General features: G+C 42.9%; 2 long non-coding RNA genes across 2 annotated transcripts; both read right to left on the reverse strand.

Moving 5' to 3' along the window:
• Nucleotides 1–5245: 5245 nt before the first annotated feature.
• LOC133275048 (uncharacterized) lies at nucleotides 5246–9025 on the reverse strand. Its single transcript, XR_009745379.1, has 3 exons — nucleotides 8717–9025; nucleotides 7592–7643; nucleotides 5246–6021 (listed from the first exon to the last, which is right to left on the reverse strand). It is a non-coding gene; the product is annotated as an uncharacterized LOC133275048 (long non-coding RNA).
• A 5855-nt stretch (nucleotides 9026–14880) lies between these two features.
• On the reverse strand, nucleotides 14881–57054 carry LOC133275052 (uncharacterized). Its single transcript, XR_009745380.1, has 4 exons — nucleotides 56962–57054; nucleotides 30429–30676; nucleotides 19401–19820; nucleotides 14881–14983 (listed from the first exon to the last, which is right to left on the reverse strand). It is a non-coding gene; the product is annotated as an uncharacterized LOC133275052 (long non-coding RNA).
• Nucleotides 57055–60948: the final 3894 nt, after the last annotated feature.

Consider the following 60948-nt stretch of genomic DNA (forward strand, 5'->3'; position numbering starts at 1 on the left):
AAAAAGTAGGAATCCAGTTAAAAAATAGCTCCTCCAGTTACAAGACTGCTTGAAATATTGTACTCTGGAAATGTTTGTGTTTTAAGCTGTTTTAGTGTACAGTATAAGTCATTGATTTTTTTTTTCCCCCCTTGGTTTTGTTGCTGAACCGATGAAGGGAAATGTTTTTCTCCACTTGCTGGACAGCAGCCATGAATTAGTAATGACTGACCATGTTTCAAAAGTGCGTGTGTATTTTAATCTGCATTGAAAGCCATGTTTATCTTCTTTCTGGAAGCTTAAGGAACTTTTAATGTCTGTGCTGCTGGCAAAATGCAAACTACTGCAAGGAGGCAAGCCTGGTGCTGGGCTGAGCAGCTCCCACATGTGGATACCTTGCATCCCACTGTAGAGGTATCAGCTCGGCCTGCACGGCTGACAGGCAGCTCTGCTCTGCATCAGGCTTCATGACCTCGTCTCACTGCAAAAATTAACCTCATCCTGTTTAGGTAGTCTCCCCATTTCAGAACAATCCATCTGCATCCCTTGTTTTTCTATGTTTTCATGAAGGAAATGAAGCACCTCTATGCTGATGGGCTGTCATGGCCCTCTCATGAGGTTTCTCATGAGGAAATCACTGACACTTTGAGCAACAACCCTACGGTACTTCCTGTCCAGCATCCTAGACCAATGTATTATCTGAGAATAAAGGTGCTTATTTCAGAGTGCTTGCTTTATGAATTTATTATGGCTGAGTCTGCAGCAATTATGTTGGTTCCTCTATGGAGGTAATTTCCTTTGTGCAGGGGAAACCGAGGTAGGGAAGGAGAACCATGTAGAAGCTGAAGTGCTAATCTGAGATTTGAGAGACCTTGTCTTAAACTGAGAAATTAATTCCCTCCACAGACTTCCTTGGATATACTGCAGAGTCTTCTACCCCAGCCATTTCCAAAATAAATGTTGGAGTTTCATCAAATTTGCCTTCTGGGGCAGTGAGCAAAACACTTGTGAGATAAACTAAGGTAATGGGGCTACATAAGTACCTCTCAGAGAGATCTAGATGGATGTGCATGAAGAGATTAAGCTCCTGATCTTCATCATCTTTATAGGAATGTGGACTGGGGGGATCCCTGCTAATGCAAAAGGAGTATGAGAGACAAGTGGGCTCCCATAATTTAGAGACATAAGGTCACGTAATGATTTCTCTTGATTCTCAGTAGCCTACTTGAAGCAGCAGAATATTTTTCCTAATTCCCCTTTGTTCAATTACACCAACTGCTTTTTCTGGGGACCAGACAAGCAGAAATATTCACCCCAGCCCTTCCACTGTTATTTCTTCTTCTCTGACTCTGCCATCAATACTCTGCTGTCACTAGGGAGGGCAGTAATAGCAGCAGCATCTTCATGGCTGCTCTACAAGTTTCACTTGTGTAAAATGTACTGTTCATTGTGAATAATTTATTAAGAGAAAAAAAGTCAAAGCTTAGAAAAACCCAACTTTGGGCTTTAAAAGTGCAATGAAATGATCACTCTTTGGCTACATCAGCTTCCCAGTAATTCCCTATTTGGGTGGAACAGGATAATCTGTGAAAGCCACACCCAAGTAATTCCAGTATTTCTGCTAATGTGTGTACACTTTGCTTCTGTAACCTGAACTAGCATGTTCCCAGCTAGCTCAGGTATTTCTGCATGGCACTTCATGGAATAAACACATCCCTAGGCCAATGTCCTCTCTTATGACCATCATTTATACCTAGCAAAACCATTTCTTTCACATTCTACCTCAGTTTTGTTCAGGTCCTGCTGAAGTCGACACTCTGGGTGATGGGTGATGGATGAATAGAGCAAAGGATGAAGACACTGTATACGAAGAGAAGTTAAAAAGTGGCCTCCAAAGTCCCATGGAAATACATGGGAAGAAAGGTCTAGGAGCACAGACATGGAGTCAAGAAGGATTAGGATGTTTGAGGAAATGCTTTAAGTTGATTAAACATGAAGGTTTTCCAGAGAGACCTTGAACAGTAAAATGGGGAGAAGCAAGGAAATTTGAGATGTCCAAGGGTGCAGCCCTCTAGCGATAATAGCAAAAGAAACATCTTAATAAGTGGAAAAAAAAAAAAATTTCACAGTACCTTGTAATCTCTGTCCAGAGTGAGAATGGATATAAACTGTTTTCTTCAACTGCAAGTGCAGTACTGTGGAGATCATGCTTTTGTCCTATGTTTGCATGAAACTAAGGAGCCCCAGAGATGTGGGCAGGACTGTATAGAGTCATACAGAGCTATCACATTCAAGAAAACATTGGACACAGTAAACTATGCTATAAAACACAAGATGTGTTTTATACAGAACAGATCTTTCTGTTCCCCAAAGTAGCTCAACTGACTTCATCTGCCATCTCTTGGATAAACCTTTCTGGGTTCCATCTGAGTCCAGTACTTGCCTGGGATGAGGACAGCTACATCACACAGATTATCAGTGACAGGTAAGGCTGAACTAGTGTGGTCCTCTTCACTCCATGCACACAAAGTTTGGAAGACCAGAGAGACAGTCCTGATAACAACAGAGGGGTTTAAGATTCTTGTAGCTTTCAGCAGCTATGATCCCAGAGCAAATCCACATGCTTCCTAATAATGATATACCTTGAAACTTCACTGTACCTCCCAATAATCATATTGATTTGGGTTGAGCCTTCAGGATTAGGGGATTCTGAGGTTTGGAGATTGCTGTTTCACAGATGTGTGTACTTAAAAATTGACTTGACTAGAGGCAGACTGATGCATGGCTGTATTTCTCTTTTCACATTGTTAGGTCTCATAAGTGTCCTGTTGATCCAGGTGAACAGAGCATGGTATAAAGTGGTTTCCAGCCCATGCCATGCAATCGGGTAATTCTGGCAAATGAACCTTGAAATGGCCCTTGGGGGTGTTTGCGGACAGCCTGGCACCAGTCTTGAGCTCTGGAGCTTGGTGTGGAGATGTGTTGTGGCTTGACTCATGACAGAAATGAGGGTAATGGCCTTCAGCTTGTATTGAGTGGACAGTGGCTTGCACCATAAAACCCACCACAAATATTTTATTACAGCCTGGTAAAAAGGACAAGTTTTTACTCGTGCAGAAGCTGGGGTTTTACTGAGCTGAAAACTGAAATACACCTCAGATCAGGAGTGTCCTTCACAGTTCCCACCAGTTGTTGTTACATTGCATGTAGCTCTGTAAGCTGCATGATCTGGATATTTTTCATGTCCTTCATCTTTCCATTTCTAGATGCTTACCATTTAGTGGGCTAAAGCTGAGACAAACATATATGCTGAACAATATCCCTTTTTCCCATTGAGTTTTTTGTTTCCTGTTTGGATTGACTAGTATATGGATGTTTTCGGGCCACCAAGTGAAAAAATAGAGGTGTTAAAACACCATAAAGCTTCAGCGGAAAAAAATCCCAAAACAAACAACAATTAAACAATGGACTTGTAATACGGCTGGATTTGACTCAGACTTCCAGTGTTCAGTGTTAGCCTCTCAAAAAGCTAACATTTATTCAGAGTATCTATTGCAGAGCCAAAAGCTAAACCACATGGTGGGGGAGGGCAAAGGGAGAGGTGGAAGCATTTTGCCAGTGGAAGACTGTGTGCATTATTCAGGCTTTAACATTGCTTGCATTCATGAAGCAATGCCCTTCAGTTTGGGAAAGCATCACAGGCACAGCTCCTGTTTGGCAGGATGAATGAAAGGCATCTTACAGAATCTGTACGTGAGACCATTAGCCTGACGTCCGAGCCACAGCAAAAGCTCCACTGATAAACCACACCTCTTGAAGGAGACTGGTATCCTTGCACCACTGACACAGGCAAAGCCCTAAAACCTGGGCAAATAAGGCCTTGTCTACTGGCTGCTCTCCTCGCCAGGACTTTCCACTGTTGCTACCCAAGGGAGGTAAATGCAGGGAATATCACAAAAAAAGAATGATTCTGTCTCATCATTTAAAAGGTAATTTCATGACTGGGTGTGGGTCTTGGAATTAGTGCCCTGGCAGAAACAAAATCCCAGTCATTTCATTGCAGTTCTCTTCAGTAGCTCTTTGAGTGCTTCTACAACAGAGAGCTGTACGGGGGACCCTCATTTTCTAGAAGGGTATGTGGAGGAGAAAGGCAACTCAGTCAAGGTTATGGAGCAGGCCAGGATTAAAACCAGGTCTCTAAATTCATAGCCTTACCCATGGACAGTACGGCCTCTCCAGAGCATGTTTAATGCATCTACAGTTGGAAAAAAATAAGTCAACAGCGTGTTAAAGATTCCTCTGACTGCCTGTAACCTTGTTGAATCGAAGTCCAATGTTGTGCTGAAGACATGGACGTTCTTCACCATAGTGGAACCCTGAATGCTCACAGCCTGTAAGTAGTCAGTTGCCATTAAACTGACTGATATTGGTTCACTGGTGGAGAAGTAGCCATTTTCAGACAAGTTTTGTAATGCAGAATTATATACCGGCTTCAACTCTTCTAAACATTTAAATACAGACACCGTTCGTGACCTTATATTTTATTGCTTTGTGGTTTTATTTGTGTGTCTTAAAGTCTTCCTGAAGCACTTTGGATCAGTAGCCCTTTGAAGCACAGACTTGCCAAGTCCATCTTCGAATAAACCTCATCACTTTCAGAGCACTGGAGTGGGTGTATTTGGAAGCAGTCCAAAGCAAATCCCATCTGAAATGCATAATTCTGGAGTAAAAGAAAAATATATGGGGTGGGAAGAGTTTATGGCGTTTGAGTAAAGGAGAGTAGAGGGAAGAGTGAATGAGAGAAAGCTTGTTAAGCGTAAATATGATGTGATCATAAGTCAAGCAAGAGGCTAAACAGAATGCTGTGCATCCAAAAAAAGAAAACTTTGTAATTTCTAAAATCAAAATAGGCTTGAAAGTTCAGGCTTCCACACTCTCACAGGATAATTGGTTACTGCAGGTGGGAAGCGATGTTAGGAGACCTCTAGCTCAACCACCTGGCCAAAGCAGGGCCAAACATGAGGTACTTCATTCTGCTCTCCCCTTCTTACATCTTTACGACTTTAAATGACACTTTCATGACAGCCCCCCTCTTCATGGTTGCAACAGCAAAAAGGAGGAGAATAAAGAGTAAAGCATTAGTGATTGAAATGATTTAGGGACTGTATTTTTCTTTCTCAAAGACAAGATGAAGTAAAGCACAAAACTATTCTTTAAGTTAACAACTCAAAAAAACTGTCAGTTGCGTCCAGTTGGGATATCATGGGATACCTGTTGGAGAATGCTTGCCTGAGTGGTCTGTGAGTTCTTCCACACTTGTGATGGCCTTGCCCTCACACTTTTCACCCACCACACCATGAGATAGCCAGAGAAACTTAGTCCAGGAGACTAAATGCCACTGACACTTTCTTTCCTTACCCATCCTGATAAGAGATATCACAGTTTGGAATCAAAATACCAGCAAAGTTTGCATCTCCCCCGCTGCGTGACCGCCTCGAATGTTCCTGCGGCTTAAATACACATCAACACAATTTGAGAAACCCAAGATAGAGAGGAAAGCATGTAAATTCCAGCTGGGCTAAGGGACACTAACAGATGTATGGTACAAATTATTTCTTAGCACCCTTGCTGTGATTGCTAATTCTGTCCAAGATTTCTAGGCCGGTATGAAGGGATAATTATTCACATAACCATGAGGATTCTGGGCTGAATACACCAGGACTGTAGTGCCTCTGTGTCCCAAATGCATGCCTGTTTGATGATCTAAGCAGTGGCTGGGTTAGTCAAACTACAGCTTTGAAGATATTCATGCACACCCTCGTGTTCCCAAAGATACTTTTTCAGAAGAGCTCGGATTGTATTTTTAAGACTTTTAATGCGAAGATGTGACATCCCAAAGCAAGTAGGTGCTTTCTGAAAATTGGAATGGTAGGGTGAGAAAAATCTCCTAGATTGTACACCCAGGCATTAGACTATGATCTTCTGATCACAAAGGAAAGCTTCTAAGTTCCATGAAGTGTTTGAATGATATTTGAGAGTAGCCTATAAACAAAGAAGAGTTTGGAGGCATTAATGTACTGTATGAGGAGGTTTTTCAACTAGGGTGGGAATAGCAGGGTCTCACAAAAATGAAAATTTGGGGAAAATTTACATTATAAAAATGACTGGTTCAGGAAAGACAGACTTACATCAGAAAAAGCTGAAATTTTCGAGTTATTTTGTAGCTTCTGTTGCTACCATAGTCCTACATAATTTTTTAAAAGTCCATGAAAGATACCTAATTCCCATTAGTTTCAGTGTCAATTAGATACCTAAGAAGCACCTATTTGGACCTTTCAGGTGCCTAAAGACCTTTATCAGCCTAGCATTTCAAAATTAGTCTGGAAAGGCTATGAACTGAATTTCAGGTATCCAGCTGTTATTCCACTACTGTACCAAATATATCAGTCTGCATTCTGAAGAAGATGGAACCTTGGAAAAAAGAAAGACATGTTATGAAATGTCAATGCTTGGAAAGCATTATAATTTATATTTACAAAAATTAGGTAGCCATTAGGGAAAACTTCTTGATGTGGGGCTCCTGCTAGGAAACAAGTAGAGTTTTCCACCCTGGAAAACCCAAACTGTTCTTCAATGGATTATCAAAAAGTCAACAGAAGATAATATTGATGCAATTTCATGTCAGTCAATTAGCTATTGTTCCTGCCTTAAATAGAATGATTATTTTCATGTTATGCTTGTTGCTAGCTAATAACTGTGCTGACAGATGTCTAGAAATAAGGCAGCACTCAGGTAGTTTCCAGGCAGAGTGATTCAGAGGGCTGTTGGCAGAGCATTTCTTAGGAGCTACTAAAAATATAACAATTCATTCACATTTCTTTACATTGTATTGCTTCATTGGTTTAGGAGGGTTTTCCTTAGCGCTGTTGTGGCAAATAATTTCTGTTTCTCTGATACTTTTTTGAGGACAATAGCTGGAAGCACCTCGTTTCCTTCAGAGGAGTAACCCTAATTACCTTAACACAATATGATTCCCGTCTCTCTCTGATTTGAGTCTCTGTAAGCCCCAAGCCATCCAGGTTGGCCACTTAGAAACAAACATGGCTTTTTTACACACAGTCAAACATGGTGGCACTTCCACCACCCAACTTTTGACACTTTACAGCCAGCACTGAGTGCCCTCAGCCCTGCTGCCTTCATTGGGTGGACCAAGTGGAGATCAAGCCCTTCCTCACACAGGACCTCACAGCAAAGTCATTTAATGCATCTGTTCCTCACCTCAATACCTAGTAAAACAGAGGTGGTAGCACTCCTTTGCATGTATCTGACACTTCCTACTATATGCAGTACCACTTAACATGATAGGAGTTTTTTTCCAATGCTCTTCATAGAAGTGGAGGCAACTCAACACCATTCAGCTTCCAGCAGGATACGTCTTTTCCTCATAAGTGCTCATATTTATACATTTTCATGTAATCAGACTGAGAAATTAACACCTCATGAGTCAAAACTTCCAAGCCACAGTATTCAAACTGGGACAGATCATAACTGTTTAATCCTCTTTATAATGATTCTGTAGTTATCCATAAGAGGACTAAGTTGACTAAGTTACCTTTTAATAAAAGCTGTTAAGTCATTCCCCTACGTCTGACCACATTCTTCTTCTGTAAAAGGAAATGGAAAAAGCGTGAGAATTTGAGTGTGAAAAGACCAACAAATTTACATTTCTAGGCTTCTACTTCGGGTTCTTCTTTTGATGTTGGTTTCTTTTCTGAAAGCTGAAAGGGCTGGTTTGTCTTTAGTCCCTGGTTCAGTTTTGCTTAAATTAGAGGTGATTTATTTGGGGTTTTTTGATGTGGCTTGTTTCCTATGACCTGGACTGAGTCCTCAAAATGAATTCTCTTTAGATATTTCACTCAAATTGAAAAGCCTTTCTGTTTAGAAGGGAGAAATTACAGAGATGGAAGAGGGGTTAAGTTTTATATAGTGCTCCTCACGACGTTATCCTCCTTCCTTACCCTCCATCCCTTTACAAAATAGCGTTTTCTTCTCGCTCTCTTGCAAAGACTGATCCTCATTCCTGTCACACATTCCTTCATTTCATATAAATACCAGGAAAAATACTGCAGACCTCGCATGGGCAAACCTCCCATTGAAACCAATGGAAATGTTACCTGAGTAAGGTTCTGAGAGCTTGGCCCTTCACTAGTAACTCAAAGAAATGGAAAAAAGTCACTGAGAAACCAAAATACTCTGTTCTGACTTATAAAAGAGTGGGCAGGAGGTGGAGGAAGGTTGAGGTAGGTTTTGGGGGGGTTATATTTAGAAAAAAACTTAATTTTGGTGTTGCTGCCAATATGAGCACATGGAGTTTCAATTTGTGGTTTCTCTTTATGCAGTACATTTTGAAATTGGAATTTGAAACAAAATATACATCTCCATGTCTGACTGTGTATATAACAATTTGTCATTTCTTGGCAGGAATTTGAAGCTATTTTTAGTGTTCAGAAATAGTCTTCTGTCCCTTTCCTTCACCTGCCTCCCCTCATCTTGCTTCCAAATTACTCTTTAATCAATCTTACAAGATTTTTAGAACTTTCTAAACTCCTGAAGTAAGGAAAATAGTGACAGGAAATTAATAATTATTGAGAAATGGGTCTATATTTTCATTTCCTGGCCCTTTGGAGTTAAATGTTGAGTTAGAGCCATTTGTCAAAAAGTTGAACAGAATGTTTACCTGTAGATTCATTTTAATGCACTCCATTGAAGAACAATGCTCTCTGAAAAAATACATATGTCAGTAAGAGAATCAGGAAATCCTTGTAAAGCCAGAGCACTTGTACTTCAAATCGATGCTTGAATAAGAATAGAATCCCTCCAGGGAGAGAGCTGATGATGGAATTGATGCTCCGCTCTTCAAAACCTCAGGTTTTGGGACATCAGTATGGAATCCTTTGACCATGCGTAAAAGCTGCACCATATGCTGAACCCCAGGCATGGGAGAGCCATTACAGTTCTGAGCTGGATTACTTAACAATGGCATTGTGACCCCTAATGATGGTGTTGTGACTCTCTCAAAGCTGGTCACCATTGTTTCTTAACCCACCTCCACACCTCAGCAGTGGCCACAATCTCCCAAGCCACTGGTAGGTATCAATTGTATAAATCAAAGCTGTTTATTTTATCTTTGTATTGGTGCCATACCATACCTTGGAAGCTTCTTTATACATTTTCTAACTCTAGATTAGGCAAGACAAGGTTTTTAGGTAGCTCCAATTAATCTTTTTAATTAACCTTACTTCTATAGCTAGAAATACGAAACTGGCTTTTGGATCACAACAATTCTTTACTGCTTCTTTTTAGATCTTGAGAGAGTTTGTGTGCTCAGTAGTGTGTTTATGGCTTTTTTATGATTCTAGCTGGTCTAGAAAAGATATCCATCTACAGGTCTTGTTTGTGTACATCCACTTGCAACTACAGTAGAAGCTTTACCAGACACTTATTAAGATGGAAAATCTTGAGCAGCATGCACTATTCAAGATGTGTTTGTGCCAGAGATTTACAAAATAGCATAAGGACATTTTCTTTTTTTGTTCTCATTCCTCTCCAAATAGCTCTGAAAATCAAAGGTAGGGATTTTTTGACTGTTACTGAACATCAAGTTCCTTTTTATAGAACTGCCTGGCCCTTCCAAGATCTCTTTACTAAAGGATAATAGCTAAGAGCACATCTGAAGAGCATATCATTATGTATGTTAATTGAAGAGGGTTTTTTCTTAGGTGCATTACCTCTGATTTATCAACGCTGAATTCCATCTGGCTTTTTTTTGTGAGTACTTTGGAACTGATTTATTGCTTCTGCAAATCTTCACAGTAAGCTTTCATTTCTACCCTGCATAGTCCTGTCTAGTGAGCAAGTTTGTACTTCTGCTGGACATCAAGGTCATTTATACGCATGTTGCACTGCCCAAGCACAAGCAAAGATTACTTTGAAAGCTCACTGGCAAATATTCAGGAGCTGACCACTATTTCCTACTCATTGTTCCTATCTTTTAGCCAGGTATCTATATTAAAGTCTTACCTATCTCACAATAGATTCTCTAACAGGCTTTTGTGAAGGACTTTGTTGAATGTATTTAAGAAATCCAGACATATTCTCCCTTTTCTACATTCTTCTGACTCCTTCAAAGAACACTAGTAGCTTTATCTTCCTGTTACAAAGTTGTTTGGATTATTCCCCTATAAATTAGTAAGTTATATTTATTCATGTCATGATCTTATCCTTTATTGTAAGCTCTATCAAGCTTCCTGGGCACACATTTCTAAACTTGTTCCTCCTTGTAGAATTTTGTTAACAATTACCATCACCATTTCTCTAATGCAAAGGCAGGTGTAAATGAGATCTCACACACCACAGCTAGAAGATCCATTATTTCAACCTTGCCTTTCTTTAGAACCCTTTGAGGGCCAGTATGGGACATTGTCATTTTTTTTTTTTTTCCTGATATTTCTTAATTTGTTCCATTTTTGACACTGGAAATGAGGCAGCCAAAGTATGTGTTAAGGCCTCGTGGTGAATAAAAATGGAAAATAAAAAGTCATTTCTCTTTTACTCTGTTTTTACCTTTTTTCACTGCTACTTTCACACCTTCACTGTCTACTGGCCTGCAAAATCTCTGTAGGGCATTCGTAACATATTAGGTAATTCATTATTGGGTTTATGCCTTTCTTAAGTTGATCCCAAACTCCTTTTTAGATTCATCTTTTTGCATCTCATATGTAATTTCTTGGAGATTGTTCTCTTCTTTTTTCTTCATTTCAAAACAACTTCACCTTTTTTAGGAGTATGTCTTCTTTGTTCTAGCAGCCTCCCTTATTTTGTTGCTTAGCAATCCTGTATTTTGTTTATTACTTTGTTCTCTATATGGTTCATTTTAATAGGTAGTATGCATTTGATTTGAGCCATCAATAAGAAGTAATCCTCACAATTCTTTCATCTTCAAATATACTTTATGCTAGGTGGTGTTTCATGCCTCAAATAAACTGGAACAAGCATGTCCTTCACCAGTTGTCTCCTAGCCAATGCAGCTTTTGTAATTCTTTTCTTGTCAGTCTGTCTTTACATTTTTGTTGCTTTTATTTGAGTTCCTTCAGCTACTCATCTGCCTGTGAGGACTTGTATTCCTGATGAATCTTATGCTGAGGTTTAGCTCTGCTTCTGACAAATCCTCTGAAATCCAGGTAAAGTCTCAGCAGGTTTGAATAGATGTCTACTCACAGATGTCAATCACCAGCATGGCTCAGGTCCATATACTCCTGTTCGTACCTCCAGACAGCACCACAGTGCCACATGACTATATAAATAAATTTAAGAGAACATCTGAACCCATTCTTTTTCCAAACTCAATGTAAAGAGATGTTCAAGCAAGAACAATATGGACCAAGGTTGTCACTGGAGCAATTGTCAGAAGTATCCGGTGCCAAGAAACGCAATTTCATTTACTTCTCCATTTTTAATGAGTTCCTTTGTATTTCTCTACTCAATTAGTATCTAGTTATATCTTAGAAAGCAGAATATTTCTAACAGGAAAGATTGAGGAGGAAAGGCTGATGATCGTCCAACACACAGATGATCTGGGCTGAACACCTTGATCTGAATTAGGCAGATGGAAGGCCTGGGTCTCTGTCATTGCAAATGAGGTCTTTAACAACTTTAGTGCTATTGGCAGTGCTGGAATGTGATGGGGAGGCAGGGACTGATCTCATCATTCAGTTGGAAATTTCATCCACAACCTGGCAAAAAGTGCAGCTGGAACTTACATTGGAAAGTTTTAACTGACAATTCAGCATGTTTCTATCAAAAGCACCCTGGTTAGCAGTCTGGTTATCAAGTGACCTGGGAAGGTGGATACGTATCTCAAGAGTCTTGAAGAAACTACTTATAAGGTTTTTCAGCCTGGTTTATTCTTAATGTCAGTGAACCTCATAGCTATAAAATAGGACAATTCAGAGACAACTACTGGCAACTCAGGGGATAGTAAATCCATGCTATGTGATGAAATTTACCCTGCGGTGTTCACAAACGTGGGTCAACAGGAGGCTAAATGGATTCATAGGGTTTGGCAAGTGAGATGGAAACTCTGAAGATTACTGATGGGCTAACATCGTAATATCAAGAAATGACTCTTTGGAGTATCCATGGAAAGTGTACAGCAAACTCCTGGAAAATAAACTTTGATGTGAATCAGCCATCTGTCCAAAGTCTGGATTTATGTTTCAGCCGAGCTTTACTAAGTGTTCTAGGAGCACAAGCTCCGATGTGAAAGTTTAGGTTCCTTCAACAGGTGTTGGGTCTATTGGGTGAAGATCATAGAATCATAGAACAGTTAGGGATGGAAAGGACCACATCTATTGTGTTATATGAAGACATTTTAGGGTTCTCCATTTTTCAGTACCAGTTCTGAGATTTAAGAACTTACTGATCATTTTGGGGTGCCAAAAAAGTAAGTAAGTCATACTTTTAAAATCTCCTAGTGATAGAAATTGTCGCACAGTTTGAATCATGTAGCATAGATTATTATCCCCATACTACAAGAACAAAATTCCGTGGCTGCTTATGAATTAAATCAGTTCTCTTCCATGATATCTTTTCACCATCAGAGCTACTTTGGAAAATCTTTAATTTGTAACAAGCCTTTTTGGTAGAAAGAGAAGCATCACCTGACATTTTGGTCTGAGAAAGGGTCAAATCAGCCATGGTTTTCAGAAAAATCATGCCCTAGAAATGTGCACACACCACTGGGAGCAAAGTCAACACCCATGGGTGTCAGGGTCCAGACTGGAAGTGAAAGGGCTCTCCTCTGCAAAGAAGAGCTGGTGGTATGGGTCTCAAGACTCAAGGTCTCACCAGTTCATACGCTAGGTCTTAAACAGCTCAAATCACTAAATATTGTTTACTCTCTCCAGTGAATTCCCACCTTAGCTGTTGGTTTGGGAAGTCTGGCAACTGCTACTAAGGACAAAGCCAGGATTAAATCATGGAAGTGTTGCTAAACAGGTTATGAAATTGTGCTCTTGCCTGCCCTCACACTGCCAGAAATCATTGCATAACGTTTCTAATAGTTTCCTGGTTTGTACCGCTCAGATTATTTCTTTAGTTCCTAAACTGATAGCTCTTGGTAATAATGCGTCATTTACTTTTCTTACAGGTATGAAAAAGACTGTTAGCAAATATATTTTATACTATGATACAAATGATACTTTGACTTTAGAGGTACCCAGGTTTTAACTTTTAAACAGCTGATCTGGCAAGCTGAATTTGCTCAAATGTGGCAGCAATAATGTATAGGCTGAGGGAGTGGAAGGGATCTCCATATCCCTCACAACCTAGATATTGCTTGGTGTTGTGTCAGTCTTGATTTTACAACACTGCTTCTGTCATAAACACATCTGCATATCCTTGTTGGAGCAGTGTGCTTTGCTTTGGTGCTCATTTTAAATGAATATAACCTTGTGGTGTTTGAGAAATCACAGTGACAAAGCAAAAAACATAAAATTAAGTATAACTGAAGTGTTTGTTAAAACAAAACTGAAGCCAGCCTGGCACACTTGCATTTTACTCAGCCCTGCTGCTGGAATAGTTCCCTTTAGAAGAAAACCAAAAAGGTCTGAACCTCAAGAAGGAAAACAATTCAGTCCAGACTAAGAGTATTTCAGACAGAACTAGAAGAAAAACTCCATGTGAAGGGAGTTTTTTTAAGCAACAAGGGCTTTAAGTTATTTCCACGGAGTTTCAGGACTGTCACTTTCTATGATGACATTTATTCCTGCTCAATATGCCAACTGTTTCAATGTTATGCCTAAAGTCAAGCCTTTTCATAGGAGCCTCTGCTCCCAGCACCTCCAAGAGCCAGAACTGCTTTCATGTAGGAACCGAAATCCATACTTTTGTGTGTCAGCATACCTGCTTGTGAGTGAAGGCATATGATTGTAATGCTGTTTTCCTTGCTCAGAGGAAATGTATTGTTAATACCAGAGGGCCAAACTGCACAAAGTGAATTTGCAATAATTCAGCAAGGCCACATCCGCTTTCTGACAGGAAGAACCTAAAGAAAGGAATTAGCAGGATCGGATGTGGTACTTTCTGACAGAGACAAACCTAGGAGGCCAAAATAAGAAGGCAGTGTAAAAATAGATTTATGCTTAAATTGAAATGTGCACAATTCCTATCTCTGTCACTGCGCCCTGGATTAAGCGACTATTTTATGATAGTTTATAAATTCAAAAGCCCTGGGTTCAACAAACCACCCATTTCACCATAAATTAAGCTGCATTCGAGAATGCTATAAGTGGCAGCATTTCTAGTGGTATTATGCCTGCTTTCTTCCCCAAAAGGACAGGGGTGTGCATGAACTTGCTCAGTGATGAACATCCCAGGCCCTGCTTTGGAGCACCATGCAGCTACACCATTGCAGGCAGCCAACCCAGGTAAGTCTCACCACAGATTTCCCTCTCTCTTGACCTCAATCACCACCTTGCCCAGCTATTAAGAACAGGGTGATATTCTTCAGCCTGGAAGGGAACTGTTCCCATTGCCTCAGATGGACCGTCAGAAGTGCACAGAATCCCTTTTCCTCTGCATATGAGGCTCTGCTCATGCAGACCACATAACCACAGCGATAAGTACCTGCTTCCTGAGGTGGGCAAGCAAATGTCTTGCAAGAACAGTGTCAGAACCCACATTTGGAAACTCAGCCTTAAAGTGCTGACCTGTGCTGAAAATAACCTTGACAGATTGCAGGGGCAGATTCATTGTTTTATCAAGCATCTCATGGCCTAAACTATTCAGCTGGTAAATATTCAGCTGGCAAGCAAGCTTCTCCTTCCAATCTGTCCCTTATTGCCTGAGTAGGGATGGTGCCTTGGAGTGAAGCCCCTTGTTCCAAGTGCCTCATGTTTAACCTGATCCTATCTTTCCAGGTCAGGCATCCCCAGAAGCAAATATCCTACAAATGGAATATATTTAACAATACTTTTAATGAAGGATCCAGATTAATTCCCAGATATTTGCCTAAGAACTGCTTCATCAGGGCCAACAATTTTCTTCAGTGTGTTTTGGACATGCTTAGTGAGCTGCTAGCTTCAAAACATCATTGCTTATTCAGTTCTGCCCCTGACCATTGTTACAAGGCACCATAGAGGGGTGCCATCTTTCAGCTTTCTTCTTTTGAAGAGCAGGGGAAATTCACTGAATCAGAAGTTGATCTACATGAGGACAGGGAGCTGAAACAGGCACCTGGAAGTGTATCTGTGCTATCCTAGGGGACATCAGGTTTCTGTCTACCTACAGTGGGCTTGCCATCTCTTTTCACGTCAGCTGTGGGAAGCAGCAAGGTGGCTGCTGACTACACATGGGACAGTTTTACCAGTTAAGAAGATGCCATTGGGACTTGTAAGCTTTATGGTAGCACTGGGAATAATTAACACTATCATCACTTATGCTATCTGCCCATGCCCAGGTTGCAAGTGCCCCTGTGTGTCTCCTGGGAGCCCCCATCCATGGGCTGCACAGGGCGTGCAAAGCTTCTATTCTTCTCCCTTACTCCAAAAGGTCACTGTTTCTCTTCCATGAGCCAGAGCAGAATGAAAATAAGAGGGCACAAATTGCTGCTGAAATGGGGCACGCAGTGGCATGGGGACAGTGCTTCTGAGGTAATTGCTGATGTGGCGTGGCTTTGGCAAGACGTCAAAACACACAGATGGCTAATATAGACCCCTCTTTTCTCCAGAGCCACCTCAGAAGCAGCTATTGACTCTTAAGGCAGTAATATTCATCTGGCATCTCATTCATTCCAAGTTAATTGCTTAAATGGGTGGAAAAGGAAATTTGTGAAACGAAATGTGCTGCTGCATCAGGCATAAAGGAAACTTCGTCCCTATTAAGCTGGAAATGCTTCCCAAAGACAACACATACGCTTTACCGTACCGAGGCACTTAAGTTCAATTCTTCAGTGGGACCACTGTTTAAAGAGAGCATTACTAACTCGGTCACAGCAAGCTTCTGTACTTCAACTTCCCAGTCACTCAGTTTACTCTTCAGGATGGTTTCCCCTACAACTTAAAAATATGGCCTTGGAAAGAATCACTAAATAAGTAAATACTTGAGTCTAGCAAGGTTTTCTTCCTAGATCCAAACCCTGGCACAGGTTGAAGCCTTGCAACTATGTCCTATCTGCTGAGGAGCCTTCTGTTGGTATTAAGTGGCATATTGTTTAGAGAAATAACACATTTTTGTTAGGGAAGGAGAAAACATTCCAAATAAGCTGCTGGTCAAACACATTTTTATGCGTGTCAGCAGCTTGGGAAGAAGGAGAAGGGAGCAGTTTCATTTTAAGGGTTTCTCTAAAGAAAAGTTCCAGTTTACATTGCCATGAATTTCTCCTTCAGAGTGCTACTCATTTTCAGGATGCAATTTTGTGCTTCCTTCTCACAGCAGACTTTTATTCACAATCCATATAGCAGCACTCCTGTAAGAATTGCCTGTTTCACCTCTTTAAACAAAGCTTCTTCAGTACCTTCATTAATCCCTTGCATTTGCCATTACTACCGTACAAAATGTCTTTTCTGCAGAGATAATAAAACTGCAGCCATTTATTTAACTATTTAATGCAGTTGGCATCTTTTAAAGAAGCTTTTATAATTATTTTATTCATTATTGGTTTCCATTTGTGACCCTCACTATACTGGCTCACTGTCAGGTAAGTCTGGAAAGGTTTCTTTCCCCTGAAAGTAAGGTTTGAGGAAGGTCTCAGCAGCGTTTAAGGGATTGGCCCAGGATGTCTACCAACATCCTGTGTCTGTGAGCAATTTTGTCCAGTAAAATAGCATTCAAATGAGATTTTAATCCTCTGTGAAGTGCTTTTTCTTCTTCAGCTCTGATACTGCTGTGTGATGAGCCATTCTCTTTACACCAAAGCTATCAACAGCCCCAAAAAGCCAATGCGATGACTGCCAAAATAGAAACCTGTTTGCATGCTCCCATGGTCCTTGAGGCACTACAGCTCAGCTGCAGCAGGGTAAGCTGTGCATTGCTGTCTCCTGTGGCTTCACAATCCAAAGACCCTGCTCCCAGGTCTTGGTTGAGGGACACAGTGTGATCTGAGAGTGCATCATTTTGATTGAGAACATTTCCAATTACAAATGCCTGCTCAGCTTAAGTTTTCAAGTTCTCTCCAAGAAGCCTGAAAAAGACTTTATTTATTTATTTCCTTTAATCTGAGGAGAATTCCATACTGTGGTGTTTGCACTTCTGCTAAAGGCGTGAGATGCAAACCACTATGCAGTCAAAGTCAGCAGGTGACTTACTTACAGTCGTGGTAGGGCTGATCCAACAAGATACGGCTGAGTAGCCAGTTCAAGAGTTAAAAGTTTCAGGCAGCTGAAGTCAACAGGTGAGTGAGAAAAAAGGGAGGAGGAACTGCAAGGAGCTAAAGAGAGCTGTCAGATTTTGAAATAGAGCAAGGTGAAACTGGAAGAATCGGGCTGAGAAAAAAGCCAGGAATTTCTTGAAAGTGGCAGAACAAGCTCGGCGCAGTTTGGTGCAAGTCTGTAGCTGTGAATTCACCAGCCTTCCTTCAGGCATTGACAAAACCAGCAAAAACTCTTTCAACTCTGTATTCTCTCATACCCTGCCTAATCATAGAATCACAGAATAATTAGGGTTGGAAAGGACCTGAAGATCATCAAGTTCCAACCCCCCTGCCATGGGCAGGGACACCTTACGCTAAATCATATCACCCAAGGCCTTGTCCAACCTGGTCTTGAACACTGCCAGGGATGGAGCATTCACAACCTCCCTGGGCAACCCATTCCAGTGCCTCACCACCCGAACAGGAAAGAATTTCCTCCTTATATCCGATCTAAATTTCCCCTTTAAGTTTGAACCCATTACCACTTGTCCTATCACTACAGTCCCTAATGAAGAGTCCCTCTCCAGCATCCCTATAGGCCCCCTTCAGATACTGGAAGGTTGCTCTGAGGTCTCCACGCAGCCTTCTCTTCTCCAGGCTGAACAGCCCCAACTTCCTCAGTCTCTCTTCACACGGGAGGTGCTCCAGTCCCCTGATCATCCTCGTGGCCTCCTCTGGACTTGTTCCAACAGTTCCATGTCCTTTTTATGTTGAGGACACCAGAACTGCACACAATACTCCAGGTGAGGTCTCACGAGAGCAGAGTAGAGGGGCAGGATCACCTCGTTCGACCTGCTGGTCACCCTCCTTTTGATGCAGCCCAGGATACAGTTGGCTTTCTGGGCTGCGAGCACACACTGAAGCCAGTTCATGTTCAGTTTGTCATCGACCAACACCCCCAAGTCCTTCTCCACAGGGTTGCTCTGAATCTCTTCTCTGCCCAACCTGTAGCTGTGCCTCTCACGAGCAATTGAACATGATAGCTGTTTTCTCAATACTCACTTGACTGCTCTGGAAGGAGATAGCTGCAATGAGATAGATAATGACAGTGATACTTGATGCTCAAACAATGGGAACACCTTCTCCTTGCTAGGTGGCTGGCTTCACTAAGAGAGAGGAAAAGGAAGCTTAACCTGAGTCTTTGCAATTTAAGCCCATCCTTTTTCTATCAGGCATGGACAAAAACAATAAATCATTCTCTCCCTCTCCACATCAGCAGCTTCCTTATTCATGGAGAAACTCTCCCTTTCAGTTCAGTGGGTTTTCAGGTTCAGTATTGCTCCCAGGATTTAGGCCATTGAGGATTACTGCTTCACTTTCTGCATAACAAAACAAAGCTGAAAGTTTCCATAAGGATCTCATATAATAAAAATAAGGAGGCTTACAAAAAATAAAGGTATTAATGCTCACTCATGTGCCACTTTTCCTCATCCTCTTGGCTCTTGTTTTACACTTGTTAGTGCAGTGTATGGGTTAGAAGTATCTAGTCTCTTGCTCTTTTTCAGGGCACAGTTTTTAAACATAGATTTCAACAAAACAACCCCCACAAGCAATTCATTTCACCTGAGGAAGGTGGAAATTAAACTCAAGAGAGAGGCATTTGTAAGAAAAAAAAAGCTGTTAAGAAGAAAGACTTTAAAGCTGTACCTTTAAATAAATATAGAAAACACTTTGTCTTTCAAGCTGATACACTGCTGCCTAGAGGAGATATCATAGAGTGTCATCAACATTACCTACTGATGTAGAAATCTGTGGTATCCATCATCGGCCCATGTCTGTCATTCCTGCCCTAAGGTAGATTGGCTGTGTGAAAAATGAGGCTTACATGTGAAACAGCTCAACACCATAACGGAGGGAGGCTCTGCCCAGAATCACGAGCTTTAATGCAGCATTTCAGGATCTCAAATAACTTTTAAGTGAAGCTTATAGGAAAGAAAGGCTGATAGATACTTACTCAGAAGTTTATTTGTGATCTGGCTGAGGATACACTTCCAGAAATCTGTAACCGGTGCTCTGCACTCTTGTACATCAATGCACTGAGTGTTGTAAATGGTTATCGAATAACCTCCATTTCAGAGGAAGGGCGTACAAGTTCAACAAAACATCGGTGTCCAAAGGAGCCTGTGGTGAAGGAGCCCTCTAAAGAGCTATTAATCTAGCTAAAAAGAAAACCTTTTGAGAACACTTTAGCATTCATAAGTTTTTTTTACCCCTGGGGAGATGTGTAAGGACGGAGCTGAAAGATACAGCAACACACTCATATTTGCCTGTTTGTTTGCCTTGGTGTCAGGTATCTGGTACTTGATAAATGCAGGAATTGTATTCACTGAACTGCTAGGATGATGAAATGTTACTTTCTTCATCTGCTGTGGTTCTGCAAGAGATAAAGAATAACTAAAATGAAGTTATTAGGAAACTCAGTGGTTGAACCCTGGAATTTCAGAGCTATGCTCAGGTTTAACTGACCTCCCTCAAGGAGGAGAGCACCAACTGCCTTCAGATTTTAGGCTTGGGTCAAGTAACAAATTCCAGAATATACATGCAAACCCTCCCAAAGTTACATTGAGGCTTTCTTGTAAGTTTTCAAGTCATACAACTCATTTCTGGAATCCAGGACAAACTGGGAGTCTCACAAATCACACTAGTCCAGGTTTAGTTCCAGGAATAAGGGAAACGTACTGCAGAGCACTCGGTTATTCTGCTATTGCTTCCTCTATGAGAAAAAAATGGTCCTTAATATATCTGGACAAGCTTGCTTTGCTTCATTTCTAGCCTAAATGAACATCTTGCTCTCAGTTCAGTTTCACTATACAACAGCAAAAATGAGAAAAGAGCCCAACAATACACTAATAGATTCCAGAAATGCTGTACAATGTCAATAAAGAAGTCACTGAGCCATTTCCAGAAACGTTGAGTATTTGCAATATATGATGAAGTGAAATTGTTACTCTTATGGCTCATAAAAGAAGCCCAATGACATTTTAAAAGAATTCCAATTATTATCCTATAAGAAAAAAATAATTGATTTGTATTCCAGCTAAATTGAAGCAATATATTGGAAAGATTGTTTCACCTATAAATAAACAGCTTGATTTGTAACATGTAATTTTCAATGAGACCAAATTTCGGTCTAACAGAAAATCCTCTTTTTCTAACTGGTTTCAGGGTCTTTCATGTAAATATCCTACAAATGCTCCTGGTTCTGCAAACCCAAAGTGAAAACCATTTTCTCAGAAAATGCAAGGAAGTCTAATCAAATTAGTAAAAGAATAATAGACCTAACAAGAGACATCTAATTAAAAGTAATTCAGAAGTCACCCTGGGGTTAGATATATGTGAAAACTGGTTTTCTACGTGCTAAGGGAGGAATTCAAAGCCATTTCCAGGACAGGCAGCAGACAACTGCAGGAGTCTGAATTTTGGACGAAGGTTCCCCCAGGGACACTGGGGAAGCACAAAGGCTTTTGTGGAGTTGAGCCCCTGGAGTTTTTGTTCTTCAGCTGTAAAATGGATGTACCAACCCTATTTTCCTTCCTCACCAGAATATTGCGAGTGTGATTCAGATTAAAACTGTCAACAGCCAGCTCTACGAAACTGGGGTCATGGAAGTGCCTGAGATGTTACTTTTCATTGCAGTGTCAAGAATGGTATCTGCTTGACCACCTGATAGCTAAAGGGCTTGTTTGCTAAGCAACTGCTAAGAAAAGAATGTGAGAATGTTGGATTTCCATTTGTCATTATCTTGTTTCCATTCTCACAGGGTAGCAGCTGATTTGAGATATAAGCTGCATTTATGGATTTACAGAAAAAGATTAGCTATCACTGACTATTGATATCACTATTTATTCAGCTTTTCAAGATGGATTTTTTATTGGCTAAAAGGGAGTGTCTGCTATTTCCATTTTCCTGAGAAAAATGGGAGTTAAATTATATATCTGAAAGCAGCCTATAGTCATGACACATGAGATCACAGACTTCTGACTACATTAGAGGTTTCAAAGAGAATTTAAACACCTAAAATATTGCAATGGGCTTTATCACACTGCCCTACCAGGGTCGTTTTAGGCTGGTTCAGGTAACTGAAAATAATTCTCCAAAGTCTGAGCACTACTGCTGTGATGGCAGCTTTTTTCATTGTTTTATCTTAGAATCATAGAATCATAGAATAGTTAGGGTTGGACAGGACCTGAAGATCATCTAGTTCCAATCCCCCTGCCATGGGCAGGAACACCTCACACTAAACCATGTCACCCAAGGCTCTGTTCAACCTGGTCTTGAACACTGCCAGGGATGGAGCATTCACAACTTCCTTGGGCAACACATTCCAGTGCCTCACCACCCTTACAGTAAAGAACTTCTTCCTTATATCCGATCTAAACTTCCTCTGTTTAAGTTTGAACCCGTTACCACTTATCCTATCACTACAGTCCCTAATGAAGAGTCCCTCTCCAGCATCCCTATAGGCCCCCTTCAGATACTGGAAGGCTGCTCTGAGGTCTCCATGCAGCCTTCTCTTCTCCAGGCTGAACAGCCCCAACTTCCTCAGTCTCTCTTCACACGGGAGGTGCTCCAGTCCCCTGATCATCCTTGTGGCCTCCTCTGGACTTGTTCCAACAGTTCCATGTCCTTTTTATGTTGAGGACACCAGAACTGCACACAATACTCCAGGTGAGGTCTCACGAGAGCAGAGTAGAGGGGCAGGATCACCTCATTCGACCTGCTGGTCACTCTCCTTTTGATGCAGCCCAGGATATGGTTGGCTTTCTGGGCTGCGAGCACACACTGAAGCCGGTTCATGTTCAGTTTGTCATCAACCAACTCCTCCTTGCACCAAGCATGAGTGAATGCCAAGCACCCAATGAGGGTTAGCCATTAGTGTCTAAGGCACTAGCTGTAGAGTCCAAAATATAGAATCTCATTGCATTAGTTCCTCCATATGCCTAGTCTGGTTCTCATTTCCACTCACTTCAGCTCGGGACCCCTTGTTATGTGTCGGGTAGAAAGTGACCGACACCTTTATATGTGTGACTTATGGGGAATACACTCCCAAATTAACAGCTTAGTCTCCAAAGAAGAATCCGGTAAAAGAAAAAAGGTTATTCTGAAAAGTACCAGTGTTTCTAATGTCCCTGGAGATCACTATCACTCCAGAACGGCTGCAGACCTCACACTGGCTGAGGAATATAGGAAACCTTATGTTTTATCATGGAATAGCTTTTTAATATGCTTAAAAGAAGAAGAAACCTCTGTTGAAATTCTTGTACATTCAAAGGCAACTTGTAAAGGTGCCCCTAGAGAGCAGCCTGCTGGATGATTGCGGAAGAGGGGAAAATTAAATTCAGGTGAGCATATAACAAAAAACAACTACTTGCATGTAGCTACATGATTATAATTCATGTGGGCATCACTAACCTCTTCCTGAAGTCTCAGAGATAACAAAACTAATTTGTTGCAGTGGCACTAATGTTGACACGTCACACTTGAGCACAGTGTTTTTTCATTCTCTGAACTTTTATTCCCTTCCTCAGTTTTCTGAAAGGCTTTTCTACCTCTGCTCTCCCTGCTTATCACCAGCCACATTGTGGGGATTTCTAAGTTTTTTTCCAGCTCTTATTTCTCACTTCCTTTTTATTAAGAGAAAAAAAAACTCTGCAATTACAGAAACATTATACATCCCATTTTGTCTCTGGGGCTGTTTCCACAGCAAGAGCTCTTGGGTCAGGACTGACTCCACCAGTGGACACTGGACATCGTGATGCCTAATGACCTTTGTAGCTGCACAGCTTCACAACTGTGCCTTTAGAAGCAAAGGACAGATATCAGCAGGAGGAGTATGGCCATATATGAGATATCAGTGCCAACCTTATGGGGTCTTGCCCACCAAGAATGCCCTCTGTTCAGCTAATTGTAGGGCACACGTACACCGAATCAGCTAAGGCAGTCCAGCAATCAGAGGTTCCTTAAGGAATCCCAACAGGAAAACCTGGCTGTTTGCATCCTCACCATTAAATAAGTAGCCTGGTAACAGGATGGGCAAACTCCCTCCAGCTCGTGGATTAACACCTCATCATTACACTTCACAGAATCTAGCAGACTGTTATTATTTTCACAATTCTTACAGTATCATTCTTCCTGTTCTTTCCCTTTTTTCATGCTCAGCGAAGAAACAGTTTGTTTAGAAGAAGAATTCTGAGCTGCTATTAGAAGAGTTCCTTAACTCTTCGCTGACACATTGTGAAGGAAATAGGGACAACCTGGCAAAATGCATGGAGCTATTATAAAATTTTTTTTTGGTCAGAAACCTGTAGAGTTAGATTAAAACTTACTATCTAACTTCACAGGAGGAGGCTGAGATACCTTTCCTTTGCATGGGTGAGAAGTCGCTCTCATCTCCCTGCAGGAATGGGCAATGAGGGTGCAGAACCACCAGTCTCACACCAGCTCCACATCAAGCAACAAGGAGATTTCATAGAATCAAAAAGTAGTTTGGGTTGGAAAGGACCTTAGAGCTCATCCAGTTCCAAACCCCCTCTCATGAGCAGGGACACCTTCCACTAGACCGGGTTGGCAAAGCCCTTTCCCATTGTGTAGGTAATGGTTCTAATCACTTCCATTTCACATGGATCTTGTGAACTCACTCTCTGACTTAATTAGAAGTGCCCAAAACTAAATAAGCTAATTTACTAAATATTCTCAAAAATCAGGTTTATGTTGTCCTGAAAAAAATATCTTCCTGATTTTGGATATAAGCTTTTAATCAGTCAATTCTTTATCTAAGCACCCCAGGATCCACAGTGTAGTTATTCCTTCATGTGCAGAGAGAGTGCACATGCATTTTTGATTCCACTCATAGATGAACAACCATGGCACAGAGCAGAGAAAGGATTTGCCCAAGGCCATCCAGATACTTTGTGGAGGAGCAGGGACTTGAACCACTTTCCTACATTCCTTCTCTGGTTCAGTAAGAGACCAAGATGATTTCAGTCAGTAGACATTACAGGGCTCTTCATCTGACACTATCTCATATTTCACAGCGTAGCACTCAGGTACAATATTTCCTGCAAGTTTATTTAACTTTGCTAGTGTTCCCATTTATCTGCTTTCCTACCAGTGTGCTCAGTATTTCCCTCAGAATATTTTGACTGGGAAGCAAATAAAACAAGGGACTTTACCATTTGTCGAAGCTCTCCAAGTTTTGGAGTAGCATGGTCAGATTGGCACTTGTGATGGTAGTGTACGCTTCATCCAAGTCATAGACAAGTGACCTTTCTGCAAATCTTCTGTGTTTCTTCTTCACCAAGTAAATTGCTGGTACACATATAAATCCCTTTTTTCTTCTAGGGTTTCCTATTTAGAAATATGTAAGACCTGCTCTGTACCTTTCTAGGCTGTAGGAATGATGAATTACTCTTTGGATGGGAAATGTCATCTCCACTGGGAAAATCTAGAAGCTCTTTATATCTCGTAAAATTCTGGTGTAAGCAATACTCTAAATTGCATAATTATGCTTACTTTAAAATGCTACCAATTTCTACAGTGAAGCCCAGCATTTCTCAAAGGTAATAGGAAGAATAGAGGGAAAATAATGAGATGATTCATTACTTCTATATCTTTACTGCGATGGCAAATTCTAAAACAGTGCACGTGAGAAAAGAAAAAGGTTTTGAGGGATTCCAGAGACCATTCTCCTTTCTGTATGTGCAAAACAAATCACTGTAAAACTAATTTGATTTATCGTCACATAACTGTTTGCGGTAATTTCAGTCTGAGGTTAATGCTTGTATGTCAGCAGAGATTGTGGGCATATATGTGAGGTGGAGGACAGAACAGCAGTAGCACTGTCCACCTCTTTATTAATTATCTGATAAAAGATTGCTAGTGAAAAAAATACATGTTATGCTGTCCTGGCATTCAATGCCCTTTCATGTATGAGCAGTTTTGTTAAGGCTTATTGGTTCCAAATATTTTTAGAACTGTTCCTGGTATTTTCCTAGTTAAATCTCATCTGTATCATACCTTAAAAGCTTCCCATTTTGCTCAGCTCTCCTAGATGGCAGAATTTTTAAGAACACTGGTTTATGAAACACAACTGGCATCTATATCCCTTATAACAATAATCAGGAGAGAGATTTCTGCAGTGGTCATGCAGGAATAGCAGAATTTAGATTCATTGCTGCTGGGAAACTGCTGTAATCCCTTCATAAAATATAACGATATACAGTGCTCATCCTACGAGCAGGGTGTTCTATACCAACACATGTATCTTATGTGAAATACAAAATCATTAATCAGTTCAACACTCGTGCAAATCACCAAACCTATCTCCAAAATGGGCACTGTGTGGGCAGTGTCAGCGTGAGGTCTGCTGCTCCTCTGCCTCAGTGAGCCTTATCCAGAAGGTGGTGGATGCTCTCACCTCATCGATGCATCAAACATGTGGGACCTCCCTTGTGTCCCTGCCCACAGGCGACTTCACGTCTCTGTGCCCCTGAGAAATTACGTGCCAGAGTGCCGGGCTCCTGTTGTGAATTCCCAGGCAGAAGCACCCACGGAGGGTTAAGGAAGGTTTCTGGGCAGGAGCTGAGCTAATTCCTGCTCTCATTTCCACCAGAATAAACCCAGAACTGTGTGACAGAAGCAGAGAAGCACATCGGCGCCTTAAACCCAACGTAACAGAGATCCTTTTGCGTCTGCACACAGCAGCACCTTCCTTGTGGACATGGGCACGTACTGCCTGGGACGGATTTGGCCCAGAGCTTGTGGAGTTTGTCCTCATTCCCCCTCTAGACGAGCTCTCCTTGTAATTCCAAAAACGTAGTTCAGTAGCTCAGCACAGCTTGGCTGATGACGAGAGGACACAGAGCAACTTTGGAAACACAAACTGGCACGGGGAGAGAGTCTTTTTGGCTTTGACAGGACAGCGCACATGTTCGGAGCCAGAATGTGTAAAGACTTTTGTTCACAAACAGAAATCCCTTGTGCTGACAGGCTCCGAACAAGGCTGACGCTCTTGCGAATGCAATATGAAAGTTACCTTGTATCGGGATTAGTCGAGGGAAGAGTTTGCAGCAAGTAATTGGCTTGGAAAATTTAGTGGGAGAAGATGGTCCTCCAATGTTAAGAAAAAACAGAAAACAAAGTCAGCTGTGAATGCTCTGCTGTTTTGACTTCATTCTCTCTTTAAAATCACCTAGCAAATGTTTCAGGAGCATACATCTAAGGGTGGCCCATGGTCTGTTTGCTACAAATCATTAGTCAAGGTGTTATACACAGTCTATAGGGTGCCCCATGCTCATGGCTGTTGTCTGCACCTCTAGTGCAAAGAACTGACCCTTGCAGCATCTCTGTGAAGTGGGGTACTCGATTCCTCCACCATACCCACAGACAAAGGAGGTTAATAGGTTCAGACCCTCGCCACCCAAGTCACACAGGGAGTCTACAGCCAAGCTGGTCTTGCTGTACCCCAGCAAGAGTTAGTGTCAGAGCCACATCTTTTTGTGGCAAAACTTTTATCTTCCTGGTACAGTATTCTTCACTATCAGACACGAAAAGGAAGTGCTCACATGGACACTGTCCGCTGGAGTCACCTCTCCCATCTGAGAAGGGTTGGGCTGTGCTCTGGACAAACTGCTGTTTCCATAAACTATAGATGGAGCATAAACAGACCAAGCAACTCCGTTACATGACTTCAAGATTGCCATGGAGGGAAGAGGCTGATGCCAGATTGTGCTGAAGTTTCTGTTTCTGATCAAAAGTCCCACATTTTACAAGCTTTTTTTTTCCCTAATTTCTTCTCAAATTAATTTCAGACCGTTTTCAAAAACCGAATGACTTAAATGTCACTTTTCTCTGTGCACTTTCATATGTTCCAACTTCTCCAGAGCAAGTATTCTCCAAAAAGGTCACAAACAGACATAATAAAATCCCTAAATTATTTCCAACACTTTCCCCTCACTTCAGGCAGATGTTGGGGCTTGGTGTTGCACCACTGCTGTTTATTCCACCGCAATGTTTTAGTTCCTATGCATTGTCATTGTTAATTATCTTTAATTGAGCTAATTATTACTAGTTATCACTGGATAAGTTCATATACGTACTATAACTAACCCTCAGAACTGAAGAGCAGCGAGCTAAGCATAAAAATTAATGGGTTAAAAATTAGTGCCAAGGAAAGCAGTAGGTTCATATGATAAAAGTCCATTTGTTAGGGACTAACACCTTTGAGTGGTGCCCCTTGCATGTGTCAAGCCCTATGTATGTTACCATCAGCTGGCTGGGACTGAGGATTTAGGGGTTTTCCTTTTGTATTTCTTCCATACAAGTCACTGGACTGTGAGTCTCCTCACCTTGTGGGCCCTTCACCCCCCATCCCACCACTGAGGAGCCCCAGGGTGAGGGAATGGAAGCAGTTTTGTGGGAATGTCAAGCCCAATGGCAACCGTGTGAGATCCAAGCCTGAGCCCAGGGTGGAAACTTGATGGTCTTTGATATCACAGAATCACAGACTGGTTTGGGTTGGAAAGGACCTTAGGATTATCCAGTTCCAGCCCTCCTTCCATAGGCAGGGACACCTCACAATAAACCATGTCACCCAAGGCTCTGTCCAGCCCGGCCTTGAACACTGCCAGGGATGGGGCATTTACCACTTCTTTGGGCGACCTGTGCCAGTGCCTCACCACCCTCACAATAAAGAACTTCTGCCTTGTATCCAATCTGAACTTCCCCTGCTTAAGTATGAACAAATTACCCCTTGTCCTAGTGCTACAATCCCTGATGAAGAGTCCTTTTACCTGCTCTTTTCTCAGCCACAGCGAAGTGAAGCAGCACGCTGTTCTCCCCTTTCAGGACATGCCTCCAAACACGTCTTTTTCTCTGTTTTCCACACCTATCAAATTACTTTTTCTCTTCATGTCTTTACTCACTATCTCAGCGTGGATGGCAGACTCTAAACAAGATCACCTGAGGGTGAATAGGAAGGACCCTTCCACTGCATATGTGGGGAGGACTCACAGGCACAAGGGTTTTCCAGCAGCACTGAAAGGATTAATTGATGTGTTGAGCCAGAGCAGTAATTATTTTACCAAACAGTGAAGAACTATTCATCCCTCCCTTCTTACCTGCTACTGCTGCAATCAAGGCCAAATGGAGCTAGGATATAAAATTACTGCTGCAGGTCACCGATACTCTACATTTTAAAAGCAATTAAAACAGAGAAGTGCCCATGATTACCATGTAAGAAAGAGGGTTTTCATTAAAGAAATGGGTGTAATGCTCTAAAGCTCTGCTTCTGCTTCCCACCAAAATAAAACATACAAGACTGGACTCAATTCTGACTTCCCAGAATGAATCCATTCACTTGAGGAGAATTTCTCCAAATTTACTCTGAGATCAGAATCAGACTTGTGCAAGGAGAAATGTAAGAGACACTTTTTCTTTGCTTCACTTTACTTTCCTGTGAGCATATTTTTACCTCTTTCTATTTGCAGTTCAAATACAGGAAAAACAATAAATGTCCCAACGAAGAAACTAAAGTGGGGTGGAGAACAGGAAGTGAAAATACTTCAGTCTTCATGTTTATTCTTGCCATAGGAGTAAATAGGGCTTGGTTCAGCGCACAGCTCTGTCACAGCACGTTATGTTTGCTTCTCCTTATGCCGGTGAAGCTTCACCAACTGCCGTGAAATCACCACTACAGTGAGCAAACAGAAACTGGCTGATGCTCAGAGTGGACAGCAGCTATCTCCTTCCAGCTTTCAGAAACTGGAACTACTGAATGACCTCCTTTCTCAGACCTGTACAAAATAGTCATTGCCTTTATGCTAACGCTGAAGGGCCTTCTGCTTTTATCACTATGAATCTGCTCCATCAAATCCATGGCGGCAATGCATGTTTCTCCCACCTGCATTTGCACACTCTGCTTTATCAACCATCTCCGTACATCTTTGTTCCTTAATCCACTTTGCACTTCCAAAAACATTCAACCACCTTTGCTGAAATTTTCCATGTTTCATTTCTGACCGAAGGTGAGTTTGGATTTTTTAAAAAGCTAGAGGAATATTTCATTTGCTGAAATAAGTACCAAACCAAAGAAAGGTTCCCTCAGCTTGAGAGGGCTTCTGGCCACAACTCATTATGGAGTGCAACACCAACCATTCAACATAAGGGACTTGAACACAAACCTTATGAAGGTCTCACCCCACCTCTCATTAGGCAATAAAGAGCTACACCTGGACTTGCACAAGCAATGGCAGCTTGGAAACCAAATGATGCAGCAGGTTCCTTTACTTATCCAACCCAAATCCTATTGAAATCTGCAGGCATCCTTCCATTGATTTAACAACAACTCAACTGGACCTCAACATCAGGAATAACATGGTAAAATGTAGGGCTGCCGTCTGGGCATTGTCTGTTTGTGGCTAGCTGGATACCTACTAGCCCAAAGAGGCTGTAAGCTCCCTGCATGCCCCTCAGCCTATATCCCTATATGCTTGTCTGTCTCCCTGTATCCTTGCATACCCCTCTGCCCTATATCCAACACTTTTTTTCCCTGAAACAAGTATTTTGTTCTATCAGCTGTACTGGTTCTCGTCTGAATTACCAAAAATAACCCTCTACCTCTGAACAGAAGAGATGGCTGGTAATTTTCTATGTTTCCTAGCCAGCACAGAGCTAGTTAGTCCCTTTCCATAAGAACCAAGTGATTTTCATCGAAAGAAGAGGGGGGACTATTCCATTACTGAAGGGATATTGAAAGTTTGGGGTTTTTTTTGCTAAGAATAAAAGTGAAGCTGCAGACATCTCCCACATCTAATAATGGAAAGCTCTCCTGAATAACCTTGCTTTGGAAAGTGTGAGGCAGAGCAACCTTTCCTACTACTTCATTTTCATTTTTCTTCTTTTTATTCCCTTTTTCTTTCTGCCCATTGCAATCTTATCCCCAGGCTTCCTCTCTGTGCTAATGCTATAGTGGTTTCTGACTTACCAGTACAGAGTAATGTTGTTCAGCCCTCAGAAGGAGCTCTCTGGGGTAGGACTAGAACATGTTAGGGAAGTTTGTTATGGCCTCTGTCTTGGCTGACACACTGGGATTGAAGTAGGTGCCTCCAGAGCTAAAAGCCCAGGTTGTTGCAGGCTGAGGTTCAGAGCCAGGCTGCGTAGCTGAGAGCTGTAACAACTCCTATACTTTGCGGATTAACACAGAGGGGATCTTGTGAGTGGTCCATGTAATATCTGTTTGGGAGGTAAACAGAGGATTTCAGTCTCCTGGGCTGTCAAACCGGCTCCTTTGACAAGCTCTAAATTCACTTAAAGCCATGTAATTTGAACGTGCTGTGGGGTCCAAGTCTACTTCACCCTTGATACTGCATAAATAGGCCCATTAAGATTTAGCCAAGTTTTGTGTGGCTTGTTCGTAAACAGTCACCATGATGTCTCCTTTGGAGAGATAAGCACTACTTTGCCAGAGCACAATAGGGGCTGCCCACAGGGTGTGAATCCATGACTTCAAAATCATGGGGAGGGGAGAAGTACAAAACCAAATTGTTCTCAAAAGGTGCTGTTCAACTTTAGCAGCTTGTGTATATTTTCCCAATAGAGACCCTGTATGCTGAGCTGTGACTTTGTCAGCGCTTGAATCATAAACACAGTCTTGCAGGGCTTTTATAAATGAGACATAAAATTTTGCCACAGCATGCAACTTTGGACACAACTCCTCAGCTAAGGGAGAAATGTAAAACTCATCTACATCCTTCAAAGTGCCAGGATGTTTAGGTTCTCTATCTTACCGTAGAGACAATTACACACAGAGAAACATCACATTGCACTGACTTTTGATTAGATGTTTGAGGGGGTTTTTGGTAAAGATCTAGTGGTTCAAAAATACAGTCTTGGATATCAGATTGTTCTCACTATTCTCTGAACCAGTATCAGATACCATTTTATAATCATATGAACTAAAGGAAGCATTCCATAAAGCACTGCGTGTGAGTCTCAAAGAGGATGATTTGACAAACCTGTTCCAAACTGCACGAAGAAACTCAAGCTGGACACCATTGGCTAATGGTTTCTGCAACAAATATATCTTTTTGATTTGAGCCATACCAGCTGCTTCAAACACAACATTTATGCTTATCTTAAAGATTGGGGAATCTTTAAGATTCTCTTGTGGCATCGCTGGGTAGGAACCCAAATTATTACCACATGTAGAAAAAAACTCAGGTAAAGAGAGAGAAATTAGGACGCTTAGTCCATAGACGTTGACTGAAGTCACAGGGAAACATATGGTTGCAAGGCCCAGTGTTCAGGCAAGCTGCTATTTTCAAACCTCTTAAAAGATAGTATAATTAAGAAAAGATAGTGTTGAGAACTGTGCAGGTAAGAATTCACTGCTGGTCTTCCTTGTTGTCCCCAGTGTGGTAAAGTAGGACACAAAGAGAACATGCACACAACTGGGCTGGTGAGAGCACTCATTAGAGTCCTGGAGGTAGCCAAACCACAGAGGCCCAGGCCTCTGAGGAGGGCTATGGACCCATGCTTTTCTGTGCCTACAGCCCCTTGGTTAGAGCAAAGATCTGGCAGTTTAGACACGGCTGTCTTAGAGCATAGGAAGGTGAAGCAAAGTCATATTGTCTCAGACTCTTCCTGGTCCAAAGAGGGTTGGCAAGGTTGTGTTACAGCTATCTGCTATAACTGGTAATATTTGCTTTACCAGTTTTGTGCCTTACATCATCTGTATGTCTGTATGGCATGTAACAAGTTGCAGTAATGGGTTAAGCCTCTCTCTTTTTGCTCATATTATCCTTTGAAGGGCTATACTTGTGGTAGGCTGAGTACAGAGTTGTTTGGATGTTACATCCCCACTCTTAAGGCCAAGGAAAGGCTCCCACTGATTGTTGTGGGGCTGAATCCATCACTGTCTGTGCAAGAAGAAAGCCTAGATATACAAGGGGGCAGTCCTGAGCCCCTGGAGCTGGCTTCAGTCCAAATCCCACTTTTGTAGTCCACCCTTAACTCCCTGAGCCTTTACAGCTCTCCAAGTCCCTCATTGCTCCATTCTCCTTCAGGTATTCTGAGTGCTTCTGCACACAAACCTCCTTCATCGCTCCCCAGTGTTTTAGCTCAGCAGTATCTCTTTGCACTATGAGACAGATGGAAGGAATGCCATCATTACCGCTGGAAAGGAGACAATATCACCCTGCAAAACAAGCAGACATCTCAGCACCCAAGCTGCTGGTTGCAAGACTGAAGGAAGGGGTGTCAAGGTGTGTCTCTGCTTCACTTCAGTGCATTTGTGAGCCTTCTTTAACCCCTTGGTGTTGCTTTAATGTTTTGTTGTATGCCTGCTGCTCTGCTCATTGCCTAAGCTTCCTACTCTTCAATGTCTCAGGTTTTCAGCCTTCCATGTGGAAAGGACTATTCCTCTTACACCGAGTGAGTCTTCAGGGAAAGTGAATGAACAGGAGAGAGCACTTAGAGCCCAGACGCTGAAAGGCTCCTTACACAAAACACAAAAGAACTTTTCTCCTCATCAGTGTTTTCAGGAGACAAAAGAAAACACATTTTCTGGAGTGTTCCTTGGAGATATTTTGTTTTGAAGTGGTTAAAGAATTTCAAATGTGAGATAAGGGGGAGACACTGGCATAGAGCAAGGATAACAGCTTGTTCCTCTAAGGGCTAGGATTAAATTGCAGGGAATGCTGGCACTCAGCCCAAGCTCAGCTTCCCCAGCCTGACACTTGCTTAAAAAGGTAGAACTTGAAACATGTGCTTTGCACTCTCTTCTTATCATCGCCCTCCCTGCTTCAACCATTGTTCATGTGCTCTGGCATTCACAAAGCCTGCATCTAGGTTTCGCTCAAGACAGCGTTGATAAGCCAGATGATGAATGTGGAAAACTCCTCCCTGAGAGGGTTTGACTGGGGCTGTGATTGAAACTGCTGGCAAAGGACTCTGCTGTTGTTTTTTATTGTGCCCAACTTTGAGCAGTCCCGTTTTGCAGAGGGCTGCACGATGCGAAGCAGAGATGCTCTACTTGCAGGTGACTCATTATCAGGTTGACAGTGCTTAATACTGGATTATGTCAGCTCTGTTTTGACACAACACAACTCAAAATCTGTTCCAGTTCCCACTCTCCTTACCTGCTGCTGCTCTTTTCTTCAATAGCAAAGACTTGCTTGTGGACGTTATGTGTGCCAGAAACTCTGTGCAAATCACTGACAAAAAGTCCTCCCTTCTCAGTCTGCAGGCATTGCTGACAGGTATGAGATCTTTCACCTGTGTAAGTAACCCTTAACACACGTGTTCTCACAGCAGATGGGTGAGTGTGAATTTTCATGTACTCTAAGTCAGTGTGGAGTCATAGATTAGTCAGGTCTGTGAATCAGAAAATACAGCAAGGCCCTTTTTGTGCACTGAGAGTGTTAAGATCTGTGCTTGCCTACATCCATTTATCATGGCTCGGTATGTTCAAAAATGTTGTTATTCTTCATTAAGTCTTTCATCTGTAAAAGGCCAGAATCTTCATGCTGCCTTTGCTGCTGCATTCCTGGGTCTCCCAGGTTAATTGATTAATGAAGTGGAGCTGCTGGTATCTGTGGAAAAGAGGGCATCTTGATTTAATGTAGATACCACAGTGATGGTCACTGGGGGCCAGAGGTAAACACAGGAGCCTGGTATACATAAAGAAAGAGACAGTGCCCTGAAAGCCTCAATAGCAAGGCAGAGTAGGATTTTGCTCTTTCAAGTAAGGGAGGAGGTGGGAGTTGATGGAAATTACACAGTTACTTGCCTAAGATCATGCAAGGAGGTAGTGGGACATCTAAAACCCCAGGTGTTAGCCACAAAGAAATCAACTTACAATTTTAGGTGGATATGTCCTGTTAGGTACATGAGCTATGTGTAGACTGCTGTCTTATTTGTTCACTTCTGGTAAGAAATGAAAAACAGTCCCATCTCTAATCAGGCAGAATGCAAGGATGCACACTAAGCTGCAAAGCTCCCCAGCTGGCTGCTAAACCCAGCTGCTCTAAGCAGGTAAACTTTGTGCTGCTCCTTCTCTCATTCTCCAAGAGCAATTTTGACATGCCCTAGCCTGTCTGGGTTACAGGTGTTTCAATGTTCATAATTCTGCTTTGTCCCACCAAAAGGTCAGGTCCAGATTCCAGCATGTGTAAGCACAGTTATAGTGCATGGGTTAGATTTTCCCCAGGGATAAAAGAGACTCAAATCTCACTTCCCAATTAGGGTGTCAGAATATACTGGGGCTGAACTGGGGAAACAGATGCCCTTTAAAAACACAGAACCATCAGCTGAACCTTGATCTTCCTGTGGTTTGGAAGGAGGCTGCTGTATGTTTTGGGTTGAGTCAGTTTCATCTGTTTAAGAATTTTTGGAGACAAAATATGGATTTTAGCCTATGCATCCTAAGTAGTTGTATCATAGAGTTTGGCCTGTGTTGTCTCTGACATATTGTATACATGCAGCTTTATTTAAGTAACAGCTGGGATATATGCACATATGTCATCTATCAAACATTGGAGAGGGAAACGCATGAGCTGGTGCATTTTTGTATACTCGCTGTCATCACATTCATGTAGAAAGAATTAAGGCTCACAGAAAAAAAGTTGCTCCATCTGACCATGGAAATCTTCTTCCTTTAACCTTATGCCCTGCATGGTTGAGCAACTGTATGGAAAAGTTTAAGTAAGTGGATAGTACAAAGATCAAAAGAACTCCATCCATTATAAATTATGAGTCTCCTGCAAGTCAAAAGAAAAAAAAAAACCTAACAGAGTCAGGTTCTGTTTGTGTTCCTGTGGGTTGTTGTTGTTTTAACCTGTTAGTGTTTGTTTCTTTAACTTCTTATTTTGATGCTGACTCTGCCCCTCATCCAAAGCCTAGGAAAATCATGAAAACAGGGACTGTGAGCTCTGTGGAACGAGGACCCTTTGTTTGTCTCTCTTGGAGTGGTGAGTAGCTGCTCAAGGATATAAATAAAAGTGATTTGGGACCCTTTCATGGGTGGAAAAATGGTATGTATGTCTCTACTAGGGCTTTGTAGAAGGTATCAAAATCTTACATCCCCAGGTAATATGGGTGACACAGGTGCGATACGGGTGATGGGAGGGGAGATCAGAGCACACCTTTGTGAGATGGATGAAATTCCACTGAAGCAAGATGATGCCTGGCTTTGAAATGTGTCATTTTAGTAAAATCACCTCTCAGCAGAAGCACAAGATCCAAATACTGGTTACAATTTTCTTTAGCTTCTCTCAGACAGCAGAGGCAGCTGGATGTTGAAACACTACATCTAGGTTTGGATAGCCTTTGTTCCTCATGCCATATTAGAGAAGTCAGTGAGGTGTAAGGGAAAGACATGCAAATTGTATTTATCTTATGCATATCTCTTCTACAGATCTACAGATTGTCTCCCCCCATCCTCAGAATACAGAAGCTGATGTTTTAGAAAATACCCAATGCTGATCTAATCCAGTATCTTGACTCTGACAGTAGCCAGTGGCAAATACTTGAGATAGCTGCATTAAATCATCATGACTGCAGGTGAATTTGAAGTAATCTTCTCTCTCAAAGTACCCATCCTGCACTGAAATAGTTAAGGAATGACTTCAGCTCTGAACCAGAAGGTGTACTAGCCCTTCAAATGTATATTCTGTTATGATGTATAACTTACACCTAGGTATACTCCTTATTACTAGAAACACAGTTTTCTCAGTATGGTTGAACATCTCCCTAAAGCAGTGAGTGCCTCATGCCTTCATGACTGGTACCAGGAGATTGTTCCCTTCTATATTTTAATAGTTCCTCTGAAAGCCACAGTGCTTTTGTGTTGTGTGTTTGGAGAAACACTTTAGGATGTCTCTCAACAATTTATTTCTATCACTTCCTTTCTCACTTGATATGACTACTTCCATGGGCCCCTCCAGCTTGAAGAGCTTTGCCCTTAAGAGCATTCCTTCCAGCAGCAAAATCTTATACGGAACTCAGCAAACTGACCTGGGAGAAACCCCCAAAGAATGATTGAGATGCCATGGTCACAACCTTGGAAGTGCCATGCTTTCTCTGTGGCTGGAGGGAAGGTTGAGGTTCCCAGTGCCACGTGTCTTGAGTTGGGGTGGAACAACGCATGTCCTTCATGAGTTTCTGCATCCACCCCTACCTGCAGTCCATCTGCACATCTTCTGGTTCTTGTCTTGATTTAGTGGAAACACCCTCTGAGAGCAACAACACTCCTGAGAGCAAAGACCTTCAACAAATGTTAGGGCTTACAAACCTACACTAAATCAGTTACAGATTGCATCCAGTTTTGGTTTTAAAATGCTACAAAGCTCAGCAAGTAATACCAGCTGAGTTTTGCATTCACAACCTTCTTGTGTCCTGAAATACAGCATGTGCCAGATCATGTCTTTCCCTTTCTAAGCTGCTGGGCGGAAGGAGAGCTGTCATGCTGCTCCCCATTAACACCACCACCAGTCTGCTCCTCACACCCAGCTTTCTCACAAAAATCCAGTGCCTTGCATGAGCTGTAGGTGGATTTATAAGACCTAAATTTCCCAGGAAGCATTTTCATTACTCATAAACAACATTTTCCACTGGCCTATCTGTAACTCACTCTCTGAAAAGGCTTCACATGGATGCCAGTGTCTCCGCAGGCTTGCTCCTGTCCTGAGCTTTTTTTCCAGTAATCTGTTACAAATAACATCATTTCACTTTCATGCAAGATACTTCAGCCAAAACCTTAATCTGAACTCTGCGCACTGGTTCCCCCTCCCTTCCAGCATGTTGATTTTAATCCCCTTTATGGAAAATGCTGTTAAACCCGTATGGACTGATTTGGCCATCAAGAGCACTGTTCCAGCCTTTATCCTACTGTGAAATGCTGCCAGAGGAGGAGAGTCGTGTTTTACTGTCATCCCGCCTGCAGCAACTGACAGCACTGGACAGGCAACAGTCTCATGGTTCATGTTTAACTTAATCTATGGCTGTCAAAATTATTGGATATTATCAAAAGACAGGAAGAAGAGAAAGGAAAATCTTAGTTCCATAGGGCTGTGGTCAACTGAGTGTTGAAACTGGCATAGTTGAAAAGAGGAAGTCAGTGAGGCAGCATATAAACAGGAATTAAGGAAAATGAGAATGAGTTGTAAGGATAACCCAGGTCTACTGTGTGTCCTGCAGGCCAGCCTGCAAGACAAAGCTCCTCACAACATTAAAAGAGCACCAGATGAGCCCAGACCTGGGGCTAAGGGCACCAGAGAAGGCTGAGCTCTGCTCTTCTGTCCCAGTGCAAATGATGCCGTGGGCAGGGATGTGATCTGAGTTTCTGAGTCTGCCTCTCTTTGTAGCTAATATGAGACTTATGGAAGATGAATTCATTTTGAGGAAGAACCACTTCTGTCTAGCAGAGGGCACCTCTTGCAAACCTTAACTTTACAAGCAAGGTCTGTAGGATGAAATACTTTGAGACAAGGGCCATATAAAGCCATGTATGTATGGCTATATATCATCTTCTGCACCACAGTCAGACCTCAGCATGTTGTGCTTGGTTTCATACCTGTACCCACCCTCAAAAGGTGCTTCCTCATGGCTTTTTGTGTTTTAGCAAAACGTCTGGGCAAATGGTGAGCGATGATTTCCTTCAATTGTTGCCGCCATCCTCCACCACCCTCAAAATTATTCATTCTAAAGGAAATTTATAGAAGCTTTTGTTTGAGAATTCCCTCCCTCTAATTGAGTGCATTGTACTGAGATCAAAGCACTGTTTTTAGTGGGTCTTTAGTAGGCAGGAGTTTTTCTGAACAGACTCCAAGCTTTTGGTGCAGAATGGGTCAAAATGACCTTTGCTTTCCCCCTCCTTCCACATTCATACATCACATTCATACATTACTGACTGCTAATTCACATTAGCTGGCACGGACTAGATTTAGATCAATTATTCTTAAAGACTTACAGTTTTCATACAGTGTGGAAGAATAAAAAGTGCTCCTAAACTGCACACATTTGAATCTTAGACTGCTGCTCTAGCAGAGAGAATATCCTTCTCAAAGGCTTTTTGATGGATACATTTCACTTCTACCAGCTTTCTGCTTATGGGACCAAAAGTGGAGGGAAGTGGAGGGAAGACTGAACCCACAGCAAGCTTCCATCAAAGAGATCCAGATTTCATGTGTGGGTGAGTTTCCTTATGCAGTACTCTCATAATTGGGCAAAGCAAATAATAGCTCATTTTATTCCCCTGAACACAGGACTCAAATGTCGAACTTCAACACAAACATTCATCACAATGAGGAGCATGGACTGTTAAAGACCTAAAGAAAAATAAACAAGCAAAATTTATGCATCACCTCTAGGGAAAACCTCCTCCCACACATGGGTGTCAGATACTAGTCTTGGCTTGACTGTTGCCTGAAATGTTAAATCACTAAAATGGGAAAGAAGATGGAACCATACTGTGGCTGGTTTCAAAGCTGTGTGTAACTAATGACCTTTGGAAGAAGCCATTTGTCACCTGCAGGAAGTCCTGCATTTAGAAGGGCTAACAGGTTATCATAGGAAAGCAGTGGTGGGATGGCTCTAGAGAGAAGTGCTTAATGAAAAAGGGCAAAAAAGAAGAGCAGAGGAATATAATGTGAGGATTTACTCATAAACAGACGCATTTCATTGCTGCCAAATCAGCAATCTTACTAATGAGGGTTTAGAGTCTCTTGCCAGCTAAGTAATATTACAGTGTGTGAAAAAGCTCAGGTTTTCTAAATGCTTGCCTCTAAATCTCTAGCCAAACCCCACTGAATGCTTTCTGATTTAATACTCAGTAAACTGCTTTATTTCAACGTAACATAATGCATTCAGTGTTTCTATTACACTGAAATGCAATTTGTATCATTAAATCCTGAAAATACCACCACTTTACAGGTTTATTCAAGCTACTGAATACATCGTATTGCCTACCACTGTTATACTGGGGAGTATTTTGAAGAGGGACAGTAGTCCAAAACAGTATTTGTGTTACAGTAGTTTCCTAGTCTCAGGCAATTTTTTTCCCCTAATTTTCAAAGTCTGTAACAATCCATCTGGAATTTTACATCCATGTTCTTCTGGAAGAACAGGCTTTTCTTTCTGGAAAGTTTGAAGTAAAAATGGACAAAGCGTCTTTGAGACCTGGAGGTTCAACAAATGAGGTGTTTTCATGCTTGGAAAAGTTGGCCAGTTTGTGTTTATTTTGGCTCATCTGATCGTATATGGCTACAGCTACGGACAACCGAGGAGGATCAACGCATTTCACCAGCTCTTAGTAATGTTGTTTAGAGACAAGGAGTGGAGCTTTGGCCCAAGAGATGCAATTAAAAAAATGGGCCAACATGCTTGAGTTTAAAGCTGAAAATTTTAATGTGAAAGATCACCGAGTGCAAGAAGCAGCTAAATTGCATTCACCTAAATGGATGAGATTCCTCATGTGGCACTCTGAGGTGATTTGAAAAGGAGTTGAATTGTCAAACTCAAACACAACACAACTTCTCCATTGGTTCACTTGGACCTTTCGCCCTTGCAGAGATGTCTCCCAAAGCTGTAGGAGATGTCCTGCTGGGCTGCAGCTCTTGGTGCCATCTCCTGTTTCCAGCAGCGTAGTTAATGCTCTGGCTCCACTGCAGATCCTCAGCTATGCCCACAGCCCACCTACAACCCAAGGAAAACCCCAAGTTTTCCTTGACTTTATACCTATTTTCTTCACCTCGTGACTCATTGGAATCAAATGACTTTTGACTTTTTTAGCAGTTGGAAGTCCATTTTTCCCCCAGCCATGTATTTGTGACTGTTGTGGCATTACATATCTGCAAAGATGCAACCAGGCTGAGGAAGTCTCTGAAGAACAAATTGTTGAATCTTTCCTAGGCATCTGCTACAGGCCAAGGCTCGGAAACAGAATAATGTGCTACCAGGGTTTTTATACAGTCACAGTGTTCCTGTGCTCTCATAACGCATCATTTATGTTATACTATAATAGCTGTAAATCTGTGAGTGATGAGGCTGTATTATTTTCAGGAAAAGGATGTTTCTTCTTTTAGGTGGAGCACTGATCCGTGTGTGTTTATAAGCTATTCTTTCTGTCTTATCCACAAAGGAAACGAATCTGGGACTGTCAACGCAGCAAAAGGTGTGACTGCAGTCATGATAGCTCAATCTAGTCAGGCTGTTAACAACAGCACTGACAATATGACGATGCTGGCTTTAGCAATGACCCTGTGAGTAAATAACACAGTCCCAGGAGAGTTCATATGCTGTCACCAAAGCTTTTACTGTGGGGTCTTTGCTGCTACTACAATCTACTCCCAACATGTGCCATCTGGCTCAATTTTCTGCTGGAAAGCTAAGCCTGGTTGTAAAGACTCCTGCTTTCCAAGTGTGATAACCAGTGTGAGCATCTCAATGGTTGAAGCTGTTCTACACTTCTTTACGTAGCTTGGTTTCTGGAGTGCAACCTTAACTCATCCTATAGACATTGGAAAAATGAAGGCCCTGCTGAAATGCCATGGCTTCACTTCCACAAGACTGCAACAGGAAGTTTGAAAAGCCCTATGCTCTTTGCAATGACAAGATGCTTGTCATAGGGGTCATAGGAGGCTGAGCCAACCCCTCATCCTTCCTTGTCCCACGCTGCCAGTAGAGGATTAGACAAAAGTTTGCTGGGCCATATTGCCCAAACTATTGAAGGCTAGCATGAAACAGCACATGGCAAGCACCCCTCTAGCCAATGACACATGTAATGATCCAAGAATTAATGATAGGAAAATTAAGCAGATACTTTTCTTTTCTAATGCAAACTACATGCATGCAGCCACAATAATAATGATTGCCTGAGCTTGGCCAATCTCCTTCAATAAATATCATGCAAAGTGCCTCCTAGGAAGAGTTCAGGGACTGAAGACTTTGGAAATTGACTAGGATAAATCATAAACACAACAGCCTTCCCTCTAAATTAAAAGCCAAGCTAATGGAGAGGTAGAGGTCCCAAATGTGGCCCTCGATGATTACAAGCTTGCCTGTGTTCAGTTATACACACACGAGTACCAGTGAAATAGCAAAGCATTTATGAGGAGGAAAAAAAATCACTTCAGGTCCTGGATGGGAGCACACATGGGAGAGAAGCTGCACAGTCAAGGCTTGTGTCACTTGATCTGCAGCCTTCTAGGCAATGTAACTATTCTTTTCGATTTACCACATATGCCTGGATAAAGAAGCTGTTTCTCTACAGGACGAGGGTACTCTCTGTCTCTGGAAAGTCTCAGTCACTTGGAAACAGAAGTGGCAAATGCTGGCGGTGTTAGCATAGTCATTTTTCCATCACCCACACTGAAAGTTGTTTTCTGTCTCCAATCTCTTTGACATGAATGGTCTGATTCTGACAAAAAAATGTGTGTACGCAAAGGAAACCACTGAATGCAATAGCAAGGAAACCTGTTTAATGTGCTCATTGGGTGCTGTCATAACCTGGGTCTTTTCAGGGTTCACATCACTCCATAACTGAAAAATTATAGATAAAGCTTTGCAGAATCCCGAGATCATCTTAAAAGATCATGAGATGGTTGAGGAATTAGCAACAGATTTACTAATTTGAATTCTAAAGATGAAATCATCGTGGTTCGTATTCTCACCCTCTTCTTTGCAGCAGCTGCCTGTATTTTTGTTTTCATTAAAAGGTGAATTCTTGTGTAGTTGCCCATAGGAAAACAGTCATAAAAAATTCATAGAGGCGAAGGATTTTTGTTTAGCCAGACACTTTCCCAGGTACGTGCAGACAAAAATGTCATGGTCTTACTACAGGACTTTCAATGTTCTGTGTTTTAGCTAAAGGCCCACCGGCTGTTGCAAAGAGGGTGAAAATAAAGAGATGTGTATGAAAATTCATCTTTCAGTTGAAAATAAATAAATAAGAAGCTTCTAGGCATTAACATTGCAGAGAAATACTCGTGTGTAAGGCTGATGCTCAGACGGTGATTCAGATCTTAAAGGTATGACTTTTACAGTGAGATGTCTACATTTCCAAGCAAGACTCTTGAATGTAAAGGCCCATCTCAGGGGTTAGACCATGGGGTTGGAATATAAGTGATACTCAAAAAATGCTCAGTTGATCTGGGGAAAATGTAGTCTGGAGTTCAGTGTGGAGGCAGGACACAGTTTGTACATGTGCCTCTGTTACAGGACAGACTGTAAACACAGACCTGTCTATGCATATTAATAAAAACCCTGTGTATGAACAGCAGCAAGTTCTGGGAACAGTGAGAACTGAGTCCATTCCCGATTGCTCACACCACTGTAATGGTGTGATGCAATGATGCTCCTGGCTTGCAAACCTGGGATGCAATGGCTGCAATCAAGAAATGCACAACCTGGGTTCATCTCAAGCAGTGATGGAGTCTGAATCCTAAAGCTGCCACGTAAACAGCAGCACATGGAGTGAGTTGCCAGCCAGACTGAGACTGCAGCAAACTCCCGTTCCTATAAAAGGAATGGTCCCCAGACCCCAAAAGATCAGATTCAATCCTGAATAAAGTAGCCTGGATTCAAAGTGGTCCTCCCAAGTAAAATGTTGGGCTGTTCATTGTGTCACTCTCAGACCCATCCTGCTCTTGGAGGAGGATTAATGTTGCACACCTCTGAGCCTTGCTGTTTGGCAGGTTATTATAGGAAACCAAGTTCTGATGCTTTTAGAGCATCCAGACACCAAGACAAAAATCACCACACCTACACACCCCACATCTGACTCCTGAGCCCAGGTCTTGAAGTAAAAGTTCACACAAGTGGCAATGATAAACTGAGGGCTAGCACAGCATCTTTGCACATAAAAGCTGAGATTTTGTGATGTATATCAAACACCCACAATGAGCACTTCAAGATCTCTGAAATCTGTTTCTTTTTACCACTAATATGAGTCACTAACCAGATTTAAACATTAATCCTTTCTCTTCCTCCACCATAAGTACCTGTTCCTTGAGTTACAGCGCAGGTAGCATCAGTCTCCAGTGTCCCTTCCATCACGGAATGACACAGGCCTATATGTTCACAAGATTACTTGAAGGATGGAATATTATACCAAGCACTGTGATTCAGGATATGTTTTCCTGGGTCACTGAGCAAGCTGTGGACAGCTGGAGCGGTGCCTCTGTACAAAGGAAATAGGAGCCACCTCATCTACAAACACAAGATGAAGAGTTAGCTCTTCTGCAACAATCGCAGCGATTCATCAATCTGTGTGCAGCATGAACATGGGTACGTAGCCCAACACCAAAAGAAAAGTCCACCACCAGGCTCCTGAGGCACCAAATTCAGCTCGTGCTTTCTGAAAGCTGTGGGACAGAGTGGATGAGCCTGGCTGCAGAGGGCCAGACCTTTGCTGAGCTCTGCCCACAAGGACCTCAAGAAAACTATCTGTTAACCTAGGTGTCAAATGGGTGAGTGATGGGCAGCTCCTCCACAGGGCAGAGGCATGAGGTCATGGCTCTTAATGTGGCTACAAACAGCACATCAATATTCACTCCAGGCTGCAAAAGTGCTGGGACTTGCACTGTCTTTGAGCACATTCCTCCCAGCTACAGCGTGGCTACAAAGCCTTTTCACAAGCAAGCTGGAGCTTCCCTGCACAGCCTCAGGCCTGCCAGCAGCAAGGCCAGATCCTGCTGCTGAGGAGGAATGGAGTCAACATCCCTGGGATGGAGCAGCCTGGATCCCTTTTCCCAGCTTTTCGTTCGGGATGGTTTTGTTTATCCAGCTCACACATTTGCATTTGCTGCTTTGCCATTTCATCTCACAAGAGCTTGCTAAGCAATTCTTCATGGCTGCGAGCATTGGCAGGGTGCAGCCTTCCACCAGACGGTTAGTGGGACTTTTCTCCACCTCTACAGAGTGAGTCAATCCAGCACTCTCCCCTCCCCTCTTTTCTTTCTCCCTGTGCACAGAGACATTTGTGAGACACAAAAGGATAAAAGTCCTCCTGTGAACTGCTGGGTGAGTGCTGACATTTCTTGCCATGAAACTGATAGGACTGAGCTTATAAAAATAAAACTCCTCAATAAAGAGCTCGGGGGACTGTAAACTCAAGCAGATCCATTTGCTCAGCTGGGGAAGTCTTCTGGAAATCACCTCCCCAAGGCATTCAGTATTCATTTGAAAATGCCTTGCTTCCCTCCACAGTTTGTGCTGAGGGTTAATCAGCCTTGCTGTTTTAATTGTTTTTTACATGCTTTATTTCCCTTGTGAATTTGTCTGCCCTTAACTTCCAGGCTGAGCTTCTTACTGGTTCTTGTTGTGTCGCTCTCTGGCTGAACATGAAAAGCCCTTGTAGTGTCCAGTATCTCTGGAATGTACTTAGACACTTCTTCAAGGCAACTCTCTCAGTCTCCCTTTTATTGTCCTGTTTATCAGGGGACAGGAGGGAAATCAGGAACAGTGGCTACCCCAGGAAAATCACAGGTAGCTGAGGCTGTGTCCAGCTAAGGAGGGATTACGGTGTTCACTTGTGGCTTTTTGTTTGCAAGACAAGTTCCCAGGGGCCATTCTGCTGAGAGCTCCTTTCTTCACTGACTCCCTCAGGAAACTATTCCTGCCCCAGAGAGCATGTAGGTGGTGTTAGGAGGAAATGAAGTGACATGGTAATATAGCCACTCAGTGACAGAGGAAGGACCGTGAGTCCAGTGTAGGAACCAGAGCACTGTACTAGGAACCGATGTTTCTTTGTTTTCATTACTTCATTCCTCTTCACACAGCCAACCATCCATTTTCCTTCACATTGGTACTTTTAGCCTCAAGGCTGTTGCCTTCAGTTTCTTGCCCTTTCTTTCTGATTTGGAGACGGCAATATCCTGGGAGAAGGATCAGTCTTACTACATCTACATGGCAACGTGGCAAAGTTGTGTTCCCAGCATGAGACCTGCTACTTGATGGTGGACAAGCCCTTCTCCAGTGCATGAGTCTGCTCTTCTCTTCATGAGAGCCCTTCTCTTCATATGAGTCTGCTTCCCAACTTGTCCAGCAACTACCTGTTGAAGTAAAGGTCCGTGCCTCAGTTTTCCCAACCAGCAAAGAGCATTTCAATGTTTATCAGTGTTATTCATGGAGGTACACACTCTTCTTAGGGGAGTAGGACTAGACATGTGGTGAAAAAGTGTTTTGAATGGTGGTGCTCAGATATGAAATTGCTCTGGTTGCCAGCAATCCCTCTTTTTCATCTCTTGCCTATGAACTAATTGGTTCCTTAGATTTTATACTGAAAGTAACAGCCCTCACCGGTAGCAAAGGAGGCATTTTTAGCAGCAAATGAAGAAAGCTCCCATTTTGCAGCTTATTAGCAACTGAATTTCACACCCTTTCACTCTCAAATGGACCTAAGGTTTCTTCCCTTAATTTTTCCCGCCTCAAAATCCAGGTTGGTTTGTTGAAATAAGAAGTAAACATAATGACTTTAATGGGATGAGCTTGCGGGGCTGTTGGCTGACTGAGGCCACCCAGCTAGAGTTCAGTGTGAGACAGTCTGCACCTTATAAGGCTAAGAGATGAAGGCATTTACAACAAAAAAATAAAGGATCTGAACATGTTATTTAAATCATGGTGCAGGCAACTTTTATCTAATTCCTTTTTTTTCCCTTCTGGTTCATGACAAAACCTGAAACATGCAAGTGAATATAACGTCTAACATTTGTTAAACCCAGACTGAAGGCCAGCCAGATAGGACTGAAAACAAACTGTGAATATTTTAAATGGAGTGAGATATACACAATGGAGTAAATAAAGGGCACATACCACATAAGAAATATTGGACAAAGTTCAAATGCAATTCATCTTGGAGAAAGGCTTTAGAGCAGAGCAGTGCAGCGTGGAAATGGTCGCATGTGCATTAGGATCCACTATGGTCTGCCCACTTTCTGGGGGCAAGGGGAGTCAAATCATTACAAAGAAAAAGAGTTAAAAAAATGACATCCCAGGTATTGCATGCTATTAGGTAATCACAACTCTGAAGAGCTAGGAAAAGAGAATAGGGGTTGTATTAGGCAATAGATGGAAATGATCCAACATGTCAAGAGTTCAATGCTACTTCTAGGTCTTAAGTGCTAATAAAATAAGCTCCTAAACAGCAGAAGGCACATGTCCAGCCCCAAATGCTTTCCAGTTCCTCAGCAGCTATTATTTTTTTCTGTCTGGTAAAGCATTTTTAACTCTACTTCCCCAAGCCCAGAGATTGTCACAGATTTTGCTTGTTTTGTCTTTCTTTGGGTGTTTTTTTTAGTTGATGCCACTTTGGAAACTGAAACTATTGAACTGAAATTCCTGCTGTGCATAATGCCACTTTTCCAATGTTTAAAAACATCTCAATCTACTTGTGGATTAGGTGGGAATCCCAGCTGTGTAAAAAGGGCAATGTGCACAGCACACACAAGATGGAAAAAATTCAATATAATATACCCATAAATCAGGAGTTTGCTCTGTTCAAGCAATTGGCTCAATTCTGTGACTGGACAGAAGTTGCTCACCAATAAAAACAAAAAGGAAAACTCTAAGAAGAAAATTAGTATTTTTGGAGAGGTTTGGACTGGGCTCTGTTGCTGTCAAATAGAAGCTGGTAGCCCAGCACCCTGGTACCACTGGTGGAAAGTTTGAAGCTCTCAGTAGTATTGAAACAAGATGTCTAAGGAAGTTTGAAAGGACATTTATTCCTGTGAAAGTTGCAGGTCAGCAGGAGAATTAACAAAACTCTACCCATGATCTCCTCCTGCTCCTGAGCCATCCTAGCATCCCCGTCCCCAAAACCTGGTGCATCAGTCTTCTCCCTCAGCCAAAAGCTGACAGCTCTTGGCAGCCTGGCTCAGCGTGGCTGTTGGTTTTAATCACATCATTGCTTCGTTTCTGTTTTCACTTCATGCTCATGTGTCGGTTGCCCATGAACTCTGCATTTTAATAGCAGCACGCCAAAAGAACTGTTTAGATGCACTTTGGTGTATGAGCAGGGAACTCCCATTTGTCATCTCCCACAGTATTGGGCATCTCAGGCCTGTTTGGCTATCTCCACGGGACCTGTTTGCAAGGGTGGAAGGCGACAATATTTTTCCAAAGACTCTTCTCTCAATCAAATGACAAGGGTCTTTGTGCTACCTCATGGGAGTCCCTCTCACCCCACACTGCCCTTGGAATAAAAAAGCAGAGAAGCACTCTGTTTAAATATGCATCTAAAACTCTGCTGCACAATAGATTAACTGCCATCAGCTTTCTATTTAGTGCAAGGGAAAAACAGTAGAGATTTTTAATTGATAATTCAGAAAGACACTCCATTGAATGGTGTTAATAATTACATCTGCCTATTCTGAGCTCTTCATCTACGCAGGGGTAATAGAGCCTTGTCCCTCAGAGACCGGAGCCCAGCTGAGAAGGCGGGACACCAAGAAAAGGAGTTGTAATTTGTATTTTGTCAACAAAAGCTGCTTAATCCTCCAGAAAGGCATCCTTCGGAGAGGCAAGCCTTTGTCCCAGGGTTTTCAGAGTGGAGGGGGAGGATGGAGAGGGAGGGAGAGAGGGAGAAAAGGGAATTACTGGCCACATGTAATTTATGGTTGAAAAGGTTCATTTATAGCTATCCCACTGTTGTATGCTTAGCCTGAGACCCTACTAGCTTCTCATTCTCTCATCAAGTTTGCCTTTTGTGGCTATACGAATGGTAATGATTTGAGGAGAGGTTGGTCATGGTTGTTAAGAGTCATCTAGCGTGATCAGAACTGAAGCCTCAAATTGATATTCATGTTTAAATACATTTCAACAGCATGAAATTTGGAGTCCCTGCAATAATCAGGTAGGAGTAGGCAGTCATGATGCAGTACTTGTGCATGTATGTATTTATTAGCCACGTTTCAGTTTGTTTTCAGATGACACAAGGGATCTTTAACATCAGGTAGAAATGATTAAGTGTACATGAGGAATAAATAAATAATAAAAAGATCAAAACTGGAGCTGGAGCCCTCTGAGCTCTGGTGATCAGAAGATACTGCCTGCTTTTGCTTTCAGGTCAGATCCAAACCAGAAGACACCTATTTCTTGTACTGTAGTTTGGGTACAGTGAGAAACTCAAAACCTGAAGCAAGAAGTCCTGTAACAGCAGCAGCTACATGACATTTGTGCCACGCAAGGTTGGCACCTCATGGGAACGGACTCCAAAGTGGCATTACCCTGTTTCTCCATCTGACATCCAGCCTGAATGGCCTGCAAAGGTTCTCAGCCCAGAAATGAGGCAGAACAGTTGTACACCTTCACAGCAGGTATATCAGTGAGTTGACCATGGGCTAATAACAGAGTTGGGTCTAACTGCAGCTCTGTCTGATGTGCTCACCCTACACCTTTCCAAGGTTAGATTACCCACACTTCAGCTTATGCCTCCAACCAGTGCAGTAAGGATCCTCTGCCTCAGGAGGCTTGCTCTGAAAGATGTAAAATAGCTCACAAGTGATTAACAGGGAGTGATCTGCAAAAAAACCTGGGCTGAAGCCAATGAAACTTCTGCCATCTTCAACATCAAGTGATGAGCTACATTGCCACAGCACCACTTCAAAAAAGCTGTTTAGATGCACTTTGGTATTATGTGGATCATCATCTATCTACCCATAAGTGCCTAGCCAGGCTGGTGTGAATAATATGTCCTTTTTCGCAATGAGCTACTCCTGGCTTTGGATCAGGGAAATGGCTATGGGATAAAGGCTAGAAGAGGGAGATCCTTCTCCTTCAGTACAGGCCAAAAACACGTTGTTAGAAAGGGAGGTCCATGCCACCATGGGGCAGTAATGAAAATAGCATACAAGAGGATTTGATTGCGAAGCACAGCTTGGCCAGCAAAGTGTTTATTCTCTCCCATTCTCAAGAGGAAGGCAACCTGTTCTCCAAGGTTTCAGAACAGGATGCAAGGAGCTGTAGTTTGATTGTTCAGGTATCTTGTTCCTTTGAGTGTGATGCTAAACTGTATGTACATCTAAACACACCCAGATATGGCTTTCTTTCCCTTCAGCTTTCTCCTTTCTTCCTACTTTTTCCCTCCTATTCTGCCCATTTTGTCTCCGTCTTTCTAACTGAAATTGTACACCCTGTCTCGTTTCTAGACTGTGGCCTTCTTTTTACTTCAGAAGCTAATTGTCATAGAAGCTAAGTAAGATGAAGTCACAAGCCTAAGTTCAAGAGTCATTTGAGGGTTTCCATTCTCTAAAAGAATTTCATTCTAAAGGATGAGCAAAAGCAGCAAGGGCATTTCTGGGACAAAAAGAAAAGACACTTTGCAAACTAAATCAATAAGTGTTCCTGTAACAGCCTGATCATTAGTTGATTCATACGGCATTTTATCAGTGCACCCGTTCAACAGGAAACTCACTAATCAGGCAGTCATTCTCCTCTGTATAGTGCATAGCATGGATGATTTCTTCACTCAAAGGCATTGTTTGGGAGTTCAGTGGGACTAAGCAACTGCCATGCAGCTCTTATTGCACCACCTTCATTGAACACCGCCCCCAAAATAGCAATGAGGTTTCACCTAGCTTGCAGACCTGAAACAGCATTGCTTCTTTACATCCTGGTAGCTACCCAGTTTGTAAGCATGTTAGAGTGCTTTTTCATCTCACTTTTTAGCAAAATAGAGAGTTTAAGGCCATCACCACATCTCTATATTCTGTGTAGTCTTTTCTCAAGCTTCACTGCAGATCTGAGTTTCAGAAATGCAAGCACGACAAATAATAGTATGTGCGTATGGACTGGGCAAAAATCATCTCCAGAGTGAAGCCACTGAAGGCAAATACTAATGTGAAATCATGAGCCAGGAAATGAATTTGTCTCTTCTGCATTACCCCTGCTAATACATGCAGTAAATGTCTCTGAGTAAATGACTTTCAGCAAATGTTTCTTAGCGATGGGTTGTTGTGCACTTGTAACCGTGTTTTAACACAGCAGCTTCCTTGCCCATGTCTTCCTAAACATCTTTGGTCTCGCATTTGAACCATTAGGGCTAGGCTACTAATTATCTGGTTACTAGTCTTGGGTCTGATTGGTTTCTCCATGGCATTATCAGAGTTAACAACTGAATCATAGGAAAGGAAAGAGAACGTGATGTATCATGTAACCAGGGTGGATGCCTGTGATGCTTTTGGGTTGCTGAAGTACATATGGCATTGGCTTATGCTACAGCATTGACTGATATTGATTCATGCTGGCGTTGATACGCTGCCGTCCTAGTACCAGGGGTTATTTGTCTGTTTAGAGGTGTCATGATTTGTTTAGTCCCTTTGGTCATTTGGTAACTATTTGCATTACTTTTCTTTGCCTGTATTATTACTGACAGGGGACCAGTATGTTCTTAATTGTAAAAAAGAATTGGGTACATACCTGAGAAACCAGAAAAACAGGATAGGAACTACATCTGGAGAGACTGCTCTTATAGAGCCACCAGTGACTAGGTAGAGGAGCTGCTGGGAATGGGATCAAGGTCTTCTCAGTTATTTCCCTCTGTATCCTGGGGCCTCCATGGAGCACAAGAGGTTTCCCTGGTTTGTAAACAAAACCAGAACCAGAGGCCTATATTTTTTTTAACAACTCTTATCATTCATAAGAGGACGACTGAACGTCAGATCACTTAAAAACCCATTAACCAAAAGCCTTTTGCTCAGGCAAGAACAGAATCAGCTTGACCACTCTGCTCTGTGCCTGCGTTTGTGAGACGATGACTCCAAATAACACTTGGGGTTTCCTCACAAAACAAAAACAGTGTGTGTCTGTTGAGCCAAAGCCTGCTTCAGGATTTCATACGCAGCAGACAAGCTTCAGCCAGTCTGTGCCAGACTGCTGAATTTGCTTAAACTTCTCAGTTTGTCTAAATCAAAAGGGAAAAAAGGCACTTTCAGCAAGGGAATTAAATAGCTATGCTAATTCACCCCGTGTTCCTTAGGCAGTGTGTTGAAGGGAAGTCTTTGCCCATTTTTTAATTTTGTCCATGGAGAAGGCAGGAGACAAAGGGAGCTAAATTCAGTTTATCCTGCCATAACTCACCAAACGCAGCCTGCTCATTGCTAACAACTGATGCGGTCCCTTTGTAGACTTACAGGATATTTGTCCTATATAGCTTTTCTGGAATTTGCTGCATTTCATAGAAGGAAACTCATATTGTCATCAAGAAATAAGGTTTAGGGCCATTCCCAGCTCTGCTGGGAAATCATTTCACTGCTACTCCACATTTCGTTATCTGTTCTCATCTTGCTGGCTGAAATCTTCTCGCTGGTTATTTCTACTCCCTGAGACATTATTTGCTCCAGGAGCAGCATTTTCCCAACAAACTGCCAGCATCATTACCATTTTCTATCTTTCCTTTCCTCCTCACCTGCTGCAGAATATTTGTACTGACAGGTAGGACTGAGCAGGGATCTCCCAGGACTCTGAATTTGGCCCCCAGCTTTCAGGACATGCCATCCATGCCAGAAACTGCCCAAGCATAGTATGAACTAAGCCCAGCCCTCGCTCCCTCCACTGCTGCTGGAAGCCTGTTTCAGAGCCGTGCTGCTCAGGTGGCTGGAAAACATCTTCTAATTTCCTGACTGTGTTTATTAGTGACCAGTTTATATCCATTTGTTCTTGTGCCAAACCTGCCTTTTGCTTTAATAGCTCTTTTCCCTCCTTCGTATTTACTTCCCTGATGTATTTATAGACAGCAATCATGTTCCCTTCATTTTGCTAGGCTTAACAAGCCAATCTCTTTTAGTTCTCGCTCATAAAACAGGTTTTCCAGGTCCTGATTATGCTCCATTCTAGCTGCTTTTCTCTGCACCTGTTCCTGTTTGAGTTCATCTGTTCTGATGAAGTCAAAACAGCCTAAAATCACTGAAATACCCCACTGACTGAAGGACTGGGTTTGATTATTTTTCTAGCCAGAAGCATTTTAATAGACCTTGATATTATTTTGTAAGGCCTGTGAACAAAGGCTATGTATTTCTTGGGTATAAGGAAGAAGTTTGGATATAAGGAGGAAGTTCTTTACTGTGAGGGTGGTTAGGCACTGGAATGCACTGCCCAGGGAAGTTGTGAATGCTCCATCCCTGGCAGTGTTCAAGGCCAGGCTGGACAGAGCCTTGGGCGATATGGTTTAGTGTGATGGCAGGCAGGTTGGAACTGGATGATCTTAAGGTCCTTTCCAACCCTAACTATTCTATGATTTTTTTCAATCCAGGTGTAATCTAATTAGTACTTGAAGGACCACGATACTTAATAAAATGGTTGCTCTGACTACCCAGGAGATATGGGGCCATGATTGGCATGAAGCAGATGCTTGCTCTGCCTGCAACTCTGCCCATTCAGTGCTGGGGGAGAACCTACTTGTTTAACTCCACCAGTTAACCTTTATTTTTTAAGGTTTGCCATATCATCCATCAAACTGGGATTGATTTCTTTTCACAGGTGCAAATGAGCCATCATATGTTTGCCAGCTTGGAAAACAGTTAGAAAATTAGGGGCTAGAATTGGGAGAGACAGAAGAAATCACAGGTAGCCTCACAGCCGTTGCTGGGATGCAGCTATCCTGCAAGAAGCAGAGATGAGTTTTCTTCCATCACAGGTTTTGTGCTGGTTTCTGAGATCCTTGTCAGCAAACGTCAGCAGCTCTAAAGCTGAGCCCATTCCATAATGAAACAGTTATCCCAGCCTTAAAGGCAGGATTAGCTACCCGAAGTGGAGCAGAGAGCCCCTCTGCACTTTTTAACACCTCATGAAGAGATCTGGCTGCCAACAAAAGGAAAATCCTAATGTGTAAAAAATGCATAATAATAAGGACTTTGGCTGAGTGGAATTCCATCACGGATCAGATGAAATTGCCTTGTGCAACTTGCTGAGGGCTTCAAGCTATGCTAAATGACCTTTGTACCATGTAAAATGGGCACTGCTGCAGGATGCAGGGAGAACCAGGGGCTGGGCTGCTCTTTTCTTTCCCCCCCCATGGAGTTCCAGCTTGTCAAGAATACAACAAAAAACAGAGGGAGAAAGAAGGGGAAGAAATGTCCCATTGAATTTTGTCAGAGGAGAAAGAACATCTGTGTTCACATCTGTGAAGGGTCCAGGGGGATACACAGCAAAAGTAGGATGCTACTGCCTGGTCCTGGGTAGCCAAGGATATGTGCAATGCCCCATGCAAGGGGTAAAATCCAACCTGTGCTGCAATATTTAAGGCTACAGCTGAAAGCCACCTTGCCTTTGCCCTCTTTTCTTGCCTGAGGCTGCCCACTTTACACTTATGAAGGAGCAGTGATTCTCAGAGGCTTTGGGGCTGAGGTTTCCGTGGGTGCACTCAAAAAATTACGCCCTTGCTGCCTCCAAATGATGATAAATCCATGAGTGCACTACTTGGTGGTGTGTCCAAGAAGGGCTGTTGGGTGAGCAGGCAGAGTCATGTCCCTGTCCACATGGGACTGATCATGACCCAAGGCTGTTCATGAGTGTCTGCACAATCTGGGAGGAGCTTTCTTCTTTTTTCCTATGGTTTCCTCACTTGCCTTACAGGCACCTGAGCTGACAAGAGCTATAAAGGCAGGCAAGGACATAAGAACTGGTCCTCCTGGAGGTGTTAAACACTTCCAGGGTAAGAATTATCTTGGATCACACACTCTGGGCTTCCCTTGGCATCAGATTTGGGACCAGGAATCAGTCTTCCCTGGCTCAGCCTGGCAGGAGCTGCTGGGCTCTTTCCTTCTCTTTGCAGTAAGGGCTGTGACCCTCTTTGTAGAGTCAATGGGGAATTTTACTTGACCATTTCTTTCCCACGTCATGACAGAAGATGCCCTTAAGATTTCCTGCATCTTACAATACAGTTTTGAGTCTTTGACATAAAGTATTAAGTTTGTTATACATAGCAGGGCAACATTTTTTTCTGATGGAGGTGAACACATGTGGAAGAGCTATTGAGTGGTGGCTTTGGGACTGGACATGAGCTGCCTGTGATAGAGGAGGACTGAGCTCAGCATCAACGTGCTTACTATCAGTTCTGCCTCCATCCTGCTTTCTCCACGAAGAACTGGGACCAATGTGCTAGGAGCTGTACAAACACAATTCAAAAGCTTATACCTGCCTACCCAGAAGTATTGCACAGAATGTCCCTAACAAGTCAACAGCACGGGGTTCTTCCCTAATAAGAGAAAAAGAAAAAAAAGGCAATGGACACCCAAAATTGATGAGAAGAATCCAAGGTATCTCTAGAGACATATTGTACATGTCTACAGAAGCAGGATATGGTCATGTGTTATCATACACCCAGTGGCTTTGTATTGGATCTGGATGTGCCTCAAGTTTCAAACTTCCCAAGAGCTCACCATTCATACCACAGTCAGATTTCAAAATAGGTGGTTTTCACCAGAGATCGCCATGTTAGCATCCCCTAAAAGTTTATCCAGGGGGGTGAGAAAGGGTTTTGAAAGAAATAAGCCAACTGCAGGCACAGAACACCCAAAAATCAGTCCTTGAGTTGCTGTCAAGACTTGTATTTATGATCTTGCCTTCGTCTCCCACATAATCCCATACTGCCCCACACATACACACCCATGTATCCCGAAGGGTGAACAAGCCTGAACAGGCAGAGATGAGTATCTGCTCAATGGCATTAGATAACTAAATTGCTTCAGTCTGCTGACGGCTCTCCATGCTGCCTTGCAGGTCTTTCAATAAGGATGCCCCAAATAGAGACACAAAGCCCACAGAGCACATGGTATTCCTGAAGGTCAAATGGCACAAGGAAAACAGAACCAGAGAGGAGAAACGGAGCTGAAGTCCTGCCTTCTTTTTCTACCCACTCCAGTGCCCTTTTGCATGACTTGAAGCTGTTTATTCACTCTACCTCCAAATCTTGTTTCACCTATCTGTGGAATTCATGCCGACCTGCCAGGAATTTCTCATGAGTTAATTTGGTCTGGGAGCATTGGAAGAGCTGCTACTGAAAAGCAAAGGGGATTTTTTTTATATATATAATTATTATTATTTTGTTTGGGTTTTTTTTAATATTTTTGTTATTATTATTGTTAAACATTTTTCCTCCCCCTCCTTCTCCCTTCGCCCACTGCTCATGGCCAGAAGGTAACTGCACCTTCTGAAAGCATTACAGAGCGAGTGCTTCCACATATCTCCCTTGAACTTTTCTCCTGAAGGGCTGGTATCATGCTGTCAGAGACCTGATCCATCTGGAGATAACAGGAGCAATTTATCCTTTGTGGCAGCTCATCTTCTTGCCCAGACGCCCTCAGTGCTGAAGCAGGGTGGAGGACAAGCAGGAGAAATTTCCCTTGATGCCTCTTTTTCTGGTGGTAGCAGCAACATTTGACTCTGATGATGTCCAGTTCCTCTTCCCTAGCTGAGATGGCCACTGAACAGCCACAGAGAGCACGAGCATTGGCCTTGCAGCTCTTCCTCCCATGCTAGCATCCCTTTTGGATGGGTTTTGGTTTGATGCAGAGTTGGATTTCTGGGCAAAGACTAAGGGGGATGGAGGCCCCCTCTGTCCCGTCAGTATGGTGGGTGCCTTACTCAATATACACCAGGGCAGCAGAGCAAGGTCTCTCCAGCTCCCAGGTTTTGAACAGCCCTTAGACCTCTTAGAAAGGACCATTCCCCAGGGACATTCGTGGGCATGCAGCCCTGTTATGCATTGTCGTGCCAGCACACTGCAAGTATCACACTGTGCCCACAGAACAGAGTTAATGGTGCTCTTCCAGACCGCAGGACTCCATGGGCATAGCACGTTTATCCACAGGCACATTGCAGGGCAATGCTCCACGGTGCCTTCCCCCCATACCGACCAGTCTCCCCACAGCAACCCCTTTCTTCTTCAGTTCAAAGTGCTCTGGCACTTCATCTGGAAAATTCTTTAAATCTACATTACCTCTGCCTTATTTAATCTTTTCAGGAGCGCTGACATCCAGTGCATGAAAAAGAGATTTTAGGCTGAAAGAAAAGCTGCTCCTGATGGCTTCTTGGGGCTAAGATACAAACTGAATTGGAAACTGAAAGGTGAAAAGAATATGTTACCTTTTAAGTGTCACATTCTCCTCTGCAAAAATGCCTTTTAACTGAGCTGTTACAGAAGGAGTAGAAATAGTATCAAGCCACAGCCTTAGATTTTGCATTGTGTTTTGAATGCTCCTAAGCAGGTGCCTTTGGTGTCTGTCTTTGTTCTTGCACAAATGGGGGCCACTGGGCACATACTTGGAATTTGGGAATCCCTCAGACTGGGGAAGTTTTATGTCTCTGTGAGGAAGCACTGAACTGCAAGTGCCCAGTGCTTACAACACCTCACAGCACAAACCAGATTCACCCTCAGCATCAGCAGCATTACAACAGCCCTGGGCACACTGCAAATATCAGAAAGAGAAGCAAAGAGGAACTTGTAGGCAACACCAAAGCAGCTGAATATCATAATTCTCTGTGTATTATACTAGTAACTGCAAACCACAATGGCCCTTGGAGCTTACCTGGTTTTAGCTTGAGGTGTTGCAGACTTTGCGCATCTGAGTTGAAGGATGTGCAGCAACTTATTGTACAACATTCTCTCCATGCTGCAGGACCCAGGGCAGACAAAGCACTCACATGATCCTGGCTGGATCCCCATCAGCAGAGCTATTTTAGGACACAATCAGCAGGACATAGCCTTAGGACACCATGTCTCCAGGAGGCACAGCTGCCTCCAGCTAATTACTGACCAAAACCATAGCCCCAAAGTGCCTTCCTGCATCAAAACATCTATTTACCTATGGTGGAAAAGTATCATCAGCTGCCTCTCTGCCATTCCCAACCAAACTGTTCATCCACTTGTCCTGGTGGATGTAGGATTTATAGGTGATAGAGAGATGTGCTGGGACAGGACAGAGAGATGCAGGGTCTTGCAGTTCAGGTCAAAAGCAGATGGAGGGAGAGGAAAGGTTGGCTGGAAGCACCTCTCCAGGGCTGTTTCTTCCCTGTGTATCTTCCAAATGCCATCATCTTCAACCTCTGCACCTATGTAATGGCTGTCTCCTGGGACCCTTACATGGGCCACCCTGTGCTGACAAACTTCTGCATCTGTCCTCATTCCCTTTTTTCCCCCCAGGACACTGACCTGGGCTGAGACCCATCATTTCTGACAGAACCCAACTTCAGTAGGAGTTTTGCCCAGTTAAGAAAAAGAAAGCCATATTTTCCCTTTAGAAAAGATGATCACTGTTGTTTGTGAGCAAACAGACTGTAGGACACTTGTAAGGGCAGTGTAACAGAAAAAAATGCTCTTTATATATCAGACAGGCTGAGAAATGCTGATTAAAATGTCTCCTGTTATGATCAAACGGCAAATATAAGGAAATATTTTCTTATTGTTAAGGAGCTTTCACAGCAGCCTTGACCAGAAACCTTTTGATATTGTACAGTATCCAGTAATATGAGTGCTCTTTACAGAAACAGGCACAAGCCTTTCTTGCAGGAGATCTTAGCTCAGTCCTTCCCTCTGACAATGACTTGATTTAAGAGGTACCACTGTGGTTCAATTCAGTTGTTTATGCATGGGCATCTGATGCCATTGGACATGGCCTTCAGTGTCCCTCCAGCATCCATGCGGACACAGGTAGCCCAAACCCTTCTGTCTGATGGTGTTTGAGATACTCCCAATCTTGTCCAGAGGCAATGGATAACCAGATCAAATGCAGTCAGATTAAACTCTTAACCCCCCCGTACATCAAGTTGCAGTCTACAAAACTTGAAGCACCTTTTCCTCCTTGTTTTATAGAACTCCCTGCAAGATCTGCAGATGGGATCTACAGCAGGGCTCTCTTAAGCAGGTACCATTCTGTCCTTCTGTAATACACATACCCAAAGCATCTTAAAGGATAGCTCTTTCCTGTTGCGCTGATTAAAGGTTTATTGGTCTCTCTTGGGAGACTGGTGCACTCCCCATGTGTGTGCCTCCTCTGCATGCTGTGAGCCCACTGAGTATCAAAACAAAATACAAACAATCAGGAGCAAATTGCTTTTTATTTATGCAACAAAGCTAATAGGCATGGAGTGCAGAGGCAGAGGAAGCTCCATCTCCAGCAGCTGAAGACCTCCCAGTGAGCATCAGGTGGAGCCTGGCCTGCCCTCAGCTCCTTGAGGCTTCACCCCCATCCAGCAGTCCCAGGTAAAGTGCCTGAATCCAGTTAGCAGAAGGAAAAAGGGAGAAGCACCGCTTCTGTTTACACCAGAGTGCTGTGGCTTACACCCTATTAGCTTATGAGTTACAACAAGTGATGGATGTATGGGTGAAAACTCAGGAGCAAATACCCCTCCTGAGCAGATCCAGATGACCAGGAGCTAGAAATGCATCTGGTACCAAACCATCATGGCTTGGCTATAGCTGGGAGCAGGGACATAAGGGAGGGCTGCATGTGAGCAGCTCCATCAGAGCAGCCCCAGGACAAGCTCTGGTGCAGACAGCTCTGACTCACTGGTCCTCCCAGCCTCATCCTGGAGAGCAAGTCCGCACCAGCCCCAGAATGATTCCCCCACAGCAGCTGTGTGGGGATGTAAGCAAGGGGAGCTGGGACTCCTGCTGCTTACCATGCTTTTCATCTTAACGCTTGCATAGGGAGGATAAGTACAGGAAGTCCTGCTTACTTCTGGACAGGGTGCTGGGTGGTGGCAGATCAAGGCCAAGAGATTGGCAGCACAAAAGATGGGGGCAAAGTAGGGAGGTGAACATTGATCCCTTGGGGCAATTTGCCCCCCTGCCAGGACACGTTCCTTCTCCTCTGTAGGAAAGCACTCCAACCACATACCTATTTCTCCAGTGTTTATGCACACCTGAGTTTGCCGTCGCCTCTCATCACCATCAGTGCCTACCTCTCCGAGGGCACCCCAAAAGTGCAGTTCATACCTGGAGCCCTGGGGATGAGCTTGGCTCTGACACCGGGCAGACAGGTGAATGCTGCTGGTACCGCAGCTCCGCGGGGGGGAATGACTCCCTGATTTATCTCCAGCCAAATCCTCCCTGATGTAAATCGTAGAAGCTGTCTTGGCAGGGAGCCCCATCCCCTTATATAAGCTGAAATATTGCCCTTTGAGATTTATCCATCACTGCCAGACCGCTGAGCTGTTTGTCTCCAGCAAGGGCCCCAGAAGAGGAGGGGACGGTTGTGTTCGTACCATTTTTGTCTGTGCTAGGTAAATATTATTGCGTATTTTCCCCTGCGTCAGAGGGCCCAGCGCTGCTTGGACAGAGATACCTCTGCTCTGTTATGCTGAGACACTGGCTCAAATACTAGGGATTTAATTTGACCCTGTAAACATCTTTCACAGCTAAATGTTAGATTGTGAGCAGCAGGGGGGTAGAACATCTTTTGGGAGGTTGAAATTTATACACACACACAGAGAAAAAGATTTCTTAAGAAAAATTGAAAGCAGCAAATCACTGTGCATCTGGGAAATGGGCTTTCAGTCAGCTGTAATCCCGTACCCCTTCATGCTTCCTCTCCGCCTTTCCACCCACAGAGATACGCACATGCACACCAACACCTTTGAAACCCTCTACTGCCAAGCAGATGCCCAGCTCATGCTCTGCCCTGCACAACCAGCATCCCTCCAGTCATTTGTACCCCTGTTTGCTGGAGGGATCTGATCCCCATCCCCATGCTCCCACAGTGATTAGATTGCACTGTTGATCCAGGTGTGTTTGGAAATCTATGTGTTTAAATGTTGGTGAGATGACAAGCCTGGCACAGGAAGGCAGCTATTCCCTCTGCAGAGCTCTGAGAAGGCCAAGGGTCTGGCTAATAGACCAGAAGGGGCTGATGAAGTCTGCTGAGTTTTGAAGGGCTCATTACATAGCTGCAAGATTGCAGAAGACAGCAGAACTGGTGCCCAAGCAGTGTAAACCCAGAGATGACGACAGGTAACCTGAAATTATCAGCTGAGACATCGCTTTCCTTTCATTTGAACTGCCACTTGAACTTGAAGATTAAAGTGTTTCCTTGCACTGAAGTTTAGCAAGTGCCCCGTGTCTGTTATCATTCCTGAATCCACTCTCAGGCACGGGTATGACAGGAGCTGTTGTAGAGAGGCTCTAGGGTGGGATCTTATGGCAGAGTTGGGTCAAGTCTTCCTAACTCGGTGACAATACACATCCCCAAGTAGTAGCATCCACTGAGAACTGTTGTCCTGGAGGAGACATCTCTTCTCATTCTGTCCTTGACCTTCCAGTCTCTTCTGGAAAGATCCATTTTGGCTCATCCTGCCTAACCCAATGCATTGAGCTTGGCTCCACTGCTGTTCCCTCAGTACTGAGGCAAACGCTGCCTCTCCAAGGGGAACTCAGCTCGAATGTGCTTTTCTCTGACTGCAAGGGTGGTGGGGGAGCAAATCACTGTCTGTCACAGCATGAATCCCTATCCCATTCCCTATGCTTCCTCTATTTGACACCTCTTATTTCAGTCCTCTTTGCCACCTGGCTTGAGGGA

The sequence above is a fragment of the Pezoporus flaviventris genome, unplaced genomic scaffold (assembly GCF_033815535.1).
Source record: "Pezoporus flaviventris isolate CSIRO_AGI_PZ_B2104156 unplaced genomic scaffold, CSIRO_AGI_Pfla_v1 ptg000002l, whole genome shotgun sequence".
In the NCBI taxonomy this organism is placed as follows: Eukaryota; Metazoa; Chordata; class Aves; order Psittaciformes; family Psittacidae; genus Pezoporus; species Pezoporus flaviventris.